This window comes from Lolium perenne, chromosome 5, assembly GCF_019359855.2.
Source record: "Lolium perenne isolate Kyuss_39 chromosome 5, Kyuss_2.0, whole genome shotgun sequence".
Classification (NCBI taxonomy): domain Eukaryota; kingdom Viridiplantae; phylum Streptophyta; class Magnoliopsida; order Poales; family Poaceae; genus Lolium; species Lolium perenne.
In genome coordinates, this window is record NC_067248.2 from 120,947,884 (window position 1) to 121,019,972 (window position 72,089).

The following is a 72,089-nucleotide window of genomic DNA, read 5'->3' on the forward strand; positions in this document are numbered from 1 at the left end:
AACTTAGAAATAACTTTGAAATTTTGCAAAAAACCGGTTTAACCGGGGTTAGTTAGATTTTCCGGATTGTTCTTTCCTGCTCTCCCTTTTCGCAGTTCATGTGCTTATCTCCTACCGGTTTATCTTGCTTGCCATGAAGCCGGTTTGCGGACAGCAGCAGAGTCGAAGACTCCGGTAGGATTTAGCACACTACTAAACCGGAAAGAAAAAACATTCAATAAGCAACCGGTAAACTGAAAAAATAAACAAGTTACATGCAACTTAAGTTGGGGTAGTCCCCGAGATTCATTCAAGGTTCCGGCATCTTTTATTCATAGCATATAAGGTACAAAAAGGAACTTCTTACACCACCACTTCAAGAGTAGAAAGGACGCAACAGAGCTACGTTCCATGGACGCTTGCTCTCCTCTCCGGACCTGTCCGCCTTTCCTTTCTTCCACTCCTGTGCATCGATCAAGTAGTATGCATCATTGTGAAGCACCTTGCTTACAATGAAGGGACCTTCCCATGGTGGCAAGAGCTTATGCCGGCCTTCAGTGCGCTGCACCAGGCGAAGTACAAGATCTCCTTCCCGGAAAACTCTCGGGTTAACCTTCCGGTTATGATAGCGTCTTAGGTTTTGCTGGTAAATGGCTGTTCTTGCCAAAGCCAGCTCTCTTGCTTCTTCTAGCAAGTCCACATCATTTTCTCTGGCCTCTTTGACCTCTTGCTCAGTATAGAGCTGTACCCTTGGTGAATCATGAATGATGTCGGTTGGTATCACCGCTTCTGCTCCATAAACCATGAAGAAGGGAGTGTATCCGGTAGACCGGTTTGGGGTTGTTCTTATACTCCACAGTACTGACGGTAGCTCATCGAGCCAACATCCCGGTGACTTTTCCACCGCATCAATGAGTCTAGGCTTGATACCGGAAAGCACCAAGGCATTCATTCTTTCCACCTGGCCATTGCCTTGAGGGTGTGCCACTGAGCACAAATCCAACCGGATGTTGTTGTCTTCACAGAATCTTTTGAACTCACCTTGAGCAAAGTTGGTTCCATTATCAGTGATGATGCTATGCGGGTACCCATACCGCAAAATGACATCTTTTAGGAATTTCACCGCTGTATGCCCATCACACTTTGCGATAGGTTTTACTTCTAGCCATTTGGTGAACTTATCCACCATCACCAAGATGTGAGTCATGCTGCTTCTTGCAGTTTTGAATGGTCCAACCATGTCTAGGCACCAAATGGCGAATGGCCATGTTAACGGTATTGTCTTTAAACCGGATGCTGGGGTATGGTTTTGCTTGGCGTACCTCTGGCAGCCGTTGCATTTTCTTACCAAATCCTCAGCGTTTTCCAAAGCAGTGGGCCAATAAAACCCATGCCGGAATACTTTTGCTACTAGCGCCCTTGATGAAGCATGATGCCCACATTCTCCTTGGTGAATTTCCTCAAGCATTTCTTTCCCTTCCTCCGGTTCCACACATCTTTGAAGGACACCGGTAACGCTTCTCTTGTACACCTCACCGTTGATGAATGTGTAAGCTTTGGACCTTCTTTGTATCCTCCTTGATTCATTTTCGTCAGCCGGCAAGGTGCCGCTGATCAGGAATTCCTTAATAGGTTTAACCCATGACGGTATCTCTCGAACCAAAAACACCGGTGCATCTATCTCCATGCTATCCACCAGCATCATTTCTTCCGGTATGGGTACAGCAGTCCCCGAGCTTACCGGAGCAGTCCCCGAGCTTGCCGGAGCAGTCCCCGGGTTCCCTTCATCGATATCCATGGGTACTACGTGTGACTCCGGTACAAAAATTGATTCTGATTCCGGGCTCGGTTTGATCGATGGCACTCTTAAGTGAGCCAAAGCTATTCCGGGAGGAATTTCTTGCCTAGATGAGCCCAGCTTGGACAAAGCATCCGCGGCTTCATTTTCTGCTCGCGGCACATGGTGAAACTCACACCCTTCGAAGAATCCGGCAATCTTTTGCACGTGAAACCGGTACAAGGCCATGTTGGCATCTTTTGCATCCCAATCTCCGGAACACTGCTGTACCACAAGGTCTGAATCTCCATAGCAAATGATCCGGTGTGCACCGATTTCTTTTGCGACCTTAAGCCCATGGATCAAAGCTTCATACTCAGCGACATTGTTCGATGCCCTGAAATGTACTTGCAAAACATACCGGAGGTGGTCTCCTTTTGGTGAAGTAAGCACCACACCGGCACCTAGACCTTCCTTGAGCTTAGATCCATCAAAGTGCATCTTCCAGTACTCTATCCTCTGATCTGGCGGTTTGTATTGCATCTCCGCCCAATCAACAAGGAAATCAGCCAAAGCCTGTGATTTTATAGCATCTCTTCTTTCATACACCGGCACGTATGGTGATATCTGGATTGCCCATTTTGCAATCCGGCCACTGGCGTCTTTGTTGCACATGATATCGGAAATTGGTGCTTCACTCACCACCTTCATGGGGTGCTCCTCAAAGTAGTGCTTGAGTTTTGTGGCGGCCATGTACACGCCATAAGTCATTTTTTGGAAGTGAGGGTAGTTTTGTTTTGAGAGGGAGAGCACCTCGCTCAGGTAGTATACCGGCCTCTGGACGGTTTTTTCTTCCTCTTCTCTTTCAACTACAACCACTACACTCACCACCCGGTTTGTTGCCGCTATGTATAACAGCATAGGCTCCCTTTCTAGAGGTGAAGCCAGTATAGGTGCTGTGGCTAGCATTGTTTTTAGCTCTTTAAACGCTGCATCTGCCTGAGGGGTCCAGACGAACGTGTCAGATTTTTTCATGAGAGCATAAAGTGGCAGAGCTTTTTCTCCCAATCTGCTTACAAACCTGCTTAGCGATGCCAAGCTTCCGGTAAACTTCTGCACATCTTTTAACTCTCGAGGGATAGCCATTCTTTCTATCGCCCGGATCTTTACCGGATTAACTTCTATGCCCCGGCTCGATACCAGGAAACCGAGCAGCTTGCCGGCAGGGACACCGAAGGTACATTTTGCCGGATTGAGTTTCATCCGGAACCGTCTTAGGTTACCGAACGTTTGCCTGATGTCATCGATTAAGGTGTTCTTTACCTTAGTTTTTATCACAATGTCATCCACATAGACTTGCACATTCTTTCCGATTTGATCAAACAAGCATTTTTGCATACAGCGCTGGTACGTTGCACCAGCGTTGCGCAAACCAAAAGGCATAGTGACATAGCAATAAGCCCCGTGCGGGGTAATGAACGCAGTTTTTATTTGATCTTCCTTTTTCAAGGGAATCTGGTGGAAACCGGAATAGGCATCCAGAAAGGACAACAACTCACACCCAGCAGTTGAATCAATCACTTGATCGATTCGTGGCAAAGGAAAAGGATCTCTTGGGCAAGCCTTGTTCAGGTTGGTGTAGTCGATGCACATGCGCCACACCTTCGGAGCTTTTGCCTCCAGGTTCTCATCTTTCTTCTTTTCAACCATTACCGGATTGGCCAGCCACTCTGTGTGCGTGACCTCCACAATGAATCCGGCAACAAGCAGTTTGGTTACCTCTTCTCCTATGATCTTTCTTCTGTCTTCAGCGAACCGGCGCAGTGGTTGCCGCACCGGCTTGGCATCTTTCCGGACGTTTAGAGAGTGCTCAGCCAGCTCCCTCGGAACACCTACCAAATCATCAGTTGACCAGGCAAAGATATTCCGATTCTCACGGAGGAAGCTGACGAGCGCGCTTTCCTATGCTTGGTCAAGGCCGGCACCGATACGAACGGTGCGCTCTGGGTAAGCCGGATCCAGCACGATGTCCTTTGTTTCATTCGTTGGCTTGAATGCCGGCGTGCCCATGTTTTCACTCATTGCCGCTAAGCTCAATTGTGAAGACTGAGCCAGCGCAACAGCTGTTTGCATTCTTTTCTTTTCCTCCGCGATCACCAGCGATTCCGCTAGGTTTGATCCGGCAGACGCAGTTTCCAGTGAGACCTTATAGTTTCCCACCACAGTCAATGGTCCACGAGGTGCCGGCATCTTCATCTTGAGGTAAGCCGTATGAGTTGTGGCCATGAAGGCTGCCAATGCCGGTCTCCCCAGCAATGCATGGTAGGGACTGTCTAGATCCACCACCTCAAACTCCAGATTTTCCACCCGGCAATTGTCACGTCCTCCAAATGCCACGTCCACCCGAACTTTTCCTATCGGGGCACAGGACAAGCCCGGAACGATTCCGTGGAACGTCGTGCGCGTTGGTTGAAGCATGTTTTCTGTTATGCCTAGCGTATGCATGGTGTGCTTGTACATGATGTTTATGCTGCTGCCATTGTCTATCAGCACCTTGCTGAACTTCACTCGAGTTTGCGGCCCTTTCATGATTGGGTCCACAACAAGAGCATATCCACCCGGATTCGGCATGATCTTAGGGTGATCCTTAGATGACCAGGTAATTTCCTGATTGGACCACATCATGTACTTGGGAACTGCCGGCATCACGGCATTGACCTCCATGGAGCGGCGGTGTACACTTTGCCTGTCTGTTAGCTCAGTGACAAAGACAACACAGCACAGATGCGGGTCTTCGTAAACATTCCGGCCTAAAGGTGCCGGTGGAGGTGGTTGGTTATCGTTTTGCTCCACCCGGTTAACTTGCTGGTACTGCTGCCGGTTTGGCTGCACCGGTAGAGCGTTTGCCCCGGTAAGTGGCGGTGGTGGCGGTAGCTGTTGCTGCTGCCACGGCATGTCTTGTGGTGGCTGCGCGTCTTTTGCTGTTCCTTTTTGCATCAAGTACTTGGTCCAGGTACAATCCTTCGTCAGATGGTTTGACGGGTGTGCCGGATTCGGTGTGTGCCACCGGCAAGGTTGATCCATGGCAGCTTCCATGGTGTATTTTGCGGGTTCTTGCCAGTTTCTTTTCTGGACCCAGGGTTTCTTTTCCACCCATTGTTTCTTAGGACCCGCCCATGGCTGCGATCCGGTTTTTTGCCTCTGACTGCCGCTGGCCTCAGAGTTTTCCTGCACAGCAGCAACTTGCTGCGGACCGTACCTTCGATCCGGAAAATCTTCCCTTCTTTTGTTATTCCGGTTGTCCCGGTGTTGTTCGTGGCGCAGCTGTTCCGGCTCCGGTTGCACTGCCGGCTGCGTTGGGTCTCCCAACGCATAGCTATCCGCCACACGTATCATCTCTGCCAGCGTCGTTGGCATGTTGCGCTGCAACTTTTGCCACAACGGTGAACCTCTTCTGCATCCACTGCTAAACCAAGCAATGGCTTGTGCCTCGATTACCCCTTCACAGGAGTTCCTTGTAGTGTTCCACCGGGCCAGATAATCCCGGTCTGTTTCGTTCGGGCGCTGCACGCACAGAGCAAGTTGCTGCGGCCTGTTTGGCCTCTGATAGGTGCTGCTGAAATTGCTCACAAAGGCCTCCTCAAAATCCAACCAGCCATTTATGCTTCCTGCCGGCAAGTTGTTTAACCAGATTCTTGCCGGTCCCACTAAAAACGATGGTATGATCCTCACGGCCCAACGCCGGTTTCCTCCTCCTGCTACGGTTCCTCCACCGCCTGCAACGTATACCGCGGTCACGTAATCCGCGAGCCAATCTTCCGGCTTCGTGGTGCCATCGTATGTCTTTGTGTCACGGGGCAACATAAAGTTGCGAACTGGTGGTTTTTCTTTCATGATCCTTGGGCCAAAGCACTTTGGACCTGGAGGACCTTCCTCCTCGATCATTTCTGATAAGTACACTCTATCCAGACGGTGCCTTGCATCCCGTTCCGGTAAGTATCTCTCTCCCAGGCGTTCTCCCAATGGGTTCCGGTATGCTGCCGGTCTTGTAGAATCGGCTTCATCGTAACATTCCGGCACCGCGGCCCTTGCCTACCGGTACCTTGGGGGATCTATTTCCTCCTCATCGTACGCTGCCCTTGCAGCTCGATAGTTTTGCCCGGTCTCATATGTACCGGCATGATTGTTTCCGGCATAGCCTCTGGCGTAGCCTCGCTCTGCCCCTTGGCTTTTTCTACCGGCATCATGTTGCCCGGCTTGTCGCTTTCCGGCAAGAACCGGATCGTACACAGTCATCTGCTGCGCATTCACTTCTTTTTCTCTCCTTCTATCCGGATGGGGGGACGATGCCTGCCCATGGGACTTGCTACCGGCATTCTTTGTTGAACGCACGGATTTTGAGGCCGCTGCCTTGTTCAGCTTAGCCAGCTGCTCAGCATTTTGCTGCTCAATAGTTTCCAGCAGTTCTCTAACACGCTCTTGCTGCTTTGCCAAAGCCTCTCCGGAAAGCGACTCGCATAGCTCTACAGCAGCTTTAGCAGCTTTTATAGTTTTATCCGGGCTGCTATACTTAGGCTTTTCCACGATGCTAACAGATGCAGAGGCACTCTTGCCGGTAAGAATCTCCTTGCGCAAATCTTGATCTAGGTTGCGAGCTTTTAGCCGGTTTTCCGGCATCCTAGCAGCATGCGCGCTAACAGAAGCAAAGCCATGGGTAGCGTTATACTCACGTACGGTTAGGTTCAGCTCGCGCTACGCCCTGACGATGTCCTTGCCGCTCTCCAGCATCCTCTGGCGCTGCGCCTCCAGCTCCGCCTGAGCCGCTGCCGGGTCGATGTTCTGCGCGATGGGGGTGGCGAGGACGTTCATCGCCGCCTGGAGCGGTGTCTCCGGTGGCGCGGATGATGCTCCCACTGCGCCTGCGCCGCGCTCCAGCGGTGGCTTAGCCGCACGGGTTGAAACCGCGTGACCGGCACCCTCAGCCGCAACCTCTTTTCCTGCACCAGCCACACCGGTCATCATTACCTCGACGCTGCCGGCGGCGCGACCAGCACAGAGCCATCTTGGTGGGTCCGGTGCCACCAGCACCGGCGAGAGGCGCTGGCGCACGGGGACGGTGCCGAAGTAGACGTGGTGGCTGCCGAACTCGATGATGCGGCCGTTCTTGGGGAAGACGCCGCCGTTGGCGAAGCAGCCCGCGTTGTCGTTGATGAAGTCCATGGCGTAGATGCGCTGCACCAACGCGGACACCGTACGTTCGCCGGAGATCTCAAGGACGCCCGCCCGAATGTGAACTCCATCAAGCGCCACTTCAGGCCCCACGGTGGGCGCCAACTGTCGTCGTGGTGAACGAGCAGATGCCATAGGATGGCTTAGATTGGGGCCGAATGGACGCAAGAGGATTCGGGGGAGGGTTTGCGATTAGATGGGAAGAACTTCCGGATGCTTTCCTCAAGAACACAGCCAGAGACCGGTATACAAGAAGAGAGACAAGAGGAAGAACTCTTTACTAGATCGCTAGCTTCATTGATCACAGCATGGTTACAAGTTCTGTCTACCTCTATCTCATCGTGCCCGCAAGGAGGGCTGCCCCCTCTCCTTATATAGGGGAGAGGGTGGCTTACAGGGCAAGAAACCCTAATGGCATCTTTGACTGGACAAACTACTTTACAGAGTTACTGTACAAAGCTACTTTAATCATAGATGACACCGGGGCCTTCTTTTATCATAGAAGCTGACATCCTCCGGCTTCTTTCTCCGTCACCTCTCTCTTTGGCGCCAGGGCTCTGAATAAAGTTACTTTGCTTAGCTCATCCTTGTCTTCTTGCTCTGAAGAGAATCTTTGACCAGTCCTGCCGACAGGCTCTCCTTTCCGGTATCTTCTATACCGGGTTCCGGCATACCCCTTTGGGGATACCGGCTTAGCTTTGCTTTCCCGGATTCCTACTAGGCTTCCGGTAAGAACATTAAACCGGTATCTCGATGGCTCAAACCATCCGGTTTGGCATGCCTTTGGCATACCGGGGGTTATCCCCCCAACATAATTGCAGCATGATCAGTATGAATTGTGACTTTTGAATCAACAATATAAGGTCTAAACTTGTCACAAGCAAAAACTACAGCTAATAATTCTTTTTCAGTTGTAGCATAATTTCTTTGAGCAACATCAAGAGTCTTACTAGCATAATGAATAACATTCAATTTTTTATCTACTCGCTGTCCAAGAACAGCACCAACAGCAAAATCACTAGCATCACACATAATTTCAAAAGGTAAATTCCAATCAGGAGGTTCAACTACTGGAGCGGTTGTTAAGGCTTTCTTTAGAGTTTCAAAAGCTTCCTTACAATCATCATCAAAAACAAAAGGTACATCTTTTTGAAGAAGATTAGTAAGAGGCTTTGAAATTTTAGAGAAATCTTTAATAAATCTCCTATAAAAACCAGCATGACCAAGAACACTACGAATACCTTTAACATCCCTCGGATAAGGCATCTTCTCAATCGCTTCAACCTTAGCTCTATCAACTTCAATACCTCTTTCAGAAATTTTATGTCCCAATACAATTCCTTCATTAACCATAAAGTGGCATTTCTCCCAATTAAGGACAAGGTTAGTTTCTTCACATCTCTGCAAAACTTTATCAAGGTTTCGCAAACAATTATCAAAAGAATTCCCATAGACAGAAAAATCATCCATGAATACCTCCACAATCTTTTCACAAAAGCCATGAAAAATAGCAGACATGCATCTTTGAAAAGTAGCAGGAGCATTACATAAACCAAAAGGCATACGCCTATAAGCATAAGTTCCATAGGGACAAGTGAAAGTGGCTTTCTCTTGATCTTTAGTTCTAACAGCAATTTGTGAAAACCCAGAATAACCATCAAGAAAGCAGAAATGAGTATTTTTAGATAACCTTTCTAGCATTTGATCAATAAAAGGTAAAGGGTAATGATCCTTCTTAGTAACTTTATTAACTTTTCGATAATCAATGCACATTCTATACCCTTCAACTACTCTTTGAGGGATAAGCTCATCATTATCATTAGGTACAACAGTTATTCCTCCTTTCTTAGGAACACAATGCACATGACTAATCCATCTACTATCAGCAATATGATATATAATACCAGCTTCAAGAAGTTTTAATACCTCATTCCTTACCACATCCTTCATCTTAGGAATTAAACGACGCTGATGTTCGACAACAGGCTTTGCATCATCTTCCATGTTGATGGCATGTTGGCAATTAGCGGGAGAAATCCCCTTCAAGTCATCAAGAGTGTAGCCAATAGCTCCTCGGTGTTTCTTCAATATTTCCAATAATCTTTCTTCCTCAAAATCTGAAAGCTTAGCACTAATAATAACAGGATATGTTTTCTTATCATCAATATAAGCATACTTAAGATTGTCATGCAACGGTTTCAAATCAAAAATAGGATCTTCCTTTGGTGGTGGTGTTGTACCTAGATCTTCAACCGGTAAGTCATGTTTAAGAGTAGGTTGATGAAGGAAAATTTCATCAAGCTCATTCCTTTCTTCCCTAAAGACTTCACTCTCATGATCCTCCAAATGTTGCTGCAAAGGATTACTAGGAGCAAGAGCAATAGATGCAAGCTGTTCAACTCTAAAATCATTATTAGGCAATTCAGCTTTAAAAGGAACTTTGGCAAATTTAGAGAAATTAAACTCATAAGATTCACCAGCAAATTTAGTCACAATTTTCTCTTTCTTGCAATCTATAATAGCTCCACAAGTATTTAGAAAAGGTCTACCAAAAATGATAGGACAAGTCTTACTAGCAGCAGAACCAAGTACCAAAAAGTCAGCAGGATATTTAATCTTACCACATAGAACTTCCACATCTCAAACAATACCAATAGGAGAGATAGTTTCTCTATTAGCTAGCCGAATAACCACATCAATATCTTCAAGTTTACAAGAACCAATTTCATGCATGATTTCCTTGTAAAGCTCATAAGGAATGGCACTAGTACTTGCACCAATATCGCATAAACCATAATAACAATGATCACCAATTCCAATAGAGAACATAGGAACACTAGCTTTCCTAGACTTACTAGGATGTGAAACAATATTAGAAGCATCTTCACAGAAAATGATGTGACCGTCTTCTACATTTTCAGTCACAAGATCTTTAACTATTGCAATAGAAGGTTCAATATTTATTATTCTCCTCAGGTTCTATAGGTTTCTTTGCACTTTTATTAACCACACTAGTTATAATAGAATACTCCTTCATTTTAGCAGGGAAAGGAGTTTTTTCAATATAAGCTTCAGGAAGAATATGATCAACAGTTTTAATTTCAGCACATTTACCTATAGGTGAATCAGTTTTATCTTTATAAGGTTCATGATACTTATTAAAGTTCTTCCTAGGAAATTCAAAATGAGAGGCAAAAGCTTTATAAAAAATTGCAACAACTTGAGAGTCAAGACCATAAGTAGCACTCATATTACGAAATTTATCAGTATCCATAAAAGTTTCAATGCATTCGTAATCATAATTTATACCTGACTCTCTACCTTTGTCGTTCTCCCATCCTTCAGTATTCTCTTAGACCCGATCAAGAAGGTCCCATTTAAACTCTTCTTTGTTGCGCGTGAATGATCCAGAACAAGTAGTATCCAGCAAGGTTTTATCTTGAAAGGAAAGTCTTGCATAGAAATTATCAATGATGATATTACCAGGAAGCTCATGAATGGGGCATTTGAGCATTAAAGACTTCAACCTCCCCCATGCTTGGGCAATACTCTCTCCATCATGAGGCCAGAAATTATATATGTGGTTTCGGTCTTTGTGAATTTCACTTGGAGGATAAAATTTAGAATAAAATAGAGGCACAATATCCTTCCAATCAAGAGAATTCCCATTCTTCAGCAATTTATACCAATGCGCTGCTTTACCAGACAACAATATAGAGAATAGTTTCTTCCTAACTTCATCCATAGAAATACCTGCACACTTGAATAACACGCATAATTCATGTAAAAACAGTAAATGATCTCCAAGATGGACAGTTCCATCCCCTTCATAGCGGTTATCCACAACACGTTCAATAATTTTCATAGGTATTTTATATGGAACCTCTTTCTCACCTGGCGCCTCATCCACTACCGTTGCAGTAGTAGTAGATTTTCCAAATAGGAATTTAAGAGAAGATCTCTCCATAATGAATTATAGCAGCAGGCAAAAATAAAAACAGCACGTACAGTAAAAGTTTTCCTTACCAATTCCACTTACCAATAGCGCTTCACTCCCCGGCAACGGCGCCAGAAAATAGTCTTGATGACCCACAAGTATAGGGGATGTATCGTAGTAATTTCGATAAATAAGAGTGTCGAACCCAACGAGGAGCAGAAGGTGTTGACAAGCAGTTTCGATGAAGGATTCACTGTAAATGCTCACAGACAAATATTCAGGGGGTTTTGATATAGCAGATAAATAAAATACAAGTAAGTAAAATGCGAGAGTAATAATTGCAGTGAGTGGCCCAATCCTTTTTAGCACAAAGGACAAGCCGGTTTGTTTACTTATGATGACCAAACGTTCTTGAGGACACACGAGAATTTAGTCTAGTGCTTTCGCTTCATATAGTTGATTAATCTTCATTGTTTTGATAAGTGTTGTGTGGGTGAACCTATGCTAATGCACCGCCCTTCCTAGAACTAATACATACTTGTGATTAAACCCCTTGCAAGCATCCGCAAATACAAGAAAGTAATTAAGATAAATCTAACCACAGCCTTAAACTCTGAGATCCTGCTATCCCTCATGCATCGATATACCAACGGGGCTTCAGTTTGCTGTCACTCCGGCAACCCCACAATTAGCAAACGAATACAAGATGCATTCCCCTAGGCCCATAAAGGTGAAGTATCATGTAGTCGACGTTCACATGACACCACTAGAAGAATAACACCACAACTTAAATATCAAACCATTAAATATTACTCAACATAGTTCACTACTAACATTTAGACTTCACCCATGTCCTCAAGAACTAAACGAACTACTCACAAGACATCATATGGAACATGATCAGAGGTGATATGATGATGAATAACAATCTGAATATAAACCTTGGTTCAATGGTTTCACTCAATAGCATCAATAACAAGGAGTAATCAATACCGGGAGAGTTTCCCCTATGAAATAATCAAGATTCAAACCTAGATGTTACAGCGGAGACGAGGTGCAGCGGTGGAGACGATGGTGTTGGCGGTGGAGATGATGATGATGATGATCCCAATGAGGTCCAGCTCGATGACGGTGACGATGGCGACGATTTCCCCCTCCGGGAGGGAATTTCCCCGGCAGATTTCAGCCTGCCGGAGAGCTCTTTTCTCACTGGTGTTTTCCGCCCCGCAGAGGCGGCTGTGTCTATTCTCGATGTCCCCCTTCGCCTTAGGGTTTTCGGGAGATGAAGTACGCGAAGGAGAGATGGCCGAGGGGGGTCGTGGGCCCCCTCCCCACATGGCGGCGTGGCCAGGGTGGAGCCCGCGCCGGCCTATGGGGGGCCCATGGCGGCCCTCCTCGGCCTCCCCGTTTGGCTGTGTCCGTCTTCTGGAATAATAAGAGCTTCGGTATATTTTCCGTCAATTGTTGATCTTCAGAAATACTGTATCCTGACGATGCTTTTTCCAGCAGAATCTTGACTCCGGTGAGTAATTCACCAATAATCATGAAACATGCAAAATAGGTGAAATAACATAAGTATCATCTCTAAATATGAAATATATCAATGAATAACAGTAAATTATGATATAAAATAGTGATGCAAAATGGACGTATCAGTGGCGCACGACAAAGTTTCAGCGCACGGCAAACTCATCAGTGCCGCACGACAAAGTCCCACTAAAGCGCACGACAAAGAAGCCAGAACGGCAAAGCCAATAAACGCCGCACGGCAAGAAAAGAAATTCGGCAAAGGACTGGGACGTTGCCGTGGGCCTCCCTTTGCCGTGAGGCCAGGCAAAGTGCACGGCAAAGCCGCCTTTGCCGTGCGATTCCTTCTTTGTCGTGCGCCATCATTCATTTTATTTGTTTTTCTTTCTATTTTATTTCATCTAATACTTATATTTATTTTTTTATTAGTTTTATTTTTTGATGACTATTTATTAGTGTTACTTAGGACAATGTGCAATACAAAATTACTCTCCATGTTCATCCCCCACATATATCAGTGTTTCGGAGCAATTAATACGCGCTTCGGAAAATCTGCTAAGTGTTATCGCCCAAATGTGAGGAAGGTCACACCGGGAAGCTACTTTTGCACCATTACACCTTGCACCACAATTTCACACATATCATAGGTCCACATGCAAGATTTGGTGGGGTTCCGGTGCTCCGGCGGTCGTTCTCCCCCTCCTCCCCCCAAAACAGCGGAACGTGTGCCCCGGCGGGTCTACCCCCCTAGATTTCTCCGCACGAGGGTGCACCAAAGTACTTTTTCATTCTTTTAGGTTTTTTTAGTACATATACACATGGATAACCAATATTGAGACCCTTTGGCACATATACCCGCAGTTAGAGCCATTATCACACGATCGAGGGTGTGTCTGATCTACTGGTTAGGGTTAGGTGTAGGGTTAGGGCTAGGGTTTAGGGGGTAGGGCTAGGGTATAGGTTCAAGGTAAGGATTTATGGTTAGGTATAGGTTTAGGGTTTAGGGTTAGGGTTAGGGTTTATGATGCATGGTTTTGCAGCTCCGGTGTTAGCACATGTAGTTAATGGTTTAGGCGTCTAGAGGGGTTTAGGGCTCGAAGCCTCCCCAGTTTAGGGTTTAGGGTTTAGGGGAGCTACTTTTGCACCATTACACCTTGCACCACACTTTCACACATATCATAGGTCCACATGCAAGATTTGGTGGGGTTCCGGTGCTCCGGCGGTCGTTCTCCCCCTCCTCCCCCCAAAACAGCGGAACGTGAGCCCCGGCGGGTCTACCCCCTAGATTTCTCCGCGCGAGGGTGCACCAAAGTACTTTTTCATTCTTTTAGGTTTGTTTAGTACATATACACATGGATAACCAAGATTGGGACCCTTTGGCACATATACCCGCAGCTAGAGCCATTATCACACGGTCGAGGGTGTGCCTGATCTACTGGTTAGGGTTAGGTGTAGGGTTAGGGCTAGGGTTTAGGGTTTAGGGTTAGGGTTAGGGTTTATGATGCATGGTTTTGCAGCTCCGGTGTCAGCACGTGTAGTTAATGGTTTAGGGGTCTAGAGGCGTTTAGGGCTCGAAGCCTCCCCAGTTTAGGGTTTAGGGTTTAGGGGAGCTACTTTTGCACCATTACACCTTGCACCACACTTTCACACATATCATAGGTCCACATGCAAGATTTGGTGGGGTTCCGGTGCTCCGGCGGTCATTCTCCCCCTCCTCCCCCCAAAACAGCGGAACGTGTGCCCCGGCGGGTCTACCCCCCTAGATTTCTCCGCGCGAGGGTGCACCAAAGTACTTTTTCATTTTCTTTTAGGTTTGTTTAGTACATATACACATGGATAACCAAGATTGGGACCCTTTGGCACATATACCCGCAGCTAGAGCCATTATCACACGATCGAGGGTGTGCCTGATCTACTGGTTAGGGTTAGGTGTAGGGTTAGGCTAGGGTTTAGGGGGTAGGGCTAGGGTTTAGGTTCAAGGTAAGGATTTATGGTTAGGTATAGGTTTAGGGTTTAGGGTTAGGGTTTATGATGCATGGTTTTGCAGCTCCGGTGTCAGCACGTGTAGTTAATGGTTTAGGGGTCTAGAGGGGTTTAGGGCTCAAAGCCTCCCCAGTTTAGGGTTTACGGTTTAGGGGAGCTACTTTTGCACCATTACACCTTGCACCACACTTTCACACATATCATAGGTCCACATGCAAGATTTGGTGGGGTTCCGGTGCTCCGACGGTCGTTCTCCCCCTCCTCCCCCAAAATAGCGGAACGTGTCCCCCCAAAGAGTTGTCTTTGCCGTGCGTGTTGGGGCTTGGCCGCACGGCAAAGGTGAGCAGCACGGCACAGGGAGGCCCACGGCAATGAAAGTGCCGCACGGCAAAGACTGCGCGCACGACAGCCTCTATGCCGCACGGTATAGAAGTGCCGCACGGCAGCGAAGCGCACGCGGGCAGCGAAAACAGCGCACGGCAAAGGGCTTTGCCGTGCAGTTTATCCATGCGCACGGCAAAGAAGTCTTTGCCGTCGTGTTCTTTGCCGGGCAATGGTTGCCGTGAGTGCACGCACGGCAAAGCCGTTGCCGTGCATTTGGGCCCCTTTGCCGTGCGAAGTGCCGCACGGCAAAGAATACTTTTCCCGTAGTGATGCGCCCGAAGCATTGGGTCCATGAAGAAGTTGACGTATCTCGTCCTCAGAGGAGTCGCGTGATACTACAACACTGGAAGAAACATCGAGCACTGCCACGCCCAAATCAGCCCATGGCGTCGAACTCGAACTAGGCGTCGAGCGGGCTTAATTATTAGCCGTAGATTGCCTACATTCGCTGCAACTACAAAGCATGTGACTCGTGCAGTTTTTCTTTTGGACATCAGCTCTTGAATAAGATTGTTGTTGGAAACTTCTCCGTCAGTTGTGACTTGTGCTTGATGCGTCAGGATTGGAGGCTATTACCGTATGTGCATGAAACTGACCTGTTCAGATGTGCCATGCTCAAGATTAGTTTTGCTGTTGCATAGTTGCCCTTCGGAGAATTTCATCTACAGCAATTGCTCGGTTGACTCTGGTGCTGGTGCGGCCAGGAACTGGGAATTCGAGTTAGGAAGAAGAAGAAGTGATGAGAGAGGAGAGCCGGCCGCAGTTGCAGTCTACGGATTCCACACGCCTTGACGCACGCGGGTGCGACCGTGCGAGGTGGTACTTCAGAATGGGCTGACTTGCGCCTCCGTTCCTGCTTTTCCGGTCTTGGGCCTAGTTGTAGCGTGGATTGGGCTTCGGAGCATGTTCGCCTCTTCCAGTTGGAGGGCCGCTGGCCCCGGGAGATGCTATTCACCGATCTGGTCGGTGCCGATGGGACTGCCGCACACCCCGCGCGCCCCCGGGTTACTAACTGGGCCGCGGCCCAACATCAGGTAAGCCGTTTTTTCTTTTTGTTTTTTTTTGTTTTCTGTTGTTTGTTTTCTTTTTTAAAAGATTTTTAAAAAATCTGAACATTTGTCAAAATAAAAAATAAAAAATAAAAAATAAAAAAGAAATCACTTTTTAAAAATCTGAACATTTTTCAGATTTGAACATTTTTAAATTTGAACAAAAATGTATTTTTCTCTATGACAATTTTCGAATTTGAATATTTCTGAATTTGAACAAATTTTATATATGAAAATTTTTAGAATCTGAACGATTTTCATATTAGAACAATTTTCGAATTTGAACAAATTTCATATTTGAATGGTTTTCAAATTTGAACGGTTTTCGAATTGAACGGTTTTTAAATTTGAACGGTTTTCGGATTTGAATTGTTTTCCAATTTGAATATTTTGAATTTAAACATTTTTCAATTTAAACAATTTTTAAAATTTAAAATTTTCGAATCTGAAAAAATATAAACAAAACCGAAAACATAAAAAAGAAAGAAAACAGAAAAAGAAACCAGAAAAGAAACCAGAAAAGAAAAAAGTAAAAGGAAAAACGAACTGCTATAGGCTAAACAGATACAAATGGGCCTGGCCCATACCCGACCAGGGGTGTGCGGTGGCCGGTAGTCACCGACCTGGTCGGTGTGTAGGTTTTGCTGCTGGCCCCGGCATGCTCGGCTTGACTGGTAGTAGTTGTTGTTGGGGATGTAGCCCCGCGGGAGAGCTCTTGGGCCAGCCCAACACAGGTATTCTTTTTTCTTTTTTTTCGTTTTTCGTTTTTCCTTTTCCTAATGCATTTTACTTTTCTGTTTATTTTTAAGTTTTGTAGAATTCGAAAATAATAGTAAAATTTGAACAGAAACATGGAAATTTTTAAAATTCAAAAACAAATGAAATTTGGAAACTGTTCATATTATTTAAAATATTTTTTAAAAATGAACATTTTTCTAAACATTGTTTAAAATATTTCCAAAAAATTAACATTTTTTAGTATGAACTTTTTCCAAAATTTAACATTTTCAGGTTTCAACATTTTTCAAAATTGAACATTTGTTGAGACTTGAACATTTTTAAAATCTATTTTTAAAAAATTATGAACATTTTTCAAAATTCAAAATTTCTAAAATTTAAAATTTTAAAAAATCTTAATATTTCCGAGTATGTAAAAAATAATAAAATAATAGAAAACGAATAGGAAAGAAAAAATAAAAAAGGAAATAGAAAACAGAAAAAAACAATGAACTGGGTCGATCAAGCCGGCCCGTACCACGCGTAGGGGTGTGCGGTGTACAGTAACGGCCGACCTGGTCAGTGTATAGAAACTACCGTGTCGCGGTTCATTGGACTCGCTTGCTACGAATATATTTCAATCCATTGATAAACCTTTCCATTATGTACTTTTTGGTTTCCACGGTTCATGATTTTATACACTTGGTTCTTTCTACTTTTTTAACGAAAAGTCTAGCAATCTATTCATACTTTTCAACAGCTGGAAAACTTAAAGTAATAAAAAATACATAAAGGTTTTCGGACTACCTAGCGACAACTATAAGAACTCGAACGAGGTGAAGGTGCTCAGCCGTCCTCGCCCCTTCCTCATTGGATTTGGTCAAAGCTTTTCGTAGTAGCCCCTCCCCTCCCCTTTTCCCTATACTAGATGACCCGTTGCGCTATCGCGCAAATGCAGAATCTAACCTATAAGTTTTAGCTTATTTTAGTATTAAGAATTATCTTGGAATTTAGCTGCTTTAGTATAACTATAGACACACCATTCCATCTAGGTGTTGCAGTAAGGTATGACAATTTAGTACAATTTCACACTATTTTTTCAGCTTTTATGGTTTTGTATAGGCTCTCCCATCAATTATGTTTATTGCATCGAAAGAGGTAGCATGATAAAAAGAATCATAAAAAGGTAATTACTAATTCCAAGAAGAATGTTTCTATGAGTAGCAAGACAAAAAAAAATCGGTTTGAGATTTTGAGCCCCTTAACGGACACCATCGGAACCAGGAACTATTGCAAATATTTGCCTCGCGTAAATAATTTCCACCTCTATTCGCCGCTAATTCCGCTCATCCCATTGTGATTTGCGTTAACGGCCCAACCTCTTCCTCTTAACCCATCTCCCTACCCTCTGCCTTGATTTGCTACACCTCCCTCCATTTCCTCCACCCATCTAATCCGTTGACCAAGTACTATGTCGTAGCCATCCACACCATCAACCACAGTCACCCGCGCCATCAGCCACCTACGCCATCAGCCTTCTGTTGCTCGCCCCAAGATTTACCATTTCAGAATTCTAAGACAATATGTTGTCATTCCAGAATCCTAACATGATTCCTTTTTTATAGAAATAGTAGGAAATCCTAAAACCCGTTGCACCACTGGCGCAAAAGGGTGAAGCGAGGCAATATTCAAGTCATAAGTTTTATAATAACTTATTTTAAATTAGCTCGTTACTTGATCTAAATGGATGGCCATTCCCTATCTTTAGCCGACAATATTGCAACCGTAAGTTTTATCCATGATATTATATATGTCTGAGATTTATATCTAAGCCATAAGAAGAGCACATTGAACATAATATGTAGGCCATGATTGAAGATCATATGATTGCTTTGACCAACTTACATGTCAATAACAGTACAACCTGTGTACCTTATGAAGAAAGGAGAAGTTAATCAAAAGATTTAAATAAACAAAATGTTGTCAGCGGGTGGCTTTTCAGGAACCCTCCCCTATCTGATAAGGTTCTACTTAGAAAAGCTTACGTAGTTACCACATGAGATTGATTCCACAACAAGAAGATAAACCAGGTGGCAGCGCGAAGGCAGATGGTAGGGCATCACATTATCTTAACAGCTTAGCAAACAACCCATAGGAGAAGCAGGACACGACAGGCCCCGGCACAAAGACACAAGCAAGAAAATATTATACCATAAGCTTTATCCATGAAATTATCTATGATTTGTACTAAGGAATACTTTGTGTTTGCACACTGAATAGTTTACTCTATTCGGTTCATATAAACTTATATCTTATATTTACAGATAAAACACATGTACTCCCTTATGGCACTGCCAGATCATTGGCAACAAACAGTGTGCATCGCAAGGAAAAATTGTAACCCATACATTATGATTGCCAGGACAACCTCCCACATGTAATGCCTCCAGAGCATGAGCTGACTTGTGACAGTCTCATAAGACATATTGAAAGCTATGTTTGATAAAAGAGAAATTCAACAAGAACTTGGCTTGAAGAATGAGCACTCCCAACCTTGAGAGATCATCCATTGCCCGCTTGAGAATCAGTCTATAGAAAAAAATAGCCTGACTAATACAATATTGTTCAGTAAATGGAATTGAATTGCATGCACAAGTGTCGTCTGTAATGCACAAGTGAGTTGACCATTCCACTGCAACAAAAACCTAATAACCCGTTGAGTCCTCGGCAATTGTACCCCAACCTCCAATTTCCAACTCATCACGAAATGCCCCATCTATATTGAATTTCATCATGTCAGTGGGAGTAGGTTTCCTACGAACACATTGCGGTTAAGATTCTTCTATTCACAAGAGAGAAATTACCTTGGTCTTCTTGATACTTCCTTCTTCTCTTCTTCCTCAAACCTGCACACATCGTGTTATCGTGTTTAGAAAAACATCTGTTAGCAATTGAAAACCAGAGTGCTGGAGGCAGAGAAAAGAGGAGGCCCCATGTCCACAGGCTGCAGCTGTTGTTGGCTACAACAGGCCATGCAATTGCATGCGCTAGGATTTCCCGCCACCGCCTGACAAAAGTCTGCCGCCCAACAAGTTTACACATTATTAATGAGGCCAAAGTTTTCTTCATCAACTTACAGGCTGACCAAGCAGAAAGAAATGCAACATTTTATATATAGTTCTTGATCCATCCACATATTGTACTTACGGCCTACAACATAATTCTAGCACACTTCCTTTCTAGCCTATGATTGTTGTCTATAAAGTATCAAAGCCAATGAATAAAGCAAGGTCGAATAAAATAAACGATATAAGTTTAGTAAAGCCATCGCCAGCACAAAGACAAAAGCAAGAAACTATTGTAACTATGTTTTATCCATGATGTTATATATGACCTCAGTAAGCATTTGTATTTGTATTTGCAGACTGAATAGTCTACTTTCTTTGATTCATATTATGCGTACTGTGAAGCAGGTACTTTGATCTCAGGCAAAAAAAAGTATATATCATTATTAACAGGAATGGAAAGAAAATATCCATAATAGCACCAAACTGAATAATTATTCAAGTAATAACACAAATTTTGAAGGAGTAACAATACCATATTCAAGTAATAACACAATCCCACCTCCGCTTGCACTCTCCGGCCTCCCTCCCCCATGATTTGAGGAGGACCCTCCTGCGTTATAGGAGGGTCCATGGCGGTGGCCACTTCTGAAAGGCAGAGATGTAGCAGGCCCATCGAGCTTCGTAGATGGTCCACTCCCCAAGCGGCACCTGTGGTCTTGACCGCCATTCCTAACGCATGTCCAGTCTGCTGCACCGTCCGACGCTCGCCCCGCCCCGTCTCGCTTGAGCCACCGCTCGCTGATTCCTATGATGGGCCGCGCATGAGCAAAATACTGTAAACACTAACCAACTCAGGGACCTACAAAGGAGAATAGGGCATTAAATTTCTGCAAGTTACATATATTAAACATCTCCGGTGCATATTGATGAACAAAGCACAAATGGGGCAAAGAACCACATGGAGTATCCTCTTTCCAATAACCCATTTAGAAAATAAAAACTATAGATTTTCTATTGATAACCAGTAGGAAGCAGCCTAAAGGACTACAGGTTTTGTGTTGATACCCAATAGAAAACATTTTGCACATAAGCATGTCATTGGCACAGTTAATTGTACATTATCAAGCACTTCCACAACAAAATGGACCGGTGCTTATATTATTGCAAGCTAAATGCACAGATGTACGGAATCATAGCTAGTAGGAAAGAAAGCCAAATGTTCATGATCACTGAAATAATTACATAAAAAATGAATGTTTATGAACGGGAGATGAATTTTCGCCTGAGATTTAATGAACAAAATAGGATGAGCTCACCTTGGATCTGCAATAGCACATTTAGCAATTAGGAATAACCAGTTTCTTTCTCTATCATGCAAGTACACTTCCAGATCATTAGTGAGCAACCTTGCCAACGCTCCTACAAATAGGGACCAATAACTGTCAGATATTGCCATGCTGGTATAGTGGCATGGCTTGCAATATAGAGTTGTTTCCATTTGCAAAATTGATACTCATATCAGTTGTAGCGATGAGCAAAAGATGCAGCAATATATAAGGTCAGGCCTATGTAAGCTAAAATACATCTCTACATGGAAATAAAAGCCTTAAAAATGTAAGAGAACAACGCAGTTGTATTTCCTCTGGTTGAGAAACAATTTTCAGCTCTAATGATAAACAATAGCAGAAGGGGAAAATAGGACTAAAGCTACCATGCCAGACAATAGCATTCAAGCTGTGTCGAACTGTCCCTATCAATATAAGCAGCTAAAAAATATTATTTCATTGCTATCATCTCTAGACTTTGACACCCGAAGTCAATAGATCAACATTATTCTTAAATACCCAAGGTTCATAGATTGAACTTTGCTAGCACGGATACAAGCACATGAGATTTAATCCTATAAATAGCACAAGATATGTTGCCGAACTGGGTTGCGGGCACACTGAAAAAATGAGTACCACCATGCATGATTATCACAGAAGGGATAAGAACTACCTGACCCTCTGGCTTATTTAGCACATAGGTACCACCATAAACAACACTTATACATGCAGAAGCCTGACCAAAAAATGTAAAACGTTAGCATATATATTCCAATAGGAGCACAACTATGTAGAAGAAAGCTGCAAGGTAATACAAATAATTGAGGTGCACCTTTAACTTTAAGCATCCTTTCCATTAAACAGAAGAAAAAATGTAGAATGGAAAAAGCTAGAAGAAGGAAATCAAGCCATGCTCTCTAAGAATAAGTAACTAATATGCAAGGGGGAAAGAGAAGAATGGCCTTTAACTAAACAAGATGGATGTACATATGAGATACATGAATAAAGGTGATTTCTAAAGGTAATCAACAATGGTTTGATTTGAAGAAAAGTAGGAAAATAGCTTGTAAGTGGATTCTTCACATCCCAAGCTAGAAACCATATATGCACGCCGACAACGAAGCCAGCTGAGGGGACAATGTAGTTCACACGGGAGTTAAAAACCATTAGCAACATGCAAATTAGAGCTCTAGAACATGAATAGAGGCCGGGTTTAGTAACTTCGCACCCAAGGTAAATTCCAGTAGGTAATGGAAGTTAGAAAAGGTACGTGAACAGGCCGGCGAGTGGCGGCGTGACGGCGCTGCACCTGGCTGCGCTGCACGGGCACGTCGACTGCGTGCACCTGCTCATCGACGAGCACGCGGCCCTGGGCGCGCAGATGCTCCCCATCGCTGCGGCGCCCATGGCGGCCATCGGCGCCGGGAGCACGCCGCTGCACTACGCGGCCTCCGGCGGTGAGGTCAAGTGCTGCCAGATCCTCGTGTCCAGGGGCGCCGACAAGATGGCCGCCAACTGCAACGGGTGGCTGGCGGTGGACGTGGCCCGCATGTGGAACTGCAACTGGCTGGAGCACGTGCCTGAAATATATAAATAGTATCAATTATTCGGGTTCACTGGAACGTATGAAATAATAACAATGAATCCAAGGTAATGACCCTTTCTAGTATCTCTTTTGAAGAAGGCGGGCGTTGGGAGAAGCTCAAGTTAGCATCTTGACATCAGCTGTGATCGTAGTCGCTCGACAAGCACCGCTTCCAAAGCCGCGCTTGTGGTCTTGAACTCCACTCCCGCGGTCCCACCGCCTGCCAGGCTGCTGCACAGCAGCGATATCACCTCGCCCCGCTTCAATTGCGCTGGCGCCAGTCTCTTACCTACCCCAAAAAATTACACAACAATTTAAATGCAAGTAATCGAAAAGAACATAAACAGTCTAGTAAAATCTGGATTATGATCTCAAGACAAACACAAATAAAAGGTGGACGATATAGAAGCTAATAATACCATATGTAAATATTCATCTTTGCACCATGATCATCTTTGATAAGAAGCACATATCAAGTACTCCCTCCGGTCTCTTTTAATTACGAGAAAACAATATATCCACAGAATCAGTATACTTAGCTCAAACATTAAACCAATAACCCTTTCTTAGCAGGTTGCATTATGATATCCTAATTTATTTTGGAAGAAACTAAGCTATCTTGCAAGTGATGGGGCTAAGAATAAACACTGCAATAACCACCAGTATAATGACACCATGGTTATGTATATGTATTGAGAGTTAAAGCAAGAAAATTAAAAAAAAAAGTCACTGGAAATTTGAGAAACATGCATCAACTTCATGTATAGGAATTTTAGCATTATATGCATACCATATATATAATACCTAACCACATTTCTTATAATTCTTTAAATAATTGAATGAAATATCTTAGATGATGCAATGGAAAGAGACACTAACAGTCATAGAGGCATTTCCATTTGGCAACTCAGAACCATGTAGAGTCTCTATTCTGCCAGCAGTTCCCTCAGTTTCTCTCATCTCTTGCATTGACTGGTTAGCTGTTGATTCTACATCTTTGGCAACCCTTTGATCACAAATAAATACAAATATTAGTGCTTCAGAGCCTCAAAGCTTTAAATGAGGTGTGCATGCCAACATCAATAAAGAAAACAAAGTGCAAGAGGTACACACTGTGGAATGTTGTTCTTTTGTGTCAATCTTTCCACCATTGATCTGATCCCTTCCAAGTTCAATGCTTTGCTTAGCTTTATTGATACTTTTCTAAGCTCATTTACTTGAGCTTCAGCTCCTGGAGATTTCAGAACTGACAAAGATACTGAAATATACATTCACTTAGAGGGCAAAAAACAAAGGTATGGAGTAGGCAATTTAACTGAGTTCACAGTTCTAAGTTCTTGCAGTTAAATATCAAGACCAAAGCTAATTTACAACAGCATTTGGAGAGTAATTTAACATAAAAACATGTTACATATGCAAAGAATAGGCACAGATTCAGCTACAAAGACCAAAGGAAAATCAATTTGGAAGATTGAAGTTGAGACATGGTAGTAAAAAGAAAAGACTTACGGTGGATAGCATCGATCCTCTCATGGATCTTCTTTCTGGCAGCTCTTCGCCCACATAAGAAACCACGAATTTTCACAGGCATTAACTTCAGATCTCTCACCTGCCACAATTAACAACAACCAAGTGAGCAACCACAAAGCATCAATACATAATTTAAGCTTAAGAAACACGTAAGTAAACTGAATTATTACGACACCAGCTTGTAACACAGTAGGATTTACCTCCCAGCACCAAAGAGACAGGTCTGATACATCAGCATCCGGGCTGGACTGGCCATACATCATCCTCTGCCCAATGAGCAGCACGGAGCTGCGGACCGAAGCCATCGAGACACCCTCGGTCTCCTTGAGATTCTCAAACGCCTCGTCCACCAGCTTGGTCAGGCCAAGGTTGCTCTCCTCCAGGAGGCACCCAATCATGGCGTTGCTCGACAGGTTCCCGCCCTCCAGTTGCATCCTGTGGCCCGAGACCTCCTTGTAGTACTCGAACAGGCCCTGGAGCTCCTGGCGGCACCCAGCGACGAGGGCCTCCCTGTCAGCGTCGCGGGAGGCTGCGTCAGCGGCGGCACCGTCTGGCTCGGCTCCTGCGCTGGGGCCGCGTCGATATCCATCGCGTTGCTTGGCTCAAGCTCAGCGGATCGGTTGAGTGCGACGGGGCCGTCGACCTGCATCTGCGACTGGTCTGGGCCGGCGGCGTCACCGCTAGGGGCTTCGGAGTGAGCGACGCCGAGGACCGCGCCGCCGCCCTCCATCGTGGGAATTAGCGGCGGTTAGGGTTCGGATCGTGGATTAGGGAGGGGTCCAGTTGTCGCGGACGCCTGCGCGGGATCCGTGGCGCATTCCTCCGCCCAGCCCCTGATAGCGAGCAATCCTCTGCAGCTAACAATATATAAGTTGGGTACTCTTGTATAGGCACTAACACACATGCACAATATTTGTAGAGATATATGTATCATCCCTGGTGTTGGAAGACGGCAAGCGAGGGACGGCGGTGATGAAGCTTCCTCCACACATTGATATTCCTCTTTGTTTTCTGTGTTAACAGCATCCTCGCCCTCTTGTCCCTGCACATATGAATATCACGCAATCAAAACATAACTAATAGTGATAAACCATGTTAATAATGAATAAAATATTAGATGGCCCATACCATACCTCTGATTCACTACTTCTTTGGGCCCTTGACAGCAACATCATAGCTAGATCTGCAAGAGAATCGACAACATTACAAGAAAGGCTAGTAACAGCAGGATTAACATATCTATCTAAATTGCTCACCAATTCTATGACAAAAGCATGCATATTTTAAAAAAATATGTCCTTTGAAAAGATTCAGAAATCCAAGGCAAGTGGTGACGTTCTGAATGCTATATCCAACTTAAGCTATATAGTTTTCCTAAGTTTACTCAGAATAACATGTTCTAACAGACATGAAATGAAGGCAAAAAAATACATATAAAAAATACGCATTACCAGAATTTGGATAAATGGAAGAGGTGCATCTTAGATTACCAGAAGAAAAAAAGAATCCTATATGCCTGATTTATAGCCTCCGAATAATTCACAGTACACAGTAAATCCAAAAGTTGATTTTTCTAGTGCTGCACACTGTACAGGTTCAAAAAATTCACCTTCCAATGAAAATCTTGGTATTTTACTTGCCATGAGCAACATCTTGAATCTCATGCGAGAAATTCTAAAGCAGTAATTTTTTAACCCAACAGAGAATCTCATTACCAGATCAAGTACATGTGTATGCATCAATGGGAAAAGCGGCAAAGGAAGTCGCTGAACCTATATTGCAACCTATTGCTAGTTTCATCATAATAAGAGCTCTACCCATGAAAAATACGCATATACATGAAAGCTATTAGTCCAAGTTCACTTCTCAATTTGGCCAAACAATGTAAAGATTCTATGCTAGTAACCTGTTGAATGGGAGAAGCCATGAGAAACACAAACAGAGAAATCATGTGACTTATTTGTTCACACAAGATATTAGACCTGCAATCAGGCCAGCACTAAGACTGTAACTTCCAATATATTTATACTGACCAAAAATAGGGTTACAGGTAAAAAAAGCAAGGGGGGAATATCCATAAAAATTTTGAGCAACCTTTTCATTCATGACGATTCCAAAAAGACGAGCATATATGTGAATGCTAGGTCATACATTAATGTAAAATATATCCATCAGGACTTCAACAACATGCTTGCAAATATATTTCTCAAAATCACCATTACCTGTATAACCAGCACGGAGAACTCAAAACTATCACTTCCAGACAGCTAAGAATTTTCAAAACAGATAGAAAATGTATCTCTTGATGTGTCTCCCTAACTCATCTATCTTCTGCGTATCTATTTATAGGATCATAAGTATGAGTTAATTCCAATAAAATCAATACAAGAAATAAAAGACATCATTGTATATGGAACCAGTTCCACATCTGCACATAGTATAGCATTGGGACATCAAATAGATCTAAAAAAATAAGAAAAGTACCGAAAAGCAGGAATTTCGAGTAACTTTTTTACTTTGCAAATATCATGCCCAAGTGAAACTGAACAACTTCAGATGTAAATAAATAACGGTAAAAATATATTTTCCATGTGTTCTGATTACTCGCCTTTTGTGCAAGTACAGAGGAGCAAGGATCCCCACCTAAAAATATACCTCAAGAACAATTCAGAGAATGCCTATTTCCCATATATTCTGTTATTATATGTTTATTAATTGCAGAGAACAAATCTAGAACCCGTAGTTTGACATCCTTTATAAACTGAACCATAAGCCAACTAAAAACTGCTCTAGATTTTCTCATCCTACATAATATGTTGACCGGGAAACAAATGAAAGAAGCTAAGCCACACCATAACCAACCTTCAACTTAGTAAGCAAGAGGTAGCTATCTAGGACAACAAAAAACATTTTTTTGGAACAAACTCAAGTAAGGGTGGGATTTCTTGAAAATTTCACGAGCAGCCTTTAAACGGCAGAACTTCACTTTATGGAAATATATCACAGGCAAATAATTTTCAATAGATACAATACTAACTAAGCAATGCACCTAGGGTAATAGAACACAAAAACACAACCAAAGAGGGCATGAAGCCAGAATTATTATTGATCTCTTCTTGATTCTCTTTTCCTGGTAAAAACCAAAGTGTCTGTTTGACATGTGGAAATATATCAGTATTAATTATCCCAACAATAGAAACCCTAGTGCCTGAGGGGAATGTAGGGTTTCTTACCAGCGGAGGAGATCCCGCGCGCCTCGGTTGGGGGCCTGAAGGGGATCCGGCGGCGGGGAAGGGGGAGGCTGGTGCCTGGGAGGCGACGGAGGGCGGAGCCGGGAGGCGGCGGTGGGACGGGAAGGGAGGAGAGGGGCGCGCGGGCGGGTGGGTTTGGAGAACTCGCTGTCGCCACTGCTGCCGCGTCCAACCGCCCCCGTCGGTCGGCGCTGCCTTCCATCGCCGCTGCCGGCCGCCGCCTCTTCCAGCCGCGGCGTCCTCCCTGCCGGCGGCGGCTCCCGCATCCAGCCGCCTCCGAGAGGAGTGCGGCGTCGCTCCTGCCGATCGATCTGGTGCGAAGGGCCAAGCAGGGAGGTGGGGATAGCTGAGGGGAGGAGGTGCTGGCCTGCTGGGCTGGGAAAGACGGGACGGCGCTGGACCGGCCGGGGACGGCGAGGAGAGACGTGGAGGCGGCGGATTCGGGAGGAGGAGAGTGGGGGAGAATGAGAGGAGGCGGGGCAGGGGATTGGGAGAGGAGGGGAGGCTCCCGATAGGCTAGGGTTTCCGCCGTGGGCGCACTGAGAAACGACGGGAGAAAGGCGACCTGAGCGAGTGACTTCGTTGCCTCTGCTCGCTGACCCCACGCCCGCAAGGCCCCATCTGTCATGGACCTACTTAGACAAACAAAGAGTGAAAGAACAATTACTGCATCCGACGGCTGTGGTGAAAAGTGGGTTTGCAAATTTACTGTTGCAACGTGATTGGACGAACCAGATTCGTTTGCCCCTCTCAGATGGCCTGGTTGAGAGGGTAGTCTAGGATCATTTATAGGAGAAATATAGTGTACAGGTGGAGGGACAAAACCACACAAAATAAAATAGAGATTTCTCTTTCTTTAGTTTTTCTTCCGCGCAGTTCCTTTAAGAGCTGCGCCGGGAGGGAGACAACCCCACCCAGAATGCGTGAGCGTAGCTGGAATCCAAATCCAGAAGATCTAATTTCACAACTCTGCTGGATCGGAGCCGGGAGCGTCGTTGAGCATCGTACGTGTGCGAAACATATGAGGTGTGGCACTTGCGGCACTTGACGTCGTACACTGAGATTGAACACGACCCTGAGGTTGGCGACGAGTACGACTACATTAACCATATTCTAGCATAACGTTAACCGCTTTCGGTCTACAAGGTACGTACCAAAACCATCTCCTTACAACATTATTCTTAGATAAATCTGAGCAATTGGAGTATGCTAGTTTGAATTTTTATTTTCTGCTACGAACCCCTACACTTTTGTGGGGTATAAACCCTCCTGTGTTTTTTCTCACGGTCGGTTATTTATATTTCTCTGTTTTGAGTGTTTCTTCCCCTCTCAAATTTGGTGCGATGATCCAGTGTTAGACCCGAATGAGCTTGTGGAATGAATGCATATACAATATAAATTATTTTCCTTTTATTTCATTGATTACGATTTGATCTGGGCATTTTGTAGCTATCGAGAGCATTGTCAGAGTAGTAACTGTCGGGGGGAAGACCCCGGGTAGGGCAAAAGACTGAGAACAACTGGCTCAAGGCCGGCTGGCCCGCGGCAAAGGCCGGCTGAGGAGCAGCCGGCTGGAGCCGTGGCCGGCTGCCTTGGGAGTCGGCTGGTTCAAAGTCCACGCTGGTCTGGCCATAGTCGTCTGCGCTATGGCTGGGCCGGCTTCAACTTGTCATATCCGGCTTGGTGTGTCTCTCCCCTGATCGGCTCCGAGTTGGTGAGCCTTGCAGGAGAAGGAACTGGAAAGGTGATCCGGCTGCTAAAGTCCACGATGATCTCATCCTCCGTAAAGTACGGGGCACTGTAGAGCAACAGTGCCTCCGCCGGACACGTCATCATGGCACACGCCGCGCCGTACGGCTACAGGCCATCGATGGCGACAGGGACACTTCCTCTCCATACCGCTGACTTCGGCAGGAGACAAGACAGGGCCTCAACGCCTCAACGGCTCCTGACACTAGCGCCTCGGGAAGGAGCGGGAAGCCGGAGCCGGCCAGCCGGCCACTAGGTCATAGGGACTTCTTTGTATATTGCCAGCGCCTATATAAGCTGTGCTACCCCTCCCATGCGAGGGGACGATCGATCATTATTCATTTCTAGTCTTAGCGCTGTCCTGTGAGAGAGACCTTCGTCTACCTTAGCCTCTCAGGAGCAGCCGGATACAGCTCAAGGAGCACCATTGTACTGTGATATAGCTTATACACTCATACCAGGAGTAGAGGTGTTACCTCCACAGGAGGGCCTCGAACCTGGGTACGTCGCTGTGTCGCTCGTGCCCATACCCGCATCCGGATACAGCCGTAAGACCATAGCAGGAACCACTCTCATTAGCCACCCTATGGCATATGCCGTGACGATACCACGACATTTGGCGCCCACCGTGGGGCCTTCAGCGTCTGGGGCCGGTGTCTTCATCCGGACGGGCCTCACCACCACCACCGGCGAGCGAGTCGCTTCAGGCTTGATCTGGAGATTCGGCTCCCTCGACTGCGTCAGCGACAACGCTGGCTGCTTCGCCGACAGGCCCTTCCCTGCCGGCGGCAGCATCATCACCTTCGGCGGCCACGACGTCTACGTCGCCACCGTCCCACCACCGCGCTATCCGCGCCAGATCCTGCGCTGCGCAAGCCCTCCTCCTAGAGCCGGTGCCAGCAACAACATCGCCAGCCCCTGCGTCGTGCAGGAGGTCATGGCAACCGGCGACGACGCCGTCGACAAAAGCACGTGCGTCCGTGGCCCCGTCCTGGAGCGCACCGCGGCAGCCGGCGCATCCGGCTCGGGCCCAAAGGAGCCCCAGCCACCATCCCGGCTGGACGAAGTCCGGGCAAAGCTGAGCTCCCCGCTCACAGCAGGCGGTGACCCCACCACCATCGAGGCGGATTTGGAGGCGCAGCGCCAGCTCCTCCTCAGGCAAGCCGAAGAGCTGGCCACTGCCAAGCGCCAGCTGGAGATCACCCAGCGCGAGTACAACCGCGCCCACGGCCTCACACCAGGCGGCGACAAGCCCAGCCGAGCCGGCCAGATCCGCCTGAGGGGAGGCGGCTTAGGCGGAGTAGAGGTGTTACCTCCACAGGAGGGCCTCGAACGTGGGTACGTCGCTGTGTCGCTCGTGCCCATACCCGCATCCGGATACCGCTGTAAGACCATAGCAGGAACCACTCTCATTAGCCACTCTATGGCATATGCCGTGATGATACCACGACAGTTACGAGGCAACATACATCATAGGTTAATCTATGGTATTTATCCTTCAACAATGACAAATTAGTTAGTCTCAATATTCATTCAACATGTGATGGTATTTGCCTTAATTTACTTATTGCGTGTGTTTGTGTAATGAAAAGGAATGTCGTCTTGCAAACCATATGATGTTGTAGGAAAGCTCTCATAAAGCATTTACCTACACGATTTCTGATTCAGGAAGGAGACGATCTCTTTATAAGTCAAACTCGATGTTGTTTACAATTTTGTGCCTCTATTGTATTCTGGTGTTCATATTATTGTGCATGTTTCATTATAAAAGATTAGCATCTTTATAAAGATGAGATGTTTTTAAGAAGCTGTCGTCGTGGTGAACAGACAGATGCCATAGGATGGCTTGAGTTGGGGCCGAATGGACGCTAGAGGATTCGGGGGAGGGTTTGTGATTAGATGGGATGAACTTCTGGATGGTTTCCTCAAGAACTTAGCCAAGGCTAGAGGTTGAAGAAGAAAGACACAAGGAAGAACTTGCTCTAGATCATCTTCTTTATTGATCTCCACAGGCTACAAGTTTTTCAGTACATGTGTTCGTCGCCCGTGAAGAGGGCTGCCCCCTCTCCTTATATAGGGGGAGAGGGTGGCTTACAAGGCAAGAAACCCTAATGGCATCTTTGACTAGACAAACTACTTTACAAAGTTACTTTAATCATAGATGACACCGGGGTCTTCTTTAATCAGGGAGGCTGACGTCTTCCGGCTTCTTTCTTCGTCATCCTCCTCTTTATCGTCAGCCCTTCGTTTAAAGCTACCTTGCTTAGCTCATCTTTGTCCTCTAGCTCTGAAGAGAATCTTTGACCAGTTCTGCCGACATGCTCATCCTTCCGGTATCCCGGTATCTTCCTTACCCGGTTCCGGTATACCCCTCTTGGGGATACCGGCTTAGCTTTACTTAGCCAAACTCTTATCTTCGTGCTCCGGTATGAATATTAAACCGGTATCTTGATGGCCTAAACCATCCGGTTTGGCAAGCCTTTGGCATACCGGGGGTGATCCCCCCAACATTAGTCCCCGAAGCTGGTATAGTCTGGCGGATTCTATCCAACAGACCATGCCAGGTTCTCACGTCTTTGGATACCGGTTTAATCTATCCGACGCTTAGCTTAGATCTGGCATCTTTGCCCGGACTCACGTTTTCTCTCTTGCAAGGCATTCTCCGGTATCTTATCCTCCGGCATCTTAGTCATTAAATACCTCCTCGGCGAAGTCGAGAATATCTCGGGCCCGCGCTGTCGTCGGAGACATGCGCATCGTGGATCGACGCGCCGTTGTCGTGGGTCACTTCCCTTCGGCTTCCGCGCGCGCATTAATTGCTTCACAGCGGATCCCAACCACCGTTCTGGGTCCGTGTGTACCTCCCTGTGGCTTCCTGCTTTTACGCGTGTATCACTGCGCCACGCGGCGGCCCGTGGAGCGAACCATCGCGGCCCAGCGGTTTTCGGCCCACTTCTCTCTCTTCCTTTATAAGGCGAAACCGCTCCTTCTTCTTCCTCTTCTCGCATTCCCCACTTCTTCGCGCACAGTGCCCCTTGCTCTCTGCGCCTCCGCCGCTTCGTTCGCTGCTCGAGCTCCGCCGCCCGGCGAATCTTCGCTACAGCTTCGCCGGACGTCGCCGGACTTCGCCGCGCGAAGAACCTCTGCGGTGCTCCTGTCGCGGTTGCGGCATTGGCGTTTCTTCGAGCTTTTCCTCACCTCGCCGTCGACGGACCTCCTCGCCAACCTCAAGCTCGCCATTTCACCGGCGAGCCACTTCCTCAGCAACTCCGCCGCCTCAGGTTAGGCTCAATCTGCGTTTGCTCCTCTCTTGCTTGCTTTCCAGATCTTGAGTTGGTAGTGTATTTATTTCTCCTTTTCTTTTGCTTTTTCTCTTACTCGTAGATCTTCGCACGGGGATAAATCGTGGGATTCTTGTTTCTCTGCATCAAATTTCATGTCTAGTGAGGAATCTTCCTCTACCTCTTCTTCTGCCTCTTCTTCCGTTAGCCGGCGTAGCCAGTCCTCCGACGGACTAACCGCTGATCTTGTCCAGATGGACATTGATTCCGGTAGCAACCAAGAAACCGGTAGCTCTAGCGAAGCTTCCGGCGCAGATTCCGCCGGCATCACACGCGGGGCCTGGATGGGCTCCAACGTTAGCCAGTACGAGATCGACTGGCTTTACCGGTCCCGGAGGATTCCGGAAGGAGTATCCTGCCGGCTCCCTGGCGACGAGATTGAGCCGGTGGTTCGACCCGGCGAACGCGTTGTCTTTCTCGCTCACTTCGAGCGCGGCTTCGGCCTTCCCGTCTCTGATTTCTTCCGGACTTTCCTCGATTTTTACCAACTCCAACCTCACCATCTTCCCGGCAACGCCGTTTTCTACCTCTCTTGCTATGCCACCTTTATGGAGGCTTACATCGGCATTCGTCCCACTCGCGAGACGTTCGCCCGTTTTTTTGCTCTTCGGATTAATTCCGTTCAGGGCAAGGAAATCCCCAAACCCAAACCTCCCGTACAATGCGGGTCTTGCATCATCGGCTCCCGCCAAGGGAGCCCTTTTTTCAAGTTTACCGGTCTCGAGTCATGCCGGCTATGGCAAGGGACCTTCTTCTACGTGAAGAATAACGGCGCCACAGATCTCATCGATCTGCCGCCTTTTAATCCGGCGCCGCCCACGAGGGCCAACTGGAGCTACAATCCGAAGGAATCTCATATAGAGACCAACCGGGTTATACGCTTCATGAAGTAGCTGATGAAGGATACCGACATCTGCTCCGACGATATTATCCGCACGTTTATCTCGCGTCGGGTGCTTGCTCTCAAGCGTCGCATGCATAAGATGAGCGAGATGTACGGTCCCGGTGATCCTACCAAGATCACCGGAATCCCTCTCAGCAAGAAGGACATTGTCCTCAAGGCTAGGCAGATCTGCCAGACTGCCATGCCGGAAGATTGGGAATGGGGCCTCCGGCCTCTCAGTTCCACTAACCCTCCGACCCAAGAAGTAAGAAATTACGCAACTCGGGTCGGTTTACCGGTAACTTTTATATTGTGACTAACCCTTCTTTCTTTCGTTTTCAGGCCAAGGACCGCTTCGCCCGCATTGATTCAGACCGGCGAGGCCCTTGCCGGAAGCGTGCCCTGGACAAGTTTGACCCGGACCCCTTCATCCGTTGGCAGGACCTGGAAATGGGCAGGACTCCAGCCTCGCGCCTCGGCAAGTCTCCACCGGAACCTTCCGGTTCGTCCGACGACCTGACCTTGCTTGAGGTAGCTTTTCTTTTTATCTCTCATATTCTTCTGTTATTGTTTCCCTGTAGATGTTCCCTCAGCCAAAATCAACCCACAGGTCCACGAGCACGTTCCTCCCCTGCAGGCCGAGGCAGGCCACGAGTTTGTGGAGAAACTCATGGCCCAGGGCAAAAAGAACAAGGCTCCGGCCTCTGATGCCGGTTCGAGCCAGGGCCCTGCATCCAAGCGCTTCCGGACTGAACCCTTTGCGGGGAAGGTCGCAGGCGTGAGGCGCTACAAGAGCAAGCAGATGCCGACCTCTTCCGGGTAAGGCCCCGTCTTTCTGTTTGTTTTGTTTTTACCAAGCTTTTTTTCGGTTGCTTTTCTCCAACCCTTTCTTTTTCTCTCTCTCAGCGCCGCGCTCAAGCTTGGCCCCAGGCCTGAGGGCTCTGCCGGATCCGCAAGGACCTCAACTCCTCCTCCTCACTCAAGCCCGGCACCATCTGGTGCCGGCAACACCTCTGCCTCCCCTCTGGGAGGCACTACAAGTTCGGGGCGCGCGTCCCCTACACCGCCAGATCACCGCGCGGAGGAGGAACTTGTCCCCCCTCCCGAGAACCAAGACACCGGTGCCAGCAACATCGGCGCCGGAGAAGAAGCTACCGGGCGGGCGGAACCTCTGGTTCCTCCCGTCCTAGAAAAGAAGAAGAAGACCAAGGCGTCTTCCCCCTCCAAAGCCGCGCCGGAAGCTTCCGTGCTGGCAAGCTCCAACCCGGGTGACGCGCCTGACGCTCCCCCTTCTCCCAGGACTACGCCAACGCCACCACCGGAAGCTCCTCACACCGAGCCAGCCGGTGCCACTTCAACGGCGCCGCCGCCCAACACCTTGATGCTCGTCAAGGGGAAGGAAACGGCCCCTAGCGCCTCCTCCGGCGGCCGGCGGCCCTTGGTGCTGCACGTCTCCCGCGCCGCTAGCGCTGCCGGCGAGAAGGCCACCGGCCTGCTTGGCCGGATCACCGCGTTCCAGCGCGAAGGCCGGGAGCTGGGCCACTTGTTGCCCTATGCGGAGAAGTGGAATGTCGCGGACATGTCCAAGGCGACCCGCGGCCTGGGCAAGGACCGGCTGCCGGTGCCTGACCCTGTTGGTGCACGGTGCTCAGAGGAGCACTTCATGCGGCTGCGTCGGGCCGTCAAAGAGCTGGACAGCGCGTGGTTTGATGCCATGAACAACATGATGGTAAGTTTCACAAAGCCTGTTCCATTTTTTGATTTATCTTGGTTCCTCTTTTTCTGATTTCTTTCTATCTTTTCTTGAACTTTGAACTTATGCCGGTTTCTCTTTTTCGCTGAATCTTGTCTATCCCCCCAGTCCCCGAGTTTCGTGTTGAGAGCGTAGCTCTTAGCGCGAAACTTAACTAGAAACGCGCGAAACCGGCATAGCCAGTCCCCGAGTTTCTGGTTAGGATTCTTGCTCTTAGCTAACATCATTTTCTTGAACAGACCACGGCTGACGCTCGGAAGATCCTCTTTGAGGAGCTTCTTTGGGAGCATCGGGATCTCGCTGAGGCACACAGCAAGTGCCAAGGTAAATTTCTGCACCTCCGGCATCTTTTTACCGGAAATCTTTCTTTCTCTCAGTTCTTAACACTTATGATCCTCTGTTTCAACAGCCATCCCGGAAGCTTCTATTGAGGCCCTCAAGGCGCAGCTTGCCGCCGCCCAAGGTATAGCTTCCTGTTTTCCGGTTAACTTGCTTTTTCTGCATTGTATCAGTACAACTCGGCTAACACTTTCTTTCCGGGTTTCAGAGGAGAAGGACAAACTCAGCCGGAAGCACCAGGAGGAGCTGAGCGCCCAAAAGGCTAGCTACAAGGAGCTCAAGGACCAGCTTATCCAGCTGGGTCTTGACCATGCCAAGGCCCTCAAGGCTGCTGAATCCGCCGCGGAGGCCAAGTTGAATGAGGCGCTGGAGGATGCCGGCAACGCCAACGTGGTGTTGCAGGCTGAGCTGGAAGAGGCCTCCAAGGCGCGGAAAGCAGCCGAGGATAAGGCCGCGCGGCTGGATGTGGAACAGAAGGAATACGACCTTCTTGTTACGCAGACTGACGCGCTTGCCCTCCGTAAGTTTCTCTTTTTTCCTTTCCAATTCCTGCTTATAAGCTTATCTGTTCCGGTAGCATGTACTTAGCTTCTTTTCTTTGTCTCGCAGGGCTCTTCCCGGACTCCCAGGCGCATGCTGCAAAGAAGGTTGGAGAGCGCCGGGTTGCCCAGGCATACAAGAATCTGGGTGCGCCATGGGACCCCTATGACCATCTGGTTGCGCTCAACGCGCGGGTCTCCCACATGCGCTGCATGGATCGGAACCTTTCCGACGTTCCGCAGGTGGCCGCCCAGCTCTACAGGACTCTCTGGCCCAGAGAAGATGTGCCAGACAGCTTCTCCCTCATCTGCGATCGCCTGAAGGGTGCCGGCCGAAGGATCCGGGAGTGGCAGTGCTCTGCTGCCCGTGCCGGAGCAGACTCGGGGCTACGCGTTGCCTGCTCCTGGTACCCGGAGCTGGACCTGGACGCCCTCACCAGCGTACGCGAAGGGGCTCCAACCGACCTGGACCCGGTCCTCACCGCTAAGCGGCAGGATCGCGCGTACCACATCGCGGAGTTCGCTGAAATGCGCACCTTCATCCCCCCTCCTCCAGACGTCAAGGACTATCTGAGCGACGAGGAGGAAGATGAAGACCCTGATGAGGCCGGAGCCGGTGACGCGCCTCCAGAGGGTCCTGATGCCAACGACGCTCCTCCTGAAGCCCATGTTGTCTGAATATTGCCTGAATGTTGCCTGAATATTGCCTGTGACATGCCTGTTGCACTTGGAAACATTGCCCGTTAAATTCTACCCCGGTATGCCGGGGTTTATGATGTAAGATAATACTTAACCTCTATTTTGGTTGTGGTAAAACAGTTTATGCCGGTACGCTATACCGGTAGTTAATTAAGTTATGTTCGCCTTAGCACATTTGCTTGTTGATTTGCTTTTTCTTGCACTGCAATGATTCCGAAATTGTTTCCGCATCCAATTTGATGCATACTTGGCTCTTTTGCTTTGGCTCTGCCTGCCTTCTCTGGGCTTTTTTTGGCGTATGAGCACAAAGTTCTTTTACCAAGCAAGCACTTTCTTGAACTTAGAAGTAACTCGAAATTTTTGCAAAAAACCGGTATAACCGGGGTTAGTCAAATTTTCCGGATTGTTCTTTCCTGCTCTTCCTCTTCGCAGTTCATGTGCTTATCCCCTACCGGTTTATCTTGCTTGCCATGAAGCCGAGTTACGGACAACAGCAGAGTCGAAGACTCCGGTAGGGTTTAGCACACTAATAAATCGGAAAGAAAAAACGTTCAATAAGCAACCGGTAAACTGAAAAAATAAACATGTTACATACAACTTAGTAGGGGTAGTCCCCGAGACTCATATCAGGTTCCGACATCTTTTATTCATAGCAAATAAGGTACAAAAAGGAACTTCTTACACCACAACTTCAAGAGTAGAAAGGACGCAACAGAGCTACATTCCACGGACGTTTGGTCTCCTCTCCGGACCTGTCCACCTTCCCTTTCTTCCATTCCTGTGCATCAATCAGGTAATAGGCATTGATACGTCTCCGACGTATCGATAATTTCTTATGTTCCATGCCACATTATTGATGTTATCTACATGTTTTATGCACACTTTATGTCATATTCGTGCATTTTCTGGAACTAACCTATTAACAAGATGCCGAAGTGCCGATTCTGTTTTCTGCTGTTTTTGGTTTCAGAAATCCTAGTAAGGAAATATTCTCGGAATTGGACGAAATCAAAGCCCAGGGGCCTATTTTTCCACGAAGCTTCCAGAAGTCCGAAGGAGAGACGAAGAGGGGCCACGGAGGGGCCACACCATAGGCCGGCGCGGCCCCCCCCCCTTGGCCGCGCGGCCCTGTGGTGTGGGGCCCCCGTGCCGCCTCTTGACCTGCCCTTCCGCCTACAAATAGCCTCCGTGACGAAACCCCCAGTACCGAGAGCCACGATACGGAAAACCTTCCAGAGACGCCGCCGCCGCCGATCCCATCTCGGGGGATCCAGGAGATCGCCTCCGGCACCCTGCCGGAGAGGGGAATCATCTCCCGGAGGACTCTACGCCACCATGGTCGCCTCCGGTGTGATGTGTGAGTAGTCTACCCCTGGACTATGGGTCCATAGCAGTAGCTAGATGGTTGTCTTCTCCCCATTGTGCTATCATTGTCGGATCTTGTGAGCTGCCTAACATGATCAAGATCATCTATCTGTAATTCTATATGTTGCGTTTGTTGGGATCCGATGAATAGAGAATACTTGTTATGTTGATTATCAAAGCCATGTCTATGTGTTGTTTATGATCTTGCATGCTCTCCGTTATTAGTAGATGCTCTGGCCAAGTTGATGCTAGTAACTCCAAGAGGGAGTATTTATGCTCGATAGTGGGTTCATGTCTCCGTGAATCTGGAGGGGTGACAAGAACCTCTAAGGTTATGGATGTGCTGTTGCCACTAGGGATAAAACATTAGTGCTATGTTCAAGGATGTAGTCACTAGTTACATTACGCGCAATACTTAATGCAATTGTCTGTTGTTAGCAACTTAATACTGGAGGGGGTTCGGATGATAACCTGAAGGTGGACTTTTTAGGCATAGATGCAGTTGGATGACGGTCTATGTACTTTGTCGTAATGCCCAATTAAATCTCACTATACTCATCATGATATGTATGTGCATGGTCATGCTCTCTTTATTTGTCAATTGCCCAACTGTAATTTGTTCACCCAACATGCTGTTCGTCTTATGGGAGAGACACCTCTAGTGAACTGTGGACCCCGGTCCAATTCTCTTTACTGAAATACAATCTACTGCAATACTTGTTCTACTGTTTTCTGCAAACAATCATCTTCCACACAATACGGTTAACTCTTTGTTACAGCAAGCCGGTGAGATTGACAACCTCACTATTTCGTTGGGGCAAAGTACTTTGGTTGTGTTGTGCAGGTTCCACGTTGGCGCCGGAATCCCTGGTGTTGCGCCGCACTACATCTCGCCGCCATCAACCTTCAACGTGCTTCTTGACTCCTACTGGTCCGATTAAACCTTGGTTTCTTACTGAGGGAAACTTGCCGCTGTGCGCATCACACCTTCCTCTTGGGGTTCCCAACGGACGTGCCAACCACACGCATCAAGCACATTTTCTGGCGCCGTTGCCGGGGATATCAAGACACGCTGCAAGGGGAGTCTCCACTTCTCAATCTCTTTACTTTGTTTTTGTCTTGCTTAGTTTTATTTACTACTTTGTTTGCTGCACTAAATCAAAATACAAAAAAATTAGTTGCTAGTTTTACTTTACTTGCTATCTTGTTTGCTATATCAAAAACACAAAAAAATTAGTTTACTTGCATTTACTTTATCTAGTTTGCTTTATTTACTATTGCTAAAATGGCCAACGCTGAAAATACTAAGTTGTGTGACTTCACAACCACAAATAATAATGATTTCTTATGCACACCTATTGCTCCACCTGCTACTACAGCAGAATTCTTTGAAATTAAACCTGCTTTACTGAATCTTGTTATGCGAGAGCAATTTTCTGGTGTTAGTTCTGATGATGCTGCTGCCCATCTTAATAATTTTGTTGAACTATGTGAAATGCAAAAATATAAAGATGTAGATGGTGATATTATTAAACTAAAATTGTTCCCTTTCTCATTAAGAGGAAGAGCTAAAGATTGGTTGCTATCTCTGCCTAAGAATAGTATTGATTCATGGACTAAATGCAAGGATGCTTTTATTGGTAGATATTATCCCCCTGCTAAAATTATATCTTTGAGGAGTAGCATAATGAATTTTAAACAATTAGATACTGAACATGTTGCTCAAGCTTGGGAAAGAATGAAATCTCTGGTTAAAAATTGCCCAACCCATGGACTGACTACTTGGATGATCATCCAAACCTTCTATGCAGGACTAAATTTTTCTTCACGGAATTTATTGGATTCAGCTGCTGGAGGTACCTTTATGTCCATCACTGTTGGTGAAGCAACAAAGCTTCTTGATAATATGATGATCAACTACTCTGAATGGCACACGGAAAGAACTCCACAAGGTAAGAAGGTAAATTCTGTCGAAGAAACCTCTTCCTTGAGTGATAAGATTGATGCTATTATGTCTATGCTTGTGAATGGTAGGCCTAATGTTAATCCTAATAATGTTCCGTTAGCGTCATTAGTTGCTCAAAAAGAATATGTTGATGTGAATTTCATTAAAAATAACAATTACAATGATTCTAGGCCATACCCTGCTAATGGTAATTCTTATGGTAGATATGCTTCATCTAATGAAGAAAAGATGCTAGAAATTGAAAGATCCACTAAGAGCTTTATGCAATCACAATATGAGCAAAATAAATTGTTTACTAAAACTATGAATGAGCAATCTACCTTGTTGAAGAATATAGGGAATCAACTTGAAAATTTGAATAGGGAAATCTCGGGGTTACAAACTAAACTTGCTAATGCTGAAACCCGAATCTCATACATGTCTGCATCACAATCTTCTTTAATTAATAAAATGGCTGCTAAACCTGAGGATTTAGATGATAAAATTACTACTACAGCAAATGACATTCAAGTTAGAATTAATGAGAATATAAGATTAATGGCTGAACTGCGTGCTAGGTGGGATAGAGAAGAAAATGAAAAACTAGCTAAAGAGAAGAATGTAGCTAAAGTTTGGACTATTACCACCACTAGTAATGCTAATGCTACACATGTTGCTGCACCTCCTACCATTACTAATAAAAGAATTGGTGTTAGCAATGTTTCCACTTCTAATGCAAAGCGAAAACTGCTCGAAATCGCTAAAATCATTAAATCGCTGTGATAAAGCTGCTGAAATTTTTTCCAACATTGGGGATGATGATCCCATTGCTTTAGATTATAATGGTTTGAATTTTGATGATTGCCACATCTCTGAAGTTATAAAGTTCTTGCAAAAACTTGCTAAAAGTCCTAATGCTAGTGCTATAAATTTGGCTTTCACGCATCATATTACAAATGCTCTCATAAAAGCTAGAGAAGAGAAACTAGAGCGCGAAGCCTCTATTCCTAAAAAGCTAGAGGATGGTTGGGAGCCCATCATTAAGATGAAGGTTAAAGATTTTGATTGTAATGCTTTATGTGATCTTGGTGCAAGTATTTCTGTTATGCCTAAGAAAATTTATAATATGCTTGACTTGCCACCGCTGAAAATTTGTTATTTGGATGTTAATCTTGCTGATCATTCTACAAAGAAACCTTTGGGTGAAGTTGATAATGTTCGTATTACCGTTAACAATAACCTTGTCCCCGTTGATTTTGTTGTCTTGGATATTGAATGCAATGCATCTTGTCCCATTATATTGGGAAGACCTTTTCTTCGAACTGTTGGTGCTATTATTGATATGAAGGAAGGTAATATAAAATATCAATTTCCTCTCAAGAAAGGTATGGAACACTTCCCTAGAAAGAGAATGAAGGTACCTTTTGATTCTATTATGAGAACAAATTATGGTGTTGACACTTCGTCTCTTGATAATACTTGATACACACTTTCTGCGCCTAGCTGAAAGGCGTTAAAGAAAAGCGCTTATGGGAGACAACCCATGTTTTTACCTACAGTACTTTGTTTTTATTTTGTGTCTTGGAAGTTTTTTACTACTGTAGCAACCTCTCCTTATCTTAGTTTTGTGTTTTGTTGTGCCAAGTTAAGCCGTTGATAGAAAAGTAAGTACAAGATTTGGATTACTGCACAGTTCCAGATTTCTTTGCTGTCACGAATCTGGATCCACCTCCCTGTAGGTAGCTCAGAAAATTAAGCCAATTTATGTGCCTGATCCTCAGATATGTACGCAACTTTCATTAAATTTGAGCATTTTCATTTGAGCAAGTCTGGTGCCATTTTAAAATTCGTCAATACGAACTGTTCTGTTTTGACAGATTCTGCCTTTTATTTCGCATTGCCTCTTTTGCTATGTTGGATGAATTTCTTTGATCCACTAATGTCCAGTAGCATTATGCAATGTCAAGAAGTGTTAAGAATTATTGTGTCACCTCTGAATATGTCAATTTATATTGTGCACTAACCCTCTAATGAGTTGTTTCGAGTTTGGTGTGGAGGAAGTTTTCAAGGATCAAGAGAGGAGTATGATGCAACATGATCAAGGAGAGTGAAAGCTCTAAGCTTGGGGATGCCCCGGTGGTTCACCCCTGCATATATCAAGAAGACTCAAGCGTCTAAGCTTGGGGATGCCCAAGGCATCCCCTTCTTCATCGACAACATTATCAGGTTCCTCCCCTGAAACTATATTTTTATTCCATCACATCTTATGTGCTTTTTCTTGGAGCGTCGGTTTGTTTTTGTTTTTTGTTTTGTTTGAATAAGATGGATCCTAGCATTCACTTTATGGGAGAGAGACATGCTCCGCTGTAGCATATGGACAAGTATGTCCTTGGTTTCTACTCATAGTATTCATGGCGAAGTTTCTCCTTCGTTAAATTGTTATATGGTTGGAATTGGAAAATAATACATGTAGTAATTGCTATTAATGTTTTGGGCAATGTGATACTTGGCAATTGTTGTGCTCATGTTTAAGCTCTTGCATCATATGCTTTGCACCCATTAATGAAGAAATACATAGAGCATGCTAAAATTTGGTTTGCATATTTGGTTTCTCTAAGGTCTAGATAATTTCTAGTATTGAGTTTGAACAACAAGGAAGACGGTGTAGAGTCTTATAATGTTTTCAATATGTCTTTTATGTGAGTTTTGCTGCACCGGTTCATCCTTGTGTTTGTTTCAAATAAGCCTTGCTAGCCTAAACCTTGTATCGAGAGGGAATACTTCTCATGCATCCAAAATACTTGAGCCAACCACTATGCCATTTGTGTCCACCATACCTACCTATACTACATGGTATTTTCCCGCCATTCCAAAGTAAATTGCTTGAGTGCTACCTTTAAAATTCCATCATTCACCTTTGAAATATATAGCTCATGGGACAAATAGCTTAAAAACTATTGTGGTATTGAATATGTAATTATGCACTTTATCTCTTATTAAGTTGCTTGTTGTGCGATAACCATGTTCACTGGGGACGCCATCAACTATTCATTGTTGAATTTCATGTGAGTTGCTATGCATGTCCGTCTTGTCTGAAGTAAGAGAGATCTACCACCTTATGGTTAAGCATGCATATGTTAGAGAAGAACATTGGGCCGCTAACTAAAGCCATGATCCATGGTGGAAGTTTCAGTTTTGGACAACAATCCTCAAATCTCAAATGAGAGAATTATTAATTGTTGTTATATGCTTATGCATAAAAGAGGAGTCCATTATCTGTTGTCTATGTTGTCCCGGTATGGATGTCTAAGTTGAAGAATAATCAATAGCGAGAAATCCAATGCGAGCTTTCTCCTTAGACCTTTGTACAGGCGGCATAGAGGTACCCCTTTGTGACACTTGGTAAAAACAATGCATTGTGATGATCCGGTAGTCCAAGCTAATTAGGACAAGGTGCGGGCACTATTAGTACACTATGCATGAGGCTTGCAACTTATAAGATATAATTTACATGATGCATATGCTTTATTACTACCGTTGACAAAATTGTTTCATGTTTTCAAAATCAAAGCTCTAGCACAAATATAGCAATCGATGCTTTTCCTCTATGGAGGACCTTTCTTTTACTTTCAATGTTGAGTCAGTTCACCTATTTCTCTCCACCTCAAGAAGCAAACACTTGTGTGAACTGTGCATTGATTCCTACATACTTGCTTATTGCACTTATTATATTACTCTATGTTGACAATATCCATGAGATATACATGTTACAAGTTGAAAGCAACCGCTGAAACTTAATCTTCTTTTGTGTTGCTTCAATGCCTTTACTTTGAATTATTGCTTTATGAGTTAACTCTTATGCAAGACTAATTGATGCTTGTCTTGAAGTGCTATTCATGAAAAGTCTTTGCTTTATGATTCACTTGTTTACTCATGTCATATACATTGTTTTGATCGCTGCATTCACTACATATGCTTTACAAATAGTATGATCAAGATTATGATGGCATGTCACTCCAGAAATTCTCTGTGTTATCGTTTTACCGGCGCGGGACGAGCAGAACTAAGCTTGGGGATGCTGATACGTCTCCGACGTATCGATAATTTCTTATGTTCCATGCCACATTATTGATGTTATCTACATGTTTTATGCACACTTTATGTCATATTCGTGCATTTTCTGGAACTAACCTATTAACAAGATGCCGAAGTGCCAGTTGCTGTTTTCTGCTGTTTTTGGTTTCAGAAATCCTAGTAAGGAAATATTCTCGGAATCGGACGAAATCAAAGCCCAGGGGCCTATTTTTCCACGAAGCTTCCAGAAGTCCGAAGGAGAGACGAAGAGGGGCCACGGAGGGGCCACACCCTAGGGCGGCGCGGCCCCCCCCCCGTGGCCGCGCGGCCCGGTGGTGTGGGGCCCCCGTGCCGCCGCGTGACCTGCCCATCCGCCGACAAATAGCCTCCGTGACGCAACCCCCCCTACCGAGAGCCACGATACGGAAAACCTTCCAGAGACGCCGCCGCCGCCGATCCCATCTTGGGGGATCCAGGAGATCGCCTCCGGCACCCTGCCGGAGAGGGGAATCATCTCCCGGAGGACTCTACGCCGCCATGGTCGCCTCCGGTGTGATGTGTGAGTAGTCTACCCCTGGACTATGGGTCCATAGCAGTAGCTAGATGGTTGTCTTCTCCCCATTGTGCTATCATTGTCGGATCTTGTGAGCTGCCTAACATGATCAAGATCATCTATCTGTAATTCTATATGTTGCGTTTGTTGGGATCCGATGAATAGAGAATACTTGTTATGTTGATTATCAAAGCCATGTCTATGTGTTGTTTATGATCTTGCATGCTCTCCGTTATTAGTAGATGCTCTGGCCAAGTTGATGCTAGTAACTCCAAGAGGGAGTATTTATGCTCGATAGTGGGTTCATGTCTCCGTGAATCTGGAGGGGTGACAAGAACCTCTAAGGTTATGGATGTGCTGTTGCCACTAGGGATAAAACATTAGTGCTATGTTCAAGGATGTAGTCACTAGTTACATTACGCGCAATACTTAATGCAATTGTCTGTTGTTAGCAACTTAATACTGGAGGGGGTTCGGATGATAACCTGAAGGTGGACTTTTTAGGCATAGATGCAGTTGGATGACGGTCTATGTACTTTGTCGTAATGCCCAATTAAATCTCACTATACTCATCATGATATGTATGTGCATGGTCATGCTCTCTTTATTTGTCAATTGCCCAACTGTAATTTGTTCACCCAACATGCTGTTCGTCTTATGGGAGAGACACCTCTAGTGAACTGTGGACCCCGGTCCAATTCTCTTTACTGAAATACAATCTACTGCAATACTTGTTCTACTGTTTTCTGCAAACAATCATCTTCCACACAATACGGTTAACTCTTTGTTACAGCAAGCCGGTGAGATTGACAACCTCACTATTTCGTTGGGGCAAAGTACTTTGGTTGTGTTGTGCAGGTTCCACGTTGGCGCCGGAATCCCTGGTGTTGCGCCGCACTACATCTCGCCGCCATCAACCTTCAATGTGCTTCTTGACTCCTACTGGTCCGATTAAACCTTGGTTTCTTACTGAGGGAAACTTGCCGCTGTGCGCACCACACCTTCCTCTTGGGGTTCCCAACGGACGTGCCAACCACACGCATCAGGCATCATTGTGAAGAGCCTTGCTCACAATGAAAGGTCCTTCCCATGGGGGGGAAAGCTTGTGCCGGCCCTCAGTGCGCTGCACTAGGTGTAGCACCAAGTCTCCTTCCCGGAATACCCTCGGGTTAACCTTCCGGCTGTGATAGCGTCTGAGGTTTTGCTGGTAAATGGCTGTTCTTGCCAAAGCTAATTCTCTTGCTTCTTCTAGCAAGTCCACATCGTTTTCTCGGGCCTCCTTTACCCCTTCTTCGGTATAGAGTTGCACCCTTGGTGAATCATGGAGAATGTCGGTTGGTATGACCGCTTCTTCTCCATAAACCATAAAGAATGGAGTGTATCCGGTAGACCGGTTTGGAGTTGTTCTTATACTCCACAGTACGGATGGTAGCTCATCGAGCCAACACCCCGGCGATTTTTCTACCGCATCGATGAGTCTTGGTTTGATACCGGAAAGTACCAAAGCGTTTGTTCTTTCAACTTGGCCGTTGCCTTGTGGGTGTGCCACTGAGCACAAATCCAACCGGATATTGTTGTCTTCACAAAATCTTTTGAACTCACCTTGAGCAAAGTTTGTGCCATTGTCAGTGATAATGCTATGCGGGTAGCCATACCGCAAAATTACATCTTTTAAGAACTTCACCGCTGTGCGCCCATCACATTTTGCGATGGGTTTCACCTCTAGCCACTTGGTGAATTTATCCACCATAACCAAGATGTGGGTCATGTTTCCTCTCGCGGTTTTGAATGGGCCAACCATGTCTAGGCACCAAACAGCAAACGGCCAAGTTAGCGGTATGGTCTTTAAACCGGATGCTGGGGTATGGTTTTGCTTGGCGTACCTCTGGCACCCATTGCATTTTCTTACCAGATCCTCCGCATTTTCCAAGGCCATTGGCCAATAGAACCCATGCCGAAATACTTTTGCCACTAGCGCCCTCGACGAAGCGTGATGCCCACATTCTCCTCGGTGAATTTCCTCGAGCATTTCTTTTCCCTCTTCCGGTTCCACACATCTTTGGAGGGCACCGGTAACACTTCTCTTGTACACCTCACCATTGATGATGGTGTAAGCTTTGGACCTCCTCTGGATCCTTCTAGACTCATTTTCGTCAACCGGCAAGGTGCCGTTGATTAGGAATTCCTTAATAGGTTTAACCCATGATGGTGCCTCCCGAACCAGGAACACCGGTACGTCTATGTCCATGCTATCCACCAGCATTGCTTCTTCCGGTATAGGCACAGCAGTCCCCGAGCCTACCGGTGCAGTCCCCGAGCTTACTGGGACAGTCCCCGGGTTTCCTTCATCGATATCCATTGGTACAACATGTGATTCCGGTACAAAAATCGACTCCGACTCCGGACTCGGTTTGATCGAAGGTACTCTTAAGTGCGCTAAGGCTATTCCGGGGGGAATTTCTTGCCTGGACGAGCCCAGCTTGGACAAAGCATCCGCGGCTTCATTTTCTGCACGCGGCACATGGTGAAACTCACACCCTTCGAAGAATCCGGCAATCTTTTGCACGTGAAACCGGTACGAGGCCATGTTGGCATCTTTTGCGTCCCAATCTCCGGAACATTGTTGTACCACTAGATCTGAATCTCCGTAGCAAATGATCCGGTGTGCACCGATTTCTTTTGCGACCTTAAGCCCATGGATCAAAGCCTCGTATTCAGCGACATTGTTTGATGCCCTGAAATGCACTTGTAAAACATACCGGAGATGATCTCCCTTTGGTGAGGTGAGCACCACACCGGCACCTAGACCCTCTTTGAGTTTGGATCCGTCAAAGTGCATCTTCCAGTATTCTATCTTGTGTTCCGGCGGCTTGTACTGCATCTCCGCCCAATCAACCAAGAAATCAGCTAAAGCTTGTGATTTTATGGCATCCCTTCTTTCATACACCGGTACATATGGTGATATCTGAATCGCCCATTTTGCGATCCTACCGCTAGCATCTTTGTTGCACATGATATCGGAGATGGGTGCCTCACTCACCACCTTCATGGGGTGCTCCTCAAAGTAGTGCTTGAGCTTCGTGGCAGCCATGAACACGCCATAAGTTATTTTCTGGAAGTGCGGGTAGTTTTGCTTTGAGAGGGAGAGCACCTCGCTCAGGTAATATACCGGCCTCTGGACGGTTTTTCCTTCTTCTTCTCTTTCTACTACCACAACCACACTCACAACCCGGTTAGTTGCTGCTATGTATAACAACATGGGCTCTCTTTCCAGCGGCGAAGCCAATATTGGTGCAGTGGCTAGCATCGTTTTTAGCTCCTTAAACGCCGCGTCTGCCTGAGGGGTTCAGACGAACGTATCGGATTTTTTCATCAGAGCGTATAGTGGCAAAGCCTTTTCTCCTAGCCTGCTTATGAACCGGCTTAGCGATGCCAAGCTTCCGGTAAAATTTTGCACATCTTTTAGTTCTCGCGGAACAGTCATTCTTTCTATTGCCCTGATTTTTACCGGATTTACTTCAATTCCCCGGCTTGACACGAGAAAACCGAGCAGCTTACCGGCAGGGACACCGAAGGTGCATTTTGCCGGATTAAGTTTCATCCGGAACCGTCTTAGGTTATCAAATGTTTGCCGGATGTCATCGATTAAGGTGTTTTTTACCTTAGTTTTTATCACAATGTCGTCCACATAGACTTGCACATTCTTTCCAATTTGATCAAACAAGCATTTTTGCATACAGCGCTGGTACGTTGCACCAGCGTTGCGCAAACCAAAAGGCATAGTGACATAGCAATAAGCCCCGTGCGGGGTAATGAACGCAGTTTTTATTTGATCTTCCTTTTTCAAGGGGATTTGGTGGAAACCGAAATATGCATCCAGAAAAGACAACAACTCACACCCAGCAGTTGAATCAATCACTTGATCGATCCGCGGTAAAGGAAAAGGATCTCTTGGGCAAGCCTTGTTGAGGTTGGTGTAGTCGATGCACATGCGCCACACCTTTGGAGCTTTTGCCTCAAGGTTCTCATCTTTTTTCTTTTCAACCATTACCGGATTGGCCAGCCACTCAGTGTGCGTGACTTCCACAATGAATCCGGCAACCAGCAGTTTTGTCACTTCTTCTCCGATAATCTTCCTCCTATCTTCAGCGAACCGGCGCAAAGGCTGTCGCACCGGCTTGGCATCTTTCCGGACGTTTAGAGAGTGCTCAGCCAGCTCCCTCGGAACACCCACCAAGTCATCTGTAGACCAGGCAAAGATATTCCGATTCTCACGGAGGAAGCTGACGAGCGCGCTTTCCTATGCTTGATCGAGGCCGGCACCGATACGAACGGTGCGCTCTGGGTAAGCCGGATCCAGCACAATGTCCTTTGTTTCATTTGTTGGCTTGAATGCCGGTGAGCCTAAGTCTCCACTCATTGCCGCTAAACTCAACTGTGAGGACTGAGCCAGCGCAACCGCAGTTTGCATCCTTCTCTTTTCCTCTGCGATCACCAGCGATTCCGCTAGGTTTGATCCGGCAGATGCTGTTTCTAGTGAGACTTTGTAGTTTCCCACCACAGTTAAGGGTCCACGAGGTGCCGGCATCTTCATCTTGAGGTAAGCTGTGTGGGTCGAAGCCATGAAGGCTGCCAACGCTGGTCTCCCCAACAATGCATGGTACGGGCTATCCAGGTCCACCACCTCAAACTCAATGTTTTCAACCCGGCAATTGTCACGTCCTCCGAACGATACATCCACCCGAACTTTTCCTACCGGCGCGCAAGACAGGCCCGGAACGATTCCGTGGAATGTTGTACGAGTTGGCTGAAGCATGTTCTCTGTTATGCCCAGCGTATGCATGGTATGCCGGTACATTATGTTTATGCTGCTCCCATTGTCTATCAGCACTTTGCTGAACTTGACGCTAGTCGTTGGCCCTTTCATGATTGGGTCCACCACGAGAGCGTAACCTCCCGGGTTCGGCATGATTTTGGGGTGATCCTGGAACGACCAGGTGATTTCCTGATCTGACCACAGCATGTATTTTGGTACTGCCGGCATCACCGCGTTCACTTCCATGGAACGGCGACGTAGGCTTTGCTTATCTGTCGGCTCAGTGACGAACACGACACAGCACACATCTGGATCCTCATAAACATTCCGGCCCAGAGGTGCCGGTGGAGGTGGTTGGCCATAGCCTTCTCCCACCTGATTGACTTGCTGGTACTGCTGCCTGTTTGGCTGAGGCTGTACCGGTAAAGCATTTGGTCCAGTAAGTGGTGGTGGTGGTGGTAGTTGTTGCTGGCGCAGCATATCTTGTGATGGTGGCAACATGGTGGTGCACCCTTGTGCTTGCGCATCCTTTACTGCTCCCTTTTGCATCAAGTATTTGGTCCAAGAACAATCCTTTGTCAGGTGGTTTGATGGGTGAGCCGGGTTCGGCGTGTGCCACCGGCAAGGTTGATCCATGGCGGCTTCCATGGTGTATTTTACGGGTTCTTGCCAATTCTTTTTCTGGCCCCAGGGTTTCTTTTCGACCCATTGCTTCTTAGGACCCGCCCATGGCTGCGATCCGGTTTTCTGCCTCTGGCTGCCGCTGGCATCAGAGTTTTCTTGCACAGCAGGAACTTGCTGCGGAGCGTACCTTCGATCCGGGAAATCTTCCCTTCTTTTGTTGCTCCGGTTGTCCCGGTATTGTTCCTGGCGCTGCTGAGGCGGGTTCGTCTATTCCTGCTCAGCTTGCACCGCCGGTTGCATTGGGTCTCCCAACGCATAGTTATCCACCACACGTATCATCTCCGCCAAAGTTGTTGGCATGTTTCGCTGCAGCTTTTGCCACAGAGGCGAACCTCGCCGGCATCCCTGGCTAAACCAAGCAATAGCATGTGCTTCTATCACTCCTTCACAAGAGTTTCTAATGGAGTTCCACCGGGTCAGGTAATCCCGGTCTGTTTCCTGCGGGCGTTGCACGCACAAAGCGAGCTGCTGAGGCCTGTTGGGCCTTCGGTAGGTGCTACTGAAGTTACTGACAAAGGCTTCCTCAAAGTCCAGCAAGCCATTTATGCTTCCTGCCGGCAAGTTGTTCAACCAAATTCTTGCCGGTCCCACTAAAAATGTTGGCACAATTCTTACATCCCAACGCCGGTTTCCTCCTCCGGCTACACATCCTCCGCCGCCAGCGACGTATACCGCGGTCACGTAATCCGCGAGCCAATCTTCCGGCTTAGTGGTGCCATCGTATGTTTTGGTGTCACGGGGCAACTGGAAGTTGGGAACCGGTGGTGGCTCTTTCATGATCCTTGGGCCAAAGCACTTTGGACCCGGAGGACCTTCTACCTCTATCATTTCAGACAGATACACCCTATCCAAATGGTGCCTCGCATCCCGTTCTGGCAGGTGTCTTTCTCCCACGCGCTCTCCCAAAGGATTTCGGTAAGCGGTGAATCTTGTCGAGTCAGCTTCATCGTAGCGTTCCGGTACCGCGGCCCTTGCCTGCCGGTACCTTGGTGGAGGCATCTCCTCCTCATCATACGCTGCCCTTGCAGCTGGATAGTTTTGCCCGGTTTCATATCTATCGGGATGATTGTTTCCGGCATAGCCTCCTTTGGCGTAGCCTCGATCTGCCCCTTGGCTTTTTCTACCGGCATCGTGTTGCCCGGCTTGTTGTTTTCCGGCAAGAACCGGATCGTACACAGCTGCTGTGCGTTCATCTCTTTTTCTCTTCTTCTGTCCGGATGGGGGGACGAAGCCTGCCCATGGGACTTGCTTCCGGCGTTCCTTGTCGAACGCGCGGATTTTGAGGCCGCAGCTTTGTTCAGCTTAGCCAGCTGCTCAGCGTTTTGCCGCTCTATAGTTTCCAGCAGCTCTCTAACACGCTCTTGCTGTTTTGCCAAAGCCTCTCCGGAAAGCGATTCACATAGATCTACTGCAGCCTTAGAAGCTTTTATAGTTTTATCCGGGCTACTGTACTTAGGTTTCTCTACAATGCTAACAGATGCAGAGGTGCTTTTGCCGGCAAGAACTTCCTTACGCAAATCCTGATCTAGATTGCGAGCTTTAAGCCGGTTCTCCGGTATCCTAGCAGCATGAGCGCTAACGGAAGCAAAGCCATGGGCAGCGTTGTACTCACGTAAGGTTAGGTTCAGCTCGCGCTGCGCCCGGACGATGTCGGCGCCGTTCGCGAGCAGCTTCTGGCGTTGTGCCTCCAGCTCCGCCTGAGCCGCTGCCGGGTCGATGTTCTGCACGATGGGCGTTGCCAGCACGTTCATCGCCGCTTGGAGTGGTGTTGCCGGTGGTGCGGATGATGCTCCCGCAGCGCCAGCGTCGCGCTCCAGCGGTGGCTTGGCCGCACGGGTCGAAGCCGCACGACCAGCACCTTCATCCACAGCTTCTTTTCCTGCACCAACCACGCCGGTCATCATTACCTCGACGCTGCCGGCGGCGCGGCCAGCACAGAGCCACCTTGGCGGGTCCGGTGCCACCAGCACCGGCGAGAGGCGCTGGCGCACAGGGACGGTGCCGAAGTAGACGCGGTGGCTGCCGAACTCGATGATGCGGCCGTTCTTGGGGAAGATGCCGCCGTTGGCGAAGCAGCCCGCGTTGTCGTTGATGAAGTCCATGGAGTAGATGCGCTGGACGAGCGCAGACACCGTCCGCTCGCCGGCGACCTCGAGGACGCCCGCCCGAATATGGACTCCTGCAAGCGCCACTTCATGCCCCACGGTGGGTGCCAACTGTCGTCGTGGTGAACAGACAGATGCCATAGGATGGCTTGAGTTGGGGCCGAATGGACGCTAGAGGATTCGGGGAGGGTTTGTGATTAGATGGGATGAACTTCCGGATGGTTTCCTCAAGAACTTAGCCAAGGCTAGAGGTTGAAGAAGAAAGACACAAGGAAGAACTTGCAATAGATCATCTTCTTTATTGATCTCCACAGGCTACAAGTTTTCTCAGTACATGTGTTCGTCGCCCGTGAAGAGGGCTGCCCCCTCTCCTTATATAGGGGGAGAGGGTGGCTTACAAGGCAAGAAACCCTAATGGCATCTTTGACTAGACAAACTACTTTACAAAGTTACTTTAATCATAGATGACACCGGGGTCTTCTTTAATCAGGGAGGCTGACGTCTTCCGGCTTCTTTCTTCGTCATCCTCCTCTTTATCGTCAGCCCTTCGTTTAAAGCTACCTTGCTTAGCTCATCTTTGTCCTCTAGCTCTGAAGAGAATCTTTGACCAGTTCTGCCGACATGCTCGTCCTTCCGGTATCCCGGTATCTTCCTTACCCGGTTCCGGTATACCCCTCTTGGGGATACCGGCTTAGCTTTACTTAGCCAAACTCTTATCTTCGTGCTCCGGTATGAATATTAAACCGGTATCTTGATGGCCTAAACCATCCGGTTTGGCAAGCCTTTGGCATACCGGGGGTGATCCCCCCAACAGAAGCCAAAGAGTTAGGACAGATTATTTGTTATACAATACATTGTACATGATAGAATTTTCATTTTTATAAATGTTTGGTGTCTTGCTTTCAGAATTTATTTGGGATGTAATAACATGATTCTGTGAGAGAACCTCGAGTTCTCTGAAGTTGGTGTTCTGAAGATAAATTTGAAAATTATGAAAGATATCACTAGTAGAAAAAGAGGCTTCCGTCCACCCCCATTAGTCCCGGAAATATTCGAACCGCGACTAAAGGGGGCTTTAGTCGCGGTTCGGGAGGCGACCCGCGACTAATGCTCCATCCGAGACGAAAGGGTACCCCTTTAGTCGCGGTTGGTAACACCAACCGGGACTAAAGGGCTATGGAGGGATGCGGCCGACGGAAAAACCTTTAGTCCCGGTTGGGGACACCAACCGCGACTAAAGGGTACCCCTTTAGTCCCGGTTGGGGACACGGTTGGGGACACCAACCGCGACTAAAGGGTACCCCTTTAGTCTCGGTTGATGTCCCCAACCGGGACTAAAGGTTTTTCCGAGTTTTTTTACTCCCACGCACCCTGCACACCCCCCCTCCCCCCCTGTGGATCGCCTTTTTTTGGTTTGTAAAATACAAAAGAAAATGATAGAAAATTCAAAAAAAATATTGTTTTCAGATTCTTGTATGTTATGCAACCTACTATTCGGAGAAATTAAGAAATTTGAATTTTCACTTTTTTGCAAAAAAGTTTAAAAAATGGTAAAACCGCAATAACTTTTGCATACGACGTCGGAAAAAAACGTATAATATATCAAAAAATCCTGGGAAAAAGTTACATCCGAATTCACCGGGGTTTACCCGATTAGCCAATTTTTAGATTCCCAAAATTCCAAATAAAAATACGAAAGCAGGAAGATTTTAGTTTTTGCTATAAATTATGGATTTTATATTTTTAAAATTTTTCAAAAAAATAAAATTAATAATTGCATCCAGCATAAAGATTACTATTACTTTTACCCAATTTTTAGATTTTCAAATTTTTAGGTTTTAGGTTTGGCAAAAAAAAAATTAAAAATAATAAATAAATAAATAAATAAATAATAAAAGTTAATGTTTATTTATTTATTTATTCACGATTATTATTACATCATTATTTTTGTTTATGAAAAAATTATTTGAAATTCAAACAATAAAAAAATGTGACATCGACCAACATGTTAATAGGATTGATATGATACTAGTATCACATACATGTGCGCGTAGCACTTGGATGCGGGACGGAATGGAACTCGGAAGTTAAGCGTGCTAGAGGTGGAGTAGTGGGAGGATGGGTGACCGAGCGGGAAGTTTGACCACGAGTAAGTAATTTGACTAGAGATAAGTGTAGTTAGAGATAGAGACTAAGCTATGCAAATAACTGAAATAATAGAAATTCTGAAAAAAATAGAAAAAAACAGAGTGAAAAAAAATAGAAACCCAAATGAATTAAAAAAAATTAACGAAATAGCCTTTAATCCCGGTTGGGGACACAAACCGGGACTAAAGATCCTTCGCCCAGACGCACGCTAGCCGCCCACGTGGACGGACCTTTAGTCGCGGTTCGTAAGCAACCGCGACTAAAGAAGGGGGGCTTTAGTCGCGACCCTTTAGTCCCGGTTGCACAACCAGGACTAAAGCCCGTTGTGAACCGGGACTAAAGGCCCTTTTTCTACTAGTGTATCCATGTTTGTTATACTAGAGATTTTCTTTAGATTTACTGGTGTATTGGTAACTTGATATAGAATTTATGGCTGATATACAAAGTGAGATGATTGCGCCATTGACACACAAAAAAAGAATGACGAAATAACGATATTTTGAGTTTAGATGAGATAGCAACATCTGGATATGCCCTAGTGAGTTTTTTTGTGGTAGTGGATTTTCCTAATATAACCATCATTAGTCAATATGTCTTGTTTGGTTATGAAGAACTTTCAAAACAATAACTAATATTGTATATTAAAAATATTTATCGTATATATTAGTTGTAAACTCTAAAGCTCCATATAACAAATGGGATCATACTAAATTTTACCTATTCTAGTTCGGTGAACGTCTTGTATCAAATTACCATGTAAATTGTGTAAGTTAATAAGATAAGGGTTTGTATCCTGGGATGTCAATTGATAACTTGTGAGGAAATTCACATGACTAACTAGAACAAAACTACATTAATTTTTTCACGTTCATATTTCTTAAGATTTTCTTGTTTTGCATACTTAGTTTGTGAATATAAATCTCATAACTTTGTGCCCCCCTAATATTATTTCGATAAAGTTGGTATGTCATTTCATGTATTGTATGTTATCATTTGCTATTTTAATATTTTAGGTTCCCATCGATGATTGTTGGCAGGTTTATCTTTATGAAGCTATAAATTTGTTACTTCGGTTTCATAGAAATAGGTTAGAGCTAACCTATGCAGTTAGCTTGCCAATATGCATCACCGTTCGGATAGTACTTTTCAGATTAAGTGATACTTCCAGGAGTTCACAGTAAATAGAGATTGTTGCAACTGCATTATGTAATGTTAGTGATAGAAGGTTGAGGTTATGTTTGAGAAAAAAGGAACCTTTGGAGTTCACTTTGATTTTCTGAATCACGTCCTGATATTATTATAACTGGTAAGCCTGAAAATGACACTATGCGTTCTTACCAGTTTTCGTAATTGCTGTTAAACCAATCATGAATGTTTTTCAAGCATGATCATGTTGTTCCCTGTATTAGAATGTTGTGTATAAATGGTGCACATGTCGCAAGCAATAATATTTCATTCTGGTTCTTGATGAACTACATGTCTGTTAGTGTATTTGTGCTCGTCTCGTATCTATTTGTTTCTAGATGTGCGAACTTTTGAATGAGAAACTACTGGTCATTTTCATAGTTTTAGTATGATATTTTCTCTTTTGACTTTGTTTGCCACCTTCCTCGTGTTTGACAATTTTTTACACTATAAATCTCCAGCAATTTATAACTTATACATTCATATTTCTTTTCGAATCACAACCATTTTATAATTTATATTTATGTCTTGACCTACATATGCCAACATTATGTCCTTGAAGGAGATTTTTTTACGGTTTTATGCACATATTTATGGAATAAGTCCATGTTTAATTTCCTGTCCCATTTCTTGCTAACAATTTTCCTACGAGTTAGTTCTAATTTTTTTCTTGTGTTGTAACTAATGAAAATTTCATTAGTTACAACACAAGAAAATTTCAACTCCGCCTATGCCTTTTAGGAGTAGCCGGTCCCAACCCCGAGTAAAGTAGGAGGGTTGTGTTAGGCTTGGCAAGCCAACGTAAAAACCATCCTTTTCTATGGATATGAAACCCAATAGATTTTTGTTGGGGCGTAACCCTCTCAGCGACGCGCGGGTGTGGTGCTAAATGAGCAAGGGCTGGGCCGCCACCGCCTTAGTGGCGCGCCATATCGGAACCCGTATATGGTGCTAAATGGGCAAGGACCGGGCCGCCACCGCCATAGTGGCATGCTACATCTTTGCCCGGATGTACTGCTAAGTGAGCAAGGGTCTTTTCATCTCTCCCGACGGATGTGAAGGGCAATGAAGCTAGCCGAGGCAAATAGGTTGCGGGTGGGTAGTTGGAATGTAGGTTCCTTGACCGGGAAAGCTACGAGAGTTAGTGGATGCTGCCATCAGGAGGCGTATAAATATCCTTTGTGTTCAGGAGACTAGATGGCCGGGTCAGAAGGCGAGGGAAGTCGAGAATACCGGCTTCAAGCTTTGGTATTCAGGTTCAGCTGGTACTAGGAACGGCGTAGGTGTCCTCGTAGATAAGAGCCTCAAGGATGGAGTAGTGTACGTTCGGAGAAAGGGTGAGATGATCATCCTAGTCAAGCTAGTTATTGGCAATCTTGTCCTAAACGTTGTGAGTGCTTATGCCCCACAAGTTGGGCTCGACATAAGCGCCAAACGACAATTTTGGGAGGACTTGGAGGATGTGGTCAGAAGTGTACCGCCAAACGAGAAGCTCTTCATCAGAGGAGATCTCAATGGCCATGTGGGCACAACTAACATAGGGTTTGAGGGTGTGCATGGAGGCTTCGGGTATGGTGATAGAAACCAGGAGGGTAAATACATCCTGGACTTTGCGGTTGCCTATGACCTGTTAGTCGCTAACACCTTCTTTAGGAAGAGGCAATCTCACCTAGGACCTTTAGTAGTGCCCAACACTCTAGCCAAATTGACTTTGTCCTCACTATAAGAAGAGATATGAGGGCTTGTTTGGATTAGAAGATGATCCCTGGGGAGTGTGTTGTGGCACAACATAAGCTTGTGGTAGCTGACTTCCGTTTTCACGCTCGTGTGATGCGGGATAAAGGCATCAACATCACAAGACCAAAGTGGTGGAAGCTCAAAGTGGAAGCACAACAAACCTTTAGGGAGAGGATGATCACGGAAGGACCATGGGATGAAGAGGGAGATGCAGATAGCATGTGGGTGAAGATGGGTACGTGCATTCAGAAGGTAGCTAGGGAGGTGCTTGGAGTGACCAAGGGTAAGAAGCCACAAGCTAAGGACACATGGTGGTGGAATGAGGATGTCCAAAGGGCTATCAAGGAGAAGGAGTGCTACAAGAGTTGGCACCACGATAGAAGCACAAGCAACATGGTGAAGTACAAAGATGCCAAGAAGAAGGCAAGGCGAGTTGTGAGTGGAGCAAGGGGCGGGCCTATGAGGAGCTATATGGCAGACTAGGTACAAGGGAAGGCGAGAAGAATATCTACAAGATGGTGAAAATTTGTGAGAGGAAGACAAGGGACCTCAACCAAGTTAAATGTATGAAGGACGAGGCTAATCGACTTCTAGTGAAAGATGAAGAGATCAAAAACAGATGGAGGGAGTACTTTGATGGGTTATTCAACGATGGGAACGAGGGCACTATGCCCAAGCTGGATGACTCCTTTGACGACACTAGTAGGCGTTTTGTGCGGGGGATCCAAGAGCTTGAGGTTAAAGAGGCCCTCAAAAGGATGAAAGGAGGAAAGGCCCTCGGCTCTGATGGTATCCCAATTTAGGTGTGGAGAAGCCTCAGAGACGTGGCAATAGTATGGCTAACTAAGCTTTTCAACCACATTTTTCGGTCAAACAAGATGCCCGAGGAGTAGAGGAAAAGCATATTAGTACCTATCTTCAAGAATAAAGGAGATATCCAAAGTTGTACTAACTACCGAGGGATTAAGCTTATGAGCCATACTATGAAACTTTGGGGGAGAATCATCGAGCATCGCTTAAGGAGAGTGACAAAAGTCACTAAAAACTAATTCGGTCTTATGCCCGGGAGATCGACTACAGAGGCGATTTTCTTACTTCGCCAACTTATGGAGAGGTATAGGGAGCAGAAGAAGGACCTACATATGGTCTTCATCGACTTGGAGAAGGCGTATGGCAAGATACCAATGACGGTCATGTGGTGGGCATTGGAGAAACACAAAGTCCCAACAAAGTACATTACCCTCATCAGAGATATGTACGATCATGTTGTGACAAGTGTTCGTGCAGGTGATAGTGAGACCGATACCTTCCCAATCACGATAGGACCACATAAAGGGTAAGCCTTGAGCCCATACATGTTTTCCTTGGTGATGGATGAGGTGACCAAGGATATACAAGGAGATATTCCTTGGTGTATGCTCTTTGCTGATGATGTGGTGCTAGTAGATGAAACTAGGATCGGCGTGAATAGGAAGTCAGAGCTATGGAGGCAAACTTTGGAGTCAAAGGGGTTTAGACTTAGCAGGACCAAGACTGAGTACATGCGATGCGACTTTAGTGGTGTTGGTGGCGAAGACGGAGATGTCAGTTTAGAAGGAAAGATAATGCCCAAGAGGGACACCTTCCGTTACTTGGGATCAATGTTGCAAAGTAATGGTGATATCGATGAGGATGTTTGCCATAGGATCAATGTAGGGTGGATGAAGTGGAGGCATGCATCTGGTATCCTATGTGACAAGAAGGTCCCACAAAAGCTAAAAGGTAAGTTCTATAGGACGGCTGTTAGACCGGCGGTGCTTTATGGGGCAGAATGTTGGCCCACTAAAAGACAACATATCCAACAAATGAGTGTCGCGGAGATGCGCATGCTGCGTTTGATGTGCGGCCATACAAGAAAGAACCGGATTAGGAACGAGGTAATTCGTGATAGGCTACGGGTGGCACTGATCGATGAGAAGCAAGTCCAACACCGACTAAGGTGGTTTGGGCATATCCAGCGAAGGCCTCTAGAAGCTCCCGTTAACAGTGGAACTCTAAAGAATATGGAGGAGATTAGAATGGGTAGAGGACGACCAAAGTTGACGTGGGCGGAGGCGATAAAAAGAGACCTGAGGGATTGGAATGTACCTAAAGTCTTGGCTCTTGATAGGACTGCATGGAGATCAGCGATCCATGTGCCGGAACCTTAGTCACTCGCTTCTTTTCCCTTTCCCTTTTCCCTTCTTTCTTCTACTTTATTTTTTCTTTTCCTTTCTTTCTCCTTGTTTTGGTTCTCTTTTCTGTTGAGTTTCATATCTAGCCTACCCCAACTTTCTTGGAAAAAAGGCTTTGATGTTGTTGTTGTTGTTTGTTGTAACTAATGAAAATTCCAGTGTTCTTTGATTTTTGATTAGGTAGAACTGCATGATGATATTCATGCAATGATCATAAGTTGATAAGAACAAGGAATTCTCTGGACTTCATAATTTGGGACTTCGTGGTTCATAAATTTAGATTTGCAAACCAAAATGAATCCCTATATGCATTGGCAATATCAAGATCCTTTACCATAAGCATTTAATATGTTGAAGGTGTGGTTCATAATATGTATTTACTTGCCATGTTAGAATTGTATTTACTATGTTGAAGATTCCGTCGGCTGTATGCAAATGCCCATTTATATCTACAAATAAATCAATCTGTATGCAAATGCGCATTTATATCTACAAAATTTAAATCATGGTGGGTTTATCTTATATTACTTCATTTAAAATTTTATCAAATATTTCACTTAATTATTATTTAAGATGGACGGGCGGCGAAAGACGCGTGTCGAGGGTGTTCCTCGGCAATGCCCACCTTTTGGGGCTTAGGGTTGACGGAATCCTGCAGGTTGCACGAGACATCGGATACCAAACAAACGGGGAGAGACATTTACCCAGGTTCGGGGCCCTCGATGAGGTAAAACCCTTACTTCCTGCTTGTCTGATCTTGATTATTGAAATTATCGGGTTACAATGGGGTAGACGAAGGCTCTGACTATTAACTCGTCGAGAGGCTAAGATTTTTAATGACCTAGCTCTAGACTTGCGGTGGTTTTGGCTGCAATGATTGTGTGTGCCTCGGCATACCCTCTCCTGGCCCTTATATTGCGAGCCAGGTCCCGAGAGTTCTGTCTGGGTTCGACTAGGTTACAAAGAGTTCTTCATCTAAACTTTACGTGTCTCTGCGTCTCCTTGCCTTGTTCATCAAGAATCCTTCTTTGGAACCGACATAGCGGCTCACCTTGGTTGGTGGATGATCTTCATGGGCCCCTGGTTAGGCCGCAGGAGGTAGCGTAATACTAGTTACCCGAAGGGTAATGCCCACATCAGTAGCCCCCGAGTGACTGGCCGAAGAAGCTTCGTGCAGGAACTAAAATTGTCTTCTGACGATCATTCGTAATTGTCGGAAGATCTTGACTTCTTTGAAACTGAAAAGGTCATTTTTATCGGGTGCGCGTCCAGCGCCCCCGATGGGAGTAGACCCCGAGTCTAGGCACAGATGCTTGCAACCGTGTGTAGACTCAAGTTGTACTACTCGAATGTTTTTAGGATGCCGATATTTTTTTTCAAATTGTCGTGGTCTTCTATATCTTCGAATAAGGTCATGCCTGTTGATAGTACGTAAAGGATTTTGAGTAACGTGCCCAGTTTTACTCGATAAATTGATGTTGGTTAACTGCCGATGGAAAAACAACGTTACTCTACTCAGAATCAAGTCCCCGAGCATGATTCTGGATCTTTCTCTAAAATCTTCGAGTCTTTAGAGTTTATCGGGTGCGCGTCCAGCGCTCCCGATGGGAGTAGCCCCCGAGTCTAGGGACGGATGCTTGCAACCGTGCGTAGACTCAAGTCAAGCAACTCGATGTTTTAATTTCCTTTAGATGCTTCACGATAAGTCGATACTTTCTGTGACATCATCAATGACGTTGCCACTGCGGCGATTCGATTGACAGGAGACCTGATGGGCCCACCCTACTTCTACGCGGTCAGTTAGGAAATGTGAAAGTGCATGGAGCCCCCTTGTGTGGTTTTGGTAATTAATGACAATCCCTATGGACTAATGTTTGCATTGAGTTATATTTGTAGGTGTTGTCCATAGGCAATGCTTGAACCATATGTTGGCTTCAAGGTTGCAATAGGAAGAAATTGATGAAGGATATCAAGTGTCAAGTATGTCTTGAAGATGAAGATGAAGTGAGCCCTCAAGTTACTTCAAGACATCAACATGATGAAGAATGAAGAAATGAAGTGCAAGTTCAAGATGAGCCAAACTCGAAGAGATCATATTCTTGAAGCTTGCCATTAAGAAATGAAGTGCAAGTTCAAGATGAGCCAACTCGAAGAGATCATATGCTTGAAGCTTGCCATGAAGAAATGTAGTGCAAGTTCAAGATGAGCCAACTCGAAGAGATCATATGCTTGAAGCTTGCCATGAAGAAATGTAGTGCAAGTTCAAGGTGAGCCATCTCAAAGAGATCATTTGCTTGAAGCATTCTCTCCATATGGTGTTCATGGATATGTGAAGATGCGGCGAAGAAGAAGCTCTCCCATGATGGATTATGGGGGAGCAATCCACAAGACTTCGTCAAGCAAGCACAATCAAGAAAGACGTTCCATTTTGTTGCGGTCAAGATCGTCATCATCGAGCTCAAGTGGAATACGCAGGTATAAGTTTTGCTCTTGATAGGGTTTATTTCTCACCGGTCTCATAGTGTAGTTGGAGACCGGTTTATAGTTTAGTTGCCGTACTATCAAGAGGGCTCTCGAGTGAGTAACTTGATCGTATCGTTCGGAGAGAGCTCAAACCTTTGCATCCTTGCATCATCTTTCTTGGTTGTTATTTGGATCTTATCCATTTGATGTTTTAGAGCTTGTGTTTATTCTCATGACAAGCTCTAGTTCATCAAGAATGGTTTTTGCACGGACAACTTGTTGCATTTTCAAGGTTGGAGGTTTTACCGGTATGTCTTTTTTAGATAGGTCAAACCTTTCATCATTTATTTCTATCCTACCTTGCTGGGGTATGATGGTTCCCTGCATGATCTTGTAGAGGTTGTTACTAGCTTCGAAACGAGCCCAAGATCATCAAAATCGGAGTCCGGATGCTCAAGTTATGATCATTTTTGTTTTGGTGTTTCTGCAGTTTTCGGGGGGGGGGGGGTGCGGATAATCCGGCCCGAATACAAATATCCGGCCAAATATTCGGCCCGAGTCCAGTAAGCTCGGACGCTCAGGTGCTTAGCCATTTTTTGACGCCCAGGAGGTCCCAAACGGTCATATTCCTTTAGGAGGGGGTATATAAGACCCCCTTCTTCCTCCTTGGGCTGTAGGCTTCTTCCACTCTCTCTTTACTCCATTGTTGCCCTTGAGAAGCTTCCTCTCCCTCTAATCCCTCCATGATTCTTGCACCTATTTGAGGGAAACGAGAGAGGAGATCTAGATCTACATCTTGACCAATCAAATCCCTCTCTTTGTGAGGGGAATCCACTAGATCTAGATCTTGGAGAAATTTGGTGTTCCTCCTCTTATTTTGTTCTTCCTTTCTTATTCCCCCAATAGCTTTTGTAGCTTTGTTGGAATTTGAGAGAGAAGTACTTGAGCATCTTTGTAGTGTTCTTACCATTGCATTTGGTGCATCGGTTTGAGCTTTCCACGGTGATTCGTGGAAGTGAAGGCAAGAAGGTTGTTACTCTTGGGTTCTTGGAACCCTAGACAGATTCTAGGCCTTTGTGGCATCTTAGTGGTGTTCTTGGGGTCTCCAATTAAGTTGTGGAGATTCTTCAAGGGCAAGGCCTTTGTGGCATCTTAGTGGTGTTCTTGGGGACTCCAATTAAGTTGTGGAGATTCTTCAAGGGCAAGGCCTTTGTGGCATCTTAGTGGTGTTCTTGGGGACTCCAATTAAGTTGTGGAGATTCTTCAAGGGCAAGGCCTTAGTGGAAATTTATTGGGAGCCTCCAATTAGGTTGTGGAGATAGCCCCAAGCTTTGTGCGGGTTCGGTGACCTCCCTAAGGTTCCATAGTGGATCGAGGACATCCCTTTTGGTGGGAATTCTCGAGGAGAATAAGGTGGCCCTCGTGCATTTGGAGTGACTTGTCCTCCACACCGCTCCAACGGAGAGTAGCACTCGCAAGAGTGTGAACTTCGGGATACATCGTTGTCTCCGCGTCACTTCGGTTATTCCTATACCCAAGCTCTTTACTTATGCACTTTACTTTGTGATAGCCATCGTGCTTGAAGTTATATATCTTGCTATCACCTAGTTGCTTATATTGCTTAGCATAAGTTGTTGGTGCACATAGGTGAACCATAGTATATAGGCTTTGGGATTGACAAAGTAAACACTAGTTTTATTCCGTATTTGTTAAGACCATCTCGTAAAAGTTTTAAACCGCCTATTCCCCCCCCCCCCTCTAGGCGACATCTGTGTCCTTTCAATTGGTATCAGAGCAAGGTCTCTCATTTTAGGCTTCACCGCCTTGAGAGTAAAGATGTCGGCTAGAGGATTAGTGCACGATAACAATCTTATATTAGATGGCACAAATTATGATGTTTGGAAAATTTGCATGCTTAGTCATTTTCGGGACATTGACCCTCATATGGAGAAAATTGTAGATATAGGTTTTTCTCCTCCTATGGATTCACAAGATCTATCTTTAGAGGATGAGAAAAATTTATATCTCAATTCTGAAGCTTCTAATGTTATTATGAATGCTTTGAGAGATGTAGGTCTTTTTCCATTCTTGCCTTTTTGGAGCGCTCATGAATTATGGACAAAGCTTCAAGATAAATATGATGTGTCCAATAATATTGACAATAATTGTATTGCTTCCACTTCCGGCCGTGATGAGTTCTCATCTTCATCCACTTCACCAATGTGTGGCAAGACACAAGGTAATGATATGGTGAGTGGTGATGGAAATTGCAATGTTGGTATTGAGCTTACTATTGATGATTCTTCATCTCTATCTCATTGCAATGCTTCATCTATGGACATAAACACATCTAGCACTATAAATCATCTACATGCTTGTGTTGATAGTCCTTGCATATCATGTGTAAGTTGCTTGAATAAATCTCATGATGATATGCTTGATTTGTCTTGTGGCCATGATAAAAATGCTTCTATTTCCTCTAGTTGTTATGTGACTAACAATGTAGAGGAAACCAAATATTCTATTGGTCAAGACAAGATCTTGAAAGGAGCCTCAACTAACTCCTCATCTTTATCTCACGGTTCTCATATATGCCTTATGGCCAAGGGGTCCACGGTATCTCCCACCATGGAACCTAATATTTCTCATGGTGATAAGGATGAGGATGAGTATGAAGAAGAGGATTGGGTTGTCTCTCTACGCGATAAGGGTAAGAGTGTATTCAAGGTTCTTTGGAAAGATAAAATTGCTAGCTCTCACTTCTTTGAAATCTTGACTACCGCTATTGAGAGCCAAAAATGTATTTGGTTGCGTGAGAACACCAATAAAATGGGTGCTCTTGAACGTGAGTACACCAATGATGTGGAATCCCTAAAGGATGAACTTGAAGAAGAACAAACCACCAAGGAAGCTCTTGAGGAGACCTTTGCTCTAGAATTGTCTAGAGAAAAGGAAAACCATGATAGAGCTCTTGAGGTGGCAAATGAACTAAAGCTAAAACATGACAAGCTTGTGTTTGTTAATGCAAAACTCCTTGAGGATTTTGAGCAACTCAAAAAGGGCTCAAGGGTCATTGAGAGTGCGCTCGCCAAACTCACCGAGTCGCATGAGCAACTTAAAGCTTCTTATCTAAAAGAGCATGCCAACTTGCCTTCTCCTATTGCTATTAATAATGATGCTTGTTCTACTAACTCTACTTCTTTTGAAGCATCTATCTTGAAGGAGAATGTTGAGCTAAGGGCTCAACTTGATTTGCTAACTAGCAATTATGGGAAATTGGAAGAAAATCATGGAAAGCTTTCTAGCTCCCATGATGATCTTCTAGCCTCTCATGATAGGCTAAAGTTAGCTCATGAGGCTATCATATCAAAGGCAACACCTTGTGAGCCGCATGTGGATACTAAAACTACTACTCAAAATGCTATATTGCCATGTGCTAGTCCTAGTAATTCATCCATGCACTCATAATATTGCTAAATCTTGTGATGAATTATCTTCCTTGCCTTGTTGCTCTAACAGTGAAGATTCTACTTCCTCTAGTACTTGTTTTGTTACTAACCATGTCGAGAAAATCAAAGAGCTCAAGGCCCAAGTCACTTCTTTGAAGAATGACTTGGTAAAGAGTCATGAAGGGAAATGCAAACTTGACACGATGTTGAGTGTGCAACAATCCCCCAATGACAAGAGTGGACTTGGATTCAAATCCAACAACAAGAACAAGTCCAAGAACAACAACAACAAGAAGGGCCAAGTACAAGTCAAAGACCCGACCAAGATTGTTTGTTTCAAGTGCAAAATTGAAGGGCATCATGTTAGATCTTGCCCTTTGAAGAAGAAGCAAAAAGGGAAGCGGCCTCAAGCTCAAACTCATATTCAACCTCAAGTTAAAGAAATGCCACTTCCCAAGAAGTCTCAAGCCAATGCTCCCATTGTGGAGAAATATAGTGAGAAGAAAGAGAAGAAAAGAACTTGCTACATATGCCGTGAGAAGGGCCACATCTCCTCCTTTTGCACTATTGGTACCTCATCCAACTCTATCACCATTGATGATGTTTATTCTCTTCGTAAGGATGAGGGTGGCAATGTGTTTGCCAAATTTGTTGGTGCTCAAAGTGGTGTCAAGAAAAGAACCATTTGGGTTGCCAAGCCTATTGTGACTAACCTCTTAGGACCCAACTTAGTTGGGGACCAACAATCCAAAACTTGATCAATAGGTGCTTGTTGGAGGGCATTGAAGACTTGGCTACATCATGAAGAATTAAGGGATCTTCATCATTTATATTATATCAAGCCAAGTCTTTTGGTTATCTTGCTTCTATCATACATCCAATGTTCCTCCTTGCGGTAACATGTGCTCAACTCATTTCTATTGAAAGTTACTCGCCCCTTTGCATGTGTTAGTTTTGTTCCTAGCATGTATTTGTATATGTTGTGCTTCCTACTTGATTTTCTTGAGAAATCAAGTCTATGTATGTTGGGTTGCACACCATGTATTTGTGTTTGTGTTGGAGTCTCTTTGCATCTTGTTGTATCTTATATGGCTCTTGTGAGCAATTAATGGACTACCCCATTTTGGGGGAGTGGTATTCCTTTGGGAATTTCACCATCCTAACAATGTGTGTACATGAGGAATATCACTTAGAATTGATATTGCAAAATTATCTAGTCTCTATGTGGTATGTCATCTTCATGAGAAATTCAAATTCTAATGTCCATTAATATCTCTAGTTGGATTTTTTTGCCTCTTGTGAAGTTAAATTCCTTATCACATTATGGGGGAGTAATAAGTTTTGTGCATATTACAAGCCTAGAAAATGTGAACATTTGAGGTTGTGTCACATAGAATTGATATTGTAAATTATCTCTCTCCTATGGTGGCATGTTTGCTCAAACAAGTTCCAATTTGCTTAAATGGCTTCATTGCTAATATCTTTGTGGATCTTATTTGTGAAAGTTTTTCTTGGCATGGTTTGTCACAACGTGTCCCTCGATACACTTTTGGGAAACCATGTGCTTCAAGTCATTCTATTAATTGCTTTGCATGTTGGCATGAATGCTATTAATTGCTTTGCATGTTGGTATGACTAATTGAAGCTATCAAGAAACTCTCTTTGCATGATGGTTAACTCTTATCTTTTTCCATATGCTTTATTTGATGTAAATATGATCTTACGTATACTTACAAACTACCACCGGGAAATATTTCCTAATACCTCTTGTCCTAGGACAATTGGCAATCTATTATGAGGTAGAGATTCATTGATCATATTTACATTGGCTCTTGTGTTTAAATTGTTTTATTATTTGCCATGAATTTGTTGTGCTTTGACTCGCATGTGTCTTCCTTGCATCTTATGGATCTAATTTGTCTATTCAAAATTTCTTAGCATTTTTAGTAGATATAGGTAGCGTGATGACCCTAGTTTTGTGCATTTTGTATTCATATGTGATGCGCGTGAGACACACGTCCATTGGGATCCCCAAGAGGAAGGTGTGATGTGCACAGCAGTAAGTTTTCCCTCAGAAAGAAACCAAGGTTTATCGAACCAGTAGGAGCCAAGAAGCACGTTGAAGGTTGTTGGTGACGGAGTGTAGTGCGGCGCAACACCAGGGATTCCGGCGCCAACGTGGAACCTGCACAACACAATCACAGTACTTTGCCCCAATGTAACAGTGAGGTTGTCAATCTCACCGGCTTGCTGTAAACAAAGGATTAGATGTATAGTGTGGATGATGATGATTGTTTGCGAAGAACAGTAAAGAACAATTGCAGTAGATTGTATTTCAGATGTAAAGAATAGGACCGGGGTCCACAGTTCACTAGTGGTGTCTCTCCCATAAGATAAACAGATGTTGGGTGAACAAATTACAGTTGGGCAATTGACAAATAAAGAAGGCATAACAATGCACATACATATATCATGATGAGTACTATGAGATTTAATCAGGGCATTACGACAAAGTACATAGACCGCTATCCGGCATGCATTTATGCCTAAAAAGTCCACTTTCAGGTTATCATCCGAACCCCTTCCGGTATTAAGTTGCAAGCAACAGACAATTGCATTAAGTATGGTGCGTAATGTAATCAGCACAAATATCCTTAGACAAAGCATCGATGTTTTATCCCTAGTGGCAACAGCACATCCACAACCTTAGAACTTTCTCACACATCGTCCTGCATTTAATGGAGGCATGAACCCACTATCGAGCATAAATACTCCCTCTTGGATTCACAAGTATCAACTTGGCCAGAGCCTCTACTAGCAACGGAGAGCATGCAAGAACATAAATAACATATATGATAGATTGATAATCAACTTGACATAGTATTCAATATTCATCGGATCCCAACAAACACAACATGTAGCATTACAAATAGATGATCTTGATCATGATAGGCAGCTCACAAGATCTAACATGATAGCACAATGAGGAGAAGACAACCATCTAGCTACTGCTATGGACCCATAGTCTAGGGGTGGACTACTCACACATCGATCCGGAGGCGATCATGGCGATGAAGAGCCCTCCGGGAGATGATTCCCCTCTCCGGCAGGGTGCCGGAGGCGATCTCCTGAATCCCCCGAGATGGGATTGGCGGCGGCTGCGTCTCTGGAAGGTTTTCCGTATCGTGGCTCTCGGTACTGGGGGTTTCGCGACGAAGACTATATGTAGGCGGAAGGGCAGGTCAAGGGGCGTCACGAGGGACCCACACAACAGGGCCGCGCGGCCAGGGCCCAGGTCGCGCCGCCCTGGCGTGTCGTCGCCCCGTGGCCCCACTTCGTTTCCTCTTCAGACTTCTGGAAGCTTCATGGAAAAATAGGACCCTGGGCGTTGATTTCGTCCAATTTCGAGAATATTTCCTTACTAGGATTTCTGAAACCAAAAACAGCAGAAAACAGCAACTGGCTCTTCGACATCTCGTCAATAGGTTAGTGCTGGAAAATGCATAATAATGACATATAATGTATATAAAACATGTGAGTATCATCATAAAAGTAGCATGGAACATAAGAAATTATAGATACGTTTGGGACGTATCAAGCATCCCCAAGCTTAGTTCCTACTCGCCCTCGAGTAGGTAAACGATAACAAAGATAATTTCTGAAGTGACACGCTATCATAATCTTGATCATACTATTGTAAGCATATGAGATGAATGCAGCGATTCGAAGCAATGATGAAGATAATGAGTAAACAAATGAATCATATAGCAAAGACTTTTCATGAATCATACTTTCAAGACAAGCATCAATAAGACTTGCATAAGAGTTACTCATAAAGCAATAAATTCAAAGTAAAGGCATTGAAGTAACACAAAGGAAGATATAAGTTTCAACGGTTGCTTTCAACTTCAACATGTATATCTCATGGATAATTGTCAACACAAAGTAATATAACAAGTGCAATAGGTAAACATGTAAGAATCAATGCACACAGTTGATACAAGTGTTTGCTTCTAAGATAGAAAGAATAGGTAAACTGACTCAACAATAAAGTGGAAGAAAGGCCCTTCGCAGAGGGAAGCATGGATTACTATTTTTGTGCTAGAGCTTTTCATTTTGAAAACAAGAAACAATTTTGTCAACGGTAGTAATAAAGCATATGTGTTATGTATAAGACATCTTATAAGTTGCAAGCCTCATGCATAGTATACTAATAGTGCTCGCACCTTGTCCTAATTAGCTTGGATTAACACGGATTATCATTGCATAGCATATGTTTCAACCAAGTGTCACAAAGGGGTACCTCTATGCCGCTTGTACAAGGGTCTAAGGAGAAGGTTCGCATTGGATTTCTCGCTTTTGATCATTCTCAACTTAGACACCCATACCGGGACAACATAGACAACAGATAATGGACTCCTCTTTTAATGCTTAAGCATTCAAAAACAGGTAATATTCTCATAAGAGATTGAGGATTAGTTGTCCAAACTGAAACTTCCACCATGAATCATGGCTTTAGTTAGCGGCCCAATGTTCTTCTCTAACAGTATGCATACTCAAACCATATGATCATGAAAATTGCCCTTACTTCAGACAAGACGAACATGCATAGCAACCCACATGATATTCAACAAAGGTAAAAGTTGATGGCGTCCCCAGAAACATGGTTACCGCTTAACAAGCAACTTATTAAGAGATAAGACACATAAGTACATATTCTTCACCACAATAGTTTTTAAGGCTATTTGTCCCATGAGCTATATATTGTAAAGGCAAAGAATAGAAATTTAAAGGTAGCACTCAAGTAATGTACTTGGGAATGGCGGGGAAATACCATGTGGTAGGTAGGTATGGTGGACACAAATGGCATAGTATTTAGCTCAAGGATTTGGATGCACGAGAAGAATTCCTCTCAATACAAGGCTAGGCTAGCAAGGTTGTTTGAAGCAAACTCAAGTATAAAAGGTGCAGCAAAGCTCACATATGAACATATTGTAACTATTATAAGACTTTACATTGTCTCCTTGTTGTTCAAACACCTTAACCAGAAAATATCTAGACTCTAGAGATCAATCATGCAAACCAAATTTTAACAAGCTCTATGTAGTTATTCATTAATAGGTACAAAGTACATGATGCAAGAGCTTAAACATGATCTATATGAGCACAACAATTGCCAAGTATCACATTATTCAAGACATTATACCATTTACCACATGCGGCATTTTCCGTTTCCAACCATATAGCAATGAATGAAATAGTCCAACTTTCGCAATGAACATTAGAAATAAAGCTAAGAACATATGTGTTCATACGAAACAGCGGAGCGTGTCTCTCTCCCAAACAAAGAATGCTAGGATCCGATCTTATTCAAACAAAACGAAAAGAAAAACAAACAGACGCTCCAAGTAAAGCACATAAGATGTGACGGAATAAAAATATAGTTTCACTAGAGGTGACCTGATAAGTTGTCGATGAAGAAGGGATGCCTTGGGCATCCCCAAGCTTAGACGCTTGGGTCTTCTTAAAATATGCAGGGATGAACCACGGGGGCATCCCCAAGCTTAAACTCTTCACTCTTCTTGATCATATTGTATCATCCTCCTCTCTTGACCCTTGAAAACTTCCTCCACACCAAACTCAAAACAAACTCATTAGAGGGTCAGTGCATAATTCATATATTCAGAGGTGACATAATCATTCTTAACACTTCTGGACATTGCACAAAGCTACTGAAAGTTAATGGAACAAAGAAATCCATCAAACATAGCAAAACAGGCAATGCGAAATAAAAGGCAGAATCTGTCAAAACAGAACAGTCCGTAAAGATGAATTTTTTAGAGGCACCAGACTTGCTCAGATGAAAATGCCCAAATTGAATGAAAGTTGCGTACATATCTGAGGATCACGCACGTAAATTGGCAGATTTTTCTGAGTTACCTACAGAGAACCATACCCAAATTAGTGACAGCAAGAAATATGTTTCTGCGCAGTAATCCAAATCTAGTATTGACTTTACTATCAAAGACTTTACTTGGCACAACAATGCAATAAATAAAGATAAGGAGAGGTTGCTACAGTAGTAACAACTTCCAAGACTCAAATATAAGACAAAAGTGCAGAAGTAAAATGATGGGTTGTCTCCCATAAGCGCTTTTCTTTAACGCCTTTCAGCTAGGCGCAGAAAGTGTGAATCAAGTAACATCAAGAGATGAAGCATTGACATCAAAAAATTTCTCACAAACAAAACTTGTTGCAGAGGGTACCTTAGATGCTCCATTATCTAAATTTCCCATAGTGTTACTAAGGGTTTTATCAATTTTAGGCTTATAATAATTCTTTGGCTAAGGCACCTTAGAGACATACATGAATTTTTGCTCCTTTCCCACATAAGCTTTCTCCTTAAATTTAAGAGAAGAAAAAGTTGAACCCAATGTTCCCATAACTTCTTCAAGTTTACCAATTCTATGGGTTTGATTATCATGGATAGCACAAGTTTCTAAAGTAGCAATTCTTTCATTAATTCCTCCTAGGGATTTATCAAGTTTATCAGTATTATCAAGTAATACCCCCAGTTTAGTCTCAACACTTGGAAGATTTTTATCTATGGCTTCCAACTTTTTCATGACATCCTCAAGAGAGATTTCAATTTTAGTTTCATTAACATGTGGTATTCCAACTAGACTCTCAATGATGCAACTAGCTTCT

At 45.1% G+C, this 72,089-nt stretch overlaps 3 long non-coding RNA genes across 3 annotated transcripts; all 3 read right to left on the reverse strand.

Annotated features, from left to right (window-relative positions):
* Positions 1-18,823: 18,823 nt before the first annotated feature.
* Positions 18,824-19,993, reverse strand: LOC127304781 (uncharacterized). The gene is made up of 2 exons (XR_007853533.1): positions 19,447-19,993; positions 18,824-19,358 (listed from the first exon to the last, which is right to left on the reverse strand). It is a non-coding gene; the product is annotated as an uncharacterized lncRNA (long non-coding RNA).
* A 221-nt stretch (positions 19,994-20,214) lies between these two features.
* On the reverse strand, positions 20,215-21,779 carry LOC139831284 (uncharacterized). The gene is made up of 3 exons (XR_011745982.1): positions 21,649-21,779; positions 20,967-21,069; positions 20,215-20,509 (listed from the first exon to the last, which is right to left on the reverse strand). It is a non-coding gene; the product is annotated as an uncharacterized lncRNA (long non-coding RNA).
* A 1,407-nt stretch (positions 21,780-23,186) lies between these two features.
* LOC127299756 (uncharacterized) lies at positions 23,187-24,041 on the reverse strand. Its single transcript, XR_011745983.1, has 3 exons — positions 23,674-24,041; positions 23,440-23,566; positions 23,187-23,207 (listed from the first exon to the last, which is right to left on the reverse strand). It is a non-coding gene; the product is annotated as an uncharacterized lncRNA (long non-coding RNA).
* Positions 24,042-72,089: the final 48,048 nt, after the last annotated feature.